The 70,313-nt window shown below is 36.7% G+C and overlaps 9 protein-coding genes and 2 long non-coding RNA genes across 15 annotated transcripts in view; 3 read left to right on the top strand and 8 right to left on the bottom strand.

The window, feature by feature from the left end:
* Positions 1-5,941: 5,941 nt before the first annotated feature.
* LOC125476954 (MDIS1-interacting receptor like kinase 2-like) lies at positions 5,942-6,609 on the bottom strand. Its single transcript, XM_048583660.1, has one exon. The coding sequence runs from the start codon at positions 6,605-6,607 to the stop codon at positions 5,945-5,947; it is 663 nt and encodes a 220-aa protein (XP_048439617.1). The 5' UTR covers positions 6,608-6,609; the 3' UTR covers positions 5,942-5,944.
* A 33-nt stretch (positions 6,610-6,642) lies between these two features.
* On the bottom strand, positions 6,643-7,578 carry LOC125476680 (MDIS1-interacting receptor like kinase 2-like). Its single transcript, XM_048583016.1, has one exon. The coding sequence runs from the start codon at positions 7,576-7,578 to the stop codon at positions 6,643-6,645; it is 936 nt and encodes a 311-aa protein (XP_048438973.1).
* Positions 7,579-7,648: 70 nt separating this feature from the next.
* On the bottom strand, positions 7,649-8,680 carry LOC103936427 (probable leucine-rich repeat receptor-like protein kinase At1g35710). The gene has a single exon (XM_048583659.1). The coding sequence runs from the start codon at positions 8,658-8,660 to the stop codon at positions 7,659-7,661; it is 1,002 nt and encodes a 333-aa protein (XP_048439616.1). The 5' UTR covers positions 8,661-8,680; the 3' UTR covers positions 7,649-7,658.
* A 4,086-nt stretch (positions 8,681-12,766) lies between these two features.
* LOC125476701 lies at positions 12,767-14,654 on the bottom strand. Of its 2 annotated transcripts, none has more exons than XR_007257997.1 (4): positions 14,488-14,654; positions 13,517-13,575; positions 13,110-13,246; positions 12,767-13,012 (listed from the first exon to the last, which is right to left on the bottom strand). It is a non-coding gene; the product is annotated as an uncharacterized LOC125476701 (long non-coding RNA). The 2 variants fall into 2 exon arrangements; XR_007257998.1 differs by lacking the exon at positions 14,488-14,654 and adding an exon at positions 14,131-14,340 and having other exon boundaries at positions 13,515-13,575.
* A 163-nt stretch (positions 14,655-14,817) lies between these two features.
* On the top strand, positions 14,818-19,637 carry LOC125476702. The gene is made up of 2 exons (XR_007257999.1): positions 14,818-15,665; positions 18,651-19,637. It is a non-coding gene; the product is annotated as an uncharacterized LOC125476702 (long non-coding RNA).
* A 492-nt stretch (positions 19,638-20,129) lies between these two features.
* On the bottom strand, positions 20,130-21,079 carry LOC103936418 (MDIS1-interacting receptor like kinase 2). The gene is made up of 2 exons (XM_009346252.3): positions 20,605-21,079; positions 20,130-20,478 (listed from the first exon to the last, which is right to left on the bottom strand). Exons 1-2 carry the CDS (start codon positions 21,071-21,073, stop codon positions 20,177-20,179), a joined length of 771 nt encoding a protein of 256 aa, XP_009344527.2. The 5' UTR covers positions 21,074-21,079; the 3' UTR covers positions 20,130-20,176.
* A 346-nt stretch (positions 21,080-21,425) lies between these two features.
* LOC125476681 (MDIS1-interacting receptor like kinase 2-like) lies at positions 21,426-23,078 on the bottom strand. The gene has a single exon (XM_048583017.1). The coding sequence runs from the start codon at positions 23,076-23,078 to the stop codon at positions 21,426-21,428; it is 1,653 nt and encodes a 550-aa protein (XP_048438974.1).
* A 3,022-nt stretch (positions 23,079-26,100) lies between these two features.
* Positions 26,101-29,575, bottom strand: LOC103936426 (MDIS1-interacting receptor like kinase 2-like). The gene is made up of 2 exons (XM_009346257.2): positions 26,816-29,575; positions 26,101-26,598 (listed from the first exon to the last, which is right to left on the bottom strand). Exons 1-2 carry the CDS (start codon positions 29,475-29,477, stop codon positions 26,270-26,272), a joined length of 2,991 nt encoding a protein of 996 aa, XP_009344532.2. The 5' UTR covers positions 29,478-29,575; the 3' UTR covers positions 26,101-26,269.
* A 3,354-nt stretch (positions 29,576-32,929) lies between these two features.
* Positions 32,930-36,527, bottom strand: LOC103936417 (serine/arginine-rich splicing factor SC35). 4 transcript variants are annotated; one of them, XR_007258005.1, is made up of 9 exons: positions 36,384-36,527; positions 36,109-36,267; positions 35,927-35,993; positions 35,744-35,815; positions 34,695-34,886; positions 34,347-34,602; positions 34,064-34,231; positions 33,627-33,710; positions 32,930-33,536 (listed from the first exon to the last, which is right to left on the bottom strand). XR_007258005.1 is itself a non-coding variant. In XM_009346250.3 (7 exons), exons 1-7 carry the CDS (start codon positions 36,457-36,459, stop codon positions 34,226-34,228), a joined length of 828 nt encoding a protein of 275 aa, XP_009344525.2. In that variant the 5' UTR covers positions 36,460-36,527; the 3' UTR covers positions 33,980-34,225. The 4 variants fall into 4 exon arrangements, 1 of the variants encoding a protein (XP_009344525.2); XR_665646.3 differs by having other exon boundaries at positions 32,930-33,297; positions 33,402-33,710; XR_665645.3 differs by having other exon boundaries at positions 32,930-33,710.
* Positions 36,528-45,941: 9,414 nt separating this feature from the next.
* On the top strand, positions 45,942-54,693 carry LOC103936415 (sugar transport protein 5). The gene is made up of 4 exons (XM_048583616.1): positions 45,942-46,274; positions 51,895-52,211; positions 52,803-53,432; positions 53,993-54,693. Exons 1-4 carry the CDS (start codon positions 46,136-46,138, stop codon positions 54,437-54,439), a joined length of 1,533 nt encoding a protein of 510 aa, XP_048439573.1. The 5' UTR covers positions 45,942-46,135; the 3' UTR covers positions 54,440-54,693.
* Positions 54,694-68,989: 14,296 nt separating this feature from the next.
* LOC103936414 overlaps positions 68,990-70,313 on the top strand; it is a 1,406-nt gene continuing 82 nt past the window's right edge. The window contains exons 1-2 of the mRNA XM_009346248.3: positions 68,990-69,619; positions 69,772-70,313. The exon at positions 69,772-70,313 is cut by the window's right edge and continues 82 nt beyond it. Coding sequence (XP_009344523.2) covers positions 69,389-69,619; positions 69,772-70,209 — 669 coding nt within the window. The 5' untranslated portion in view covers positions 68,990-69,388 and the 3' untranslated portion in view covers positions 70,210-70,313. The remainder of the gene's footprint in view (positions 69,620-69,771) is intronic.

The raw sequence follows: 70,313 nt of genomic DNA on the forward strand, positions 1-70,313 counted from the left end.
CTTTGAGGATTTGAGGATTTGTTCTCCAAAACACCAAAAGTTTGGTGTCTCTAAGTCTCCACACCAAAGATGTTGTGTGAAGATGAAATGGATGACTTAGGGAAGAAAGATTGCTAGATGTTCCTCCCCTAAGGTGGCCGGCCTCTATGTTGAAAATGAGAGCAAATGTTTCACCCAAATTCAATTAGAAACCCTAAGGATGAAATGGCTATAAAGATGTCTTTATACCACCTCACAATGGAGTGGCAAACTTGCAATTAAGCCAAGTTCACTACCCTTGAAGCTTATGGCCGGCCATTAGTTGTTATTGGGCTTAATTGCCCATTTTGTTTTAGTTGTCATACAACTTAAACATAATGGGCCTTGTGGACCAAAACGTTTTTGTGCTCCGAAGCCCAAAACTAACTTAAACGCCCAATACGAACGTTTCGTATAATTAATTAACTATTTAATTAATCTTGACCATTCTTCAATTAAACCATTTAATTGCTTATCCATTTCATATAATTTCTTCACTTATATCTTTACTCGGTGTACGATCCATTAGGTTCCAATTAGCGAGGTAGTGGGCGATGTTACTCTTAACGATCGATTGTGAATTGAAACCACATTTCAATTCTCCCTTAAAATTAGTGTTTGCTAATCTTTAGGGCTTCCACAAACCATGGGTGACGCCTAGCAGCATGTCATGGTTACCCAAGCTAAGTAGAAGTGGTTGGAGAACCTATCCAGTTACAACTACAATGCAATACGGTCCTTCTCTAATACAATACTCTTAATCACATTGTTTAAGTGATAGTTTGTTTCATGTCTACTATCCAATGTGATACTTCTCTATATGATTCAATTGAATAAGATTTGGAACATCTTCCTTAGTCATATTCATATGCTTTGGCCAAAGACTCTCGAATCATATCTTAGAGTATTCTCCTTCCATCATGGAAGGTTAGAGATCCCTTGTTGTGCATTCATATGCCTACATGACTAGATAGCTTGACCCCAACAATGCCGTGGACACTCCAATGGAATGCCGTTGACATAATCAAAGATCAAGGACCTAACCATTAGACATCAATGATGCCTCAGGTCAAAGGACTACTTTGCATATTGCAACTATTGAGTTCTCACATGACATGTATGTTCGAACTCTTGTTTGATCGTTGTTCAGTGTACTCGATTACTCTTTCGAGCACCTATGTGTTTGCCTTAGTGTCCAACACCAAATGACTTGAGACTAGTTCATACTCACGCTTGAGTCGACATAACACATACTAACCTTAGCGGATTGTCAATGCCCAATTGGCAATCCTATGGCTAGGAACGTTTTAGGAATGAACATAAGAGAAAGGTCTCGTTAATTTAACTAACTTAAATCACTTGTCTCTTAGATCAAATACATTCCTTGGATTCCCTTATTGCTTAAACACAAGATACTATAAATAGTGATTAACAATAAGCTTTGCCCTCTATTAAACATATAAAAGTTTAACACAATAAGTATTCCAAAAAGCTATTACATCAAATGAGTGGCTTTGTGGGCATACTTCCAACAGAATGACAATATCATCATCATCAAAAACAACACCAGCTGCAAAAAGATGGTCTTTAGCATCTTTGATCCTTTGCAAGTACTGAGAGACTGACTCAGACCCTTTCTTAATATTCTGTAATTCAATTTTCAACTGAAAGATACAAGCCTTTGTGATCGTAGAAAACCTATCCTTCAAGTTTTGCCACATTTCATGAGAATTAGTGCAGCCAATGATACAAGACATGGCGATGGTAGACAAAGTGGCAATGATTAATTGCATTAAAGCACGATCATGCATTTTCCAAATCTGAAATGCCTCAGTTTCAACACTTTCCTTATCACAACTTTCATCAAATTGAGATGGACAACATCGTGTGCCATCAACAAAGGCAAGTATGCCATGACTTTCAAGAAAAAGAACCATTTGATAACTCCAAACAAGATAGTTTGTATCATCAAGCTTAACAGTCATAGAATTTGACATAGTAGAAAATAAACTAGTAATAGGGGATTGCACAATCTGTAATTGAGCAGCATTCACCATGCTTTCACAATTCTTGATGAGAAATGAGGATATCGTAGAAGAAAATCTTGAGAAAACCTAGAAATTAGGGTTTCAAATGATACTGAATCTTGAAGAAATAAAGGAAGAATGGCAGATTGTAGAGATTTGCAGAAGAATTACGCAGACTTTCAATTACACAATTCGTCGAACACTTGGTGCGCACACTTCCAAGATGCACCAATTTGCACAAATGCACAGAGAAGAAGATCGCAAGCAATCAAGAACACCAAAAATTCATACCAGATTGGAGATAACTAGAACACAAAAGCAACATAGGAACAGGATAGAAGAAAGAATTCCATAATCGGCGAAGATACCATATCAAATGCGTAGAGATGATCAGAGATGAAGAACATAGATCAAAACTATAAAGAATCTAGAGAGAGAAAGAGACACAGATTGAAGAACAAGAGAGAGAGAGAGAGAGAGAGAGAAATCTTTCTGTGTATTGTTTTCATTAACCTTCAATGTAACAATACAAGACTATTTATACTATTGACTTTGCTTACAAACTAAGCTAACTGAATTACATAATCTTCTGACAAGTGTCACAATCTGAGACTTAAGCTGAGTTCTTTATATCTTTACACCCTTACCTCGTTTAAGAACTCTTTTCGATTGATCCACTCACCACATCACAAGGACTGGAGTTTCTTAACTGCTACGAAGTCATCCGAGGGCAGCATTGCTATGTAAACACTTCCAACTGAGCCTCTCCCAATGCAATATTTAGCATCAAAATCCTCAGTTGCTTTTATGATTTCTTCATGCAATATTTTTCCATCAATATTGACAATGCGAGCAATTCGAACTCTTCGGGTTGAATGTCACTTCGTTCGTTTTGTTGGAATTTCCTTTTTCTTCTCAAAGTGACATAGATTGCATAGAAAGCAATTATAAATACCACAAAAGCAGGAAGCATGATCAAGAAGTGCACAAAACCAATTTTCTAGTTAGGCTTTTATTTTCTAAGACTATTGTTGTAGGTCTGCAAACCTGTAACATTCCCACACAAACCTTTGTTCCCTTGCAATGCCTCTACTGGAGCCTTCTGAAATGCTTTGTTGCTTAGAATTGGACCCCATAACTGATTGGATGATACGTCAACAAACTCCAAGCCACGAAGTTCCTCAAAAGTATGTGGAACAACACCAGAGTGGTTATTGTGAGAGAGATTTAGTGTCACCAAGCTATCTTAATCACTAAATTCAGTTGGTATCCCTTCAGTAAGCACGTTATGACTCAAATCTAGCACGGACAGCTGCACTAACCTCCCTAACTGAGTTGGAATTTCATGGCTCAACTTGTTAGTGCTCAAATTCATGTGGTGCATTTTCACAAAGTTCCCTATGCTGCTTGGATTGACTGGCTCAAGTTGTTAGCGGATAGGATAAGATACTCTAGATCAGTCGGTGATCAAAGTTCTTGTGGTATACCACCCGAAAGTTGATTTTCATTGAGTATAAGCTTCACCAAAGAAGTAAGCCTTCCAAGTTCCATAGGGATCTTCCCAACTAAACGATTTGAAGAAAGATAAAGCAAATGTAGTTGAGTCAAGTTTCCAATCTCAGCCGGTATGAAACCAGTAATATTGCTCCCTGCAATCTCAAGATTTTTTAGCTGCAGAGACTTACCCCATTTATGTGAAAGTTCACCATAGAATCTTTTGTTGCTTAGATTTATGTAATCCAAGTTTGGATAAACACCAAATTCTCCAGATATGTTTCCAGTGAGCTGGTTTCCATCAAGGCAGGAGTCTATATAGGGTTGTGCAGTCCCTCAAGCTCTTGGGGATTTAACCTGTGAAATTTGCAAGAAGTCCACCCGGGCAAAGGCCCTCTGGCAAATGACCGGTGAAATTGTTTCTGGCAAGCCTCAGAACAACCAAGTTCATGATATTTGTTATCACTTAGGGAATGGAACCTGAGAAGCGGTTGTCATGTAGTTGTACAACTTGTATTCTACTCAAATTCGCAATTGACATGGGAAGAGGACCACTGAGTCTATTCTCCATGAGATTTAGAACAACAAGAGAAGTAAGCTGGCCTATTTCTTGAGGGACTGAGCCATTGAACTTGTTTTTATTTAGGTACAGGTCTCGAGATTTGTTAGGAAACAGATTTCGGGTGGAATTTTACCCGACAACTTATTATCCTCAAGATTATGAGTTTTGAGAAGGAGCTAATTTGAGGTGGGATGGAATCAAAGGGCTTATTTTTGCTGAAATCAAGGTATACAAGATTAGGGAAGGAAAAAAACAGAAATTCTTGTAGCGTACATTGTATACCGGAGTTGGTTAGGACAACAAGAGAAGTAAGCTAGCCTATTTCTTGCTGAAATCAAGGTATACAGGCTTGCATGAAATCCCAGTCCAAATTTTACATGGATTTTCATTAGCTTTTCGATTTCTTGAAGAATCGGTGGCATTGCTGGGAAGGTAAGTCCATGAGCTTAGATTTTGGAGCTGGGTTCGGTTTTGAATGATGGCTTTCCATTTGAGGAGAGCCTCTGCTTCACCATTAGAACTAGAAGAAGCGAACACAAAGTACTTTGGTGACAAAAGCAGCTGAACATACAAGATCAGGCAATAAGCAAGAGAGCATACGTTATCACAAGTTGGATTTCTCATCGCTTTCGTTTGAGCATACAATGTTTATTCAGGGCTTGAAGGATTTATTTGCAATGCCATTAGATGTTATTCTGCCATCCTGCTTATTTCAAGATGATGTGCTGAAGACTTTGAAAATACTTCAGTCAAACTCTCAAAAGTCTTTGGGAATGTTTGTTTCTTTCCACAGACTGTTCTTCCATTGCAACCTTGGAATTTTCTTGTTGAAATTACATGAAAATAATAGGCATTTGGTCCAAGTGAGGGTTCATTCCAAGTGACGTTGAAAACCCTCTAATAGTGAAGTTAAGGCTCCACACAAAAATCAATTAGCAATAGAGAGAGTAACCCGACTCCTGATAAACCATTGCAATGTTTCTTAATATTCCGATCACATCCTCACAATCTATTTATGACATTGTGGTACAGGATAACGGATGGTCGCCATCATTGAGTACCTCTCGCAGGACAAGGTCTATCCACACATACGAAATCTTGCAGAAGTCGGTATATAAAACATAAGAAAAAGAAAAAGAAATATGAAACAACTCTCTGCCATATATTTGTATTATTGATACAACCAGCAAAAGGGAGGTCTGTGACTATGAACAAATTATATTAAGTCTAAACCAGGATTATAGCATATACATATATAGCACAGTTAATTGGTAGCTACATATCTAGCCTGGACAAATTTATGGAGATTATCCAAGTTAAAATCCTTCTAACTTCCTCAACTACTAGAAAAATTCAGCACTCTACCTGTCCCTTCCCTTTATCGGAGATTTTGATTCGATCTGAGAAACGTCGTACATGGTGGGCCTAAACCGAGGATTTGCATGTACGCATGCAACTGCTAGCTTAAAGACAGTAGTAAGTTCAACCAGAACTATATCTGTAGGTGGTGCAATGCGATCGTCCAACAAATCCCCCAGCATTCTGCCTTCCCTGATTACGGGTGATAACAAACACCCGATTAGATTATTGGGGTGCTTTCCTTGAATCACTTCAAGTGCTAACACGCCAAAGCTGTAGACGTCACATTTCTCAGTTACCTTCAATGTGTAAGCGAACTCTGCCAAAAGGGTAAGTACAACAAAATTTGGATGTCAAATAGTTTTCTTTAAAAGATCTGCCTAAGAGCACAATTACAAAAGGAATTGATCTTATGTCAAATAATATGGCATGTTCTGCGTCAAATTATCCACCAATCAAGTGAATTTTTCTTCGAATGTGTAGTTCAGATAGACAGCTTAACAACATATGTAATGTAATGGAAGGCCAACAAGAAATTACCTGGTGCTACGTATCCAAATGTGCCTGCAACGGCTGTCCAGTTAGAAGAGTTAATCTCAAGTACTTTAGCAGTGCCAAAGTCAGAAATGCAAGCCTCATATTCATCGTCTAGCAAAATGTTCTTGCTGGATATGTCTCTGTGAACAATTGGCGGGGACACATCACAGTGCATGTAGGATAGGCCATGCGCCACGCCTTTAATGATATTCAGCCTTTTACTCCAATCCAATTTCTTAGCCTCCTCATCATTGTCCAAGATTGAATACAAGCTACCCCTTTCAAGGTACTCGTAAACCAAAAACGAGTGTTGTGAATGTGAGCAAAAACCATAAAGCTTGACAATGTTCCGATGGCGTATCTCAGTTAATATCTTTACCTCGTTTAGAAGCTCTTTCCGAGTGCTCCATTCACCATCAGCTGGAGTGTGGAGCTTCTTTACAGCTACCAAGTCATCTGAGGGCAGCTTTGCTTTGTAAACATTGCCAAACCCCCCTCTTCCAATGCAATATGCATCATCAAAATCCTCAGTTGCTTTTATGATTTCTTCATAAAACAACTTTCCATCAAAAATTGAAATCGTGTGCAGTTCAAATTCTTTAGGCTGCATGTCACCCTCTTCTGTTTGTTCGCATTTCTTTCTTCTTAATAAAGTGAGAAAATTCCACTGGAGGCAATTACAATTGCCCCCACCACAGTTGGCAAGATTATGTACACAACTATGGAACCAATTTTCGATTTATGCTTCTTTTCGCCAATACTATTGTTGCAGGGCACTAGACCTGTTGCATTGCCACACAAACCGTTGTTTCCTTGCAATGCTTCCTCAGGAGCCTCTTGGAGTGCTTTGTTATTTGGAATTGGACCCGATAACTGATTGTTTGATATGTCGACAAACTCCAAGCCGCGCAGGTCAACAAAAGAACTTGGAATAACACCAGAAAGGTCGTTGTGGGAGAGATTTAGTGTCACCACACTATCCAAACTGGAAAAGTCAGTTGGTATCTCTCCAGCAAGAATGTTATGACTCAAATCCAGCACTGACAGCTGCAGTAACATGCCCAACTGAATTGGCATTCCATGGCTAAACTTGTTTTTGCTCAAATTCAGGTGGTGAAGTTTTGCAAGGTCCCCAATACTACTTGGTATCGACTGGCTCAAATTGTTTGTGGACAGGTCAAGATACTCGAGTTCAATCAGTGATCCGAGTTCTTGAGGTACACCACCAGAAAGTTGATTGTCATTCAGTATAAGCTTCAGCATAGAAGTCAGCCTTCCGAGTTCCATAGGGATCCTCCCGACTAAATGATTTGAGGAAAGATTAAGCAAACGAAGTCGAGTCAAGTTTCCAATCTCAGGTGGTATGGAACCAGTGATGTTGTTCCCTGCAATCTCAAAATTTGTTAGCTGCAAAGACTTGCCCCATTTGTGTGAAATTTCGCCGTAAAATTTATTGTCACTTAGGTTTATGTAGTACAAGTTCGGATAAACACCAAAGTCTTCAGAAATATTCCCAGTAAATTGATTTCCATCAAGGCGAACTCTGTACAATGTTGTGCAGTTTCTCAAGCTTTCTGGCATTCGACCTGTCAGACGATTGCCATTTGCAGTGAAATTTGTAAGCCTTCCACCTTTGCAGATGTTCTGCGGCAAATGGCCAGTTAAATTGTTTCTTGCAACTCGGAACACAACCAAACTCTGAGATCTCCTATCACTTCCGGAATGGAACCTGAGAGCGGGTTGTCACGAATGTACAAAACTTGTAATCTGCTTAAATTACCAATTGACCTGGGAATAGGACCACTGAGCTTATTCTCCATGATATTTAGAACAACAGGAGACTTCATGTTTCCAATGTTTTCCGGGATAGGTCCTGAAAGATTGTTCCGATATAGTTCAAGCAAGGTAAGGTTCCTAAGGTCACATAAGGACTCCGGGATAGGACCTGAAAGGTTATTCCTGTAAAGGCTTAGATGGCGGAGAGATATCAGATTCCCTATTTCTAGAGGAATAGAGCCAGCAAGCATGTTTTCATACATGCATAAAAATCTTAATCTATTTAAGTTGGCAAGAGTTGGTGAGAAGGAACCTGTGAGATTGTTGGTGTTCAAGTAAAGCTCTACCAAATTCGAAAGGTTACCAATTTCTAAAGGAATGGAACTATTAAGAAAGTTCCTACACAAGTTCAAGTAAGTGAGATTGGTTAAATTTCCGAAAGAAGAAGGAATTGAACCAATCAAATTATTAGCGGACAAATCAAGATGGACTAGTTTGGAGAGTTGACTAATTTGAGATGGAATGGCACCAAAGATCAAGTTCACGCTGAGATCAAAGTATTCAAGATTTGGGAACAATGAGAATGAAAATCCATCGAGCGTACCTTGTAAGCCAGATTTCGTGAGGTTTATTTTGATGACACTCATGGCACCATTGCAAGAAATGGCAAACCAAGTGCATGGACCAGTTGCGTTGGAAGGGTGCTGCCACGAAGTTAAGCGTGCGTGAGGATCTTGAAGACCGGTTTTCCATTGAAGAAGAGCAGCAGCTTCTTCATCAGACATAGCAAAGTCAAATGCTGATGAACTGAAAACAATCAAGAACACGAAAAGGAAACTCAGAGAGCTTGAACAGTTCTTAAAGGTTGGTGATGGAGATGTTCCCATGGTGCTTGTAATGGCTTTAACATCCCACAGATGTTCTCGTTAACAAACTTATGAACAGAGTTTCAAAAACTTGGAAAATTCTTGGAGAAAATTGTTATTATCCATATTTTTAGTCAACTTGGTTTTTTCAAATTTTATATTGGAATCTGACCATTGAATTCAAAGAGCATTACAAATATCTGATCAAAGAAAAGAAATATTTTGTACTTCTAGAGTAGAAAATTAGATGGTGAATTACAAAGTTTAATTAATAACCAACTATGATGGTGGAATTTTCTTTCATATTTGATAGCATAATATATGTCAGAAAATACTGAGCCATAAAATTAACCAGAAATAAAAACAATACAAGTTTTTAGTTTATTCAAAAACACTTAGTACTTTGTTTTGCATCTTTTTTTGTTTTTGGGGCTCTGATGAGTAACGACTATTGTTTTATTAATTTAGGTTGAGACGTTTTGATATAGACGCCTCGTTTTTTAATTTTTTAGACTAAACATACACTCCTTTGAAAATTTAATCAAGCATTTTCCTAAAATTTCGATTAGTAATTTCAGTTTTTCACATAAGTTTATTTTGTTTAGAATTTTAGTTTTTCACGACTTTTCCTAGACATTTCATTTTTTTTTCTTTTCCTTTTATCCCTATATTTATGCATTTATTATCCATCTCTATGCATTTTTTTATAGTTTGTTATAATTTTACTTTTTTTTTGTGAATATAGTAGAATATTTATAAAAAAAAATTGTCAGATTTTATTATTTAGAAGACCCAACACATAATCAAGATTTGTTTGATTATATAGCTACATCTAGTTCCCTATAATATAGACACATTTAGTTTTATAGTGGATTTGATTTTTTGTATTTCTCGGTATATTTAGAATGCAAATGTACCAAAAGGTTTATCAGATAAAGACATTTAGTTTTGTGATACATTTGTGATTTTTTGTTCATTTGGTCTTTTGGTACATTTGGAATCTAAACGTACCAAAAAGGTTACCTGACAATGGGCACATTTAGTTTTATAATACATTTGGTTTATCTGTACATTTGAAATCTAAACGTACCAAAGGGTTGCATAACAATGGGTACATTGGGTTTTATGGTACATTTGAATTTTGTGTACATTTGGTTTCTCGGTACATTTGAAATCTAAATGTACCAAAAGTCGATACTTTTGTTCTCAAATGTACCATAAGTTTTAAGTATATTTATTATATATCTATAAGTGAAAAAATATGTATTGAAGATTTTTTATTGAGACATTTTTCATAGGAAGAGAATTTTTTTTTTTTTTTAAATACTGATAATAAGGTAATGAGGAATTAGTTAATTAATTTTTTATTTTATTTTATTAAAAAAATGTCATTTAATGTGTAGAAGGGGATTGACGAAATTAAATTCCTATATTGTAGGCAATTAGTTGCTAAGTTACCTTATGCCTCTATATAAATACATTTAAATTAATGACATGGAAATTAAATAAATACAAAATTATTGAGGTGGCAATTGATCAAAGCACCTTAATCAAATCTTTAAAAGGGATGAATGTTTAATCTAATAAGTATAAAAAAGATGTAGGGCATTCTAATTTTCCCATTTAGGTTTGATTGATGGAACATTGTTCATGTACATACACTGGCCGTTCCATCTTCCTTGTGTTCTTGATTTTGTTCCTGTTTTTTTCCTCTAGGTCATTTTCACCATTACCATGGTATCGCGACCGTTGATATATAAAAATGATTTACAGAACCAGATGAACTATTTTATGCAAATCGTTGAAAGATTACGAAACAAATTTTAGAGTAAATTACATTTTATTGCTTAGGTTTACGTCCGATTACAACTTTATACAGCATCTTTAAAATATTTAAATATCATACATTTATTAATATTTTATTTCAATATTACATAACCGTTAGTCAATCCGTTAACTTGACTGTTAAGTGATGATGTGACAAATCTGAAACTTACTTTTGTGCTGACATGGATGCTAGCCAACAAAATCAAAAAAACGAAGAACTCAAAAAAAAAAAATATCGTTTAAACGTAAAATAATTTAAACTTTTTATTAAAAACCGTGGGCCCCACCCCCTACCACCTTCCATCACCACTCTTCTTCCCACTCCGTCAGTCTCTTCCCCACCCATTTTTTACTTCCCTCACCGCCAGAACCACAACCAATTCCCCCGCCAAAACTACAATCATTTCATACTTATTTTGTTGACGGATATTGCATTGTGGTTCTGGCAGTGAGGGAAGTAAAAATTGGGTGGGGAAGAGACTGACGGAGTGGGAAGAAGACTGGGGATGGGAGTTGGTAGGGGGTGGGGCCCACGGTTTTTAATAAAAAGTTTAAATTATTTTACGTTTAAACGATTTTTTTTCTTTTTGATTTTTTTTATTGGCATCCATGTCAGTACAAAAGTAAGTTTTAAATTTGTCACATCATCACTTAACAGTCAAGTTAACGGATTAAAATATTTTAAAGATGTTGTATAAGGTTGCAATTACAACCAAACTTAAGGAGGTAACTGACCCTAAATTTTAATATACAATTTAAAAATTGAACAAAGTAAGATATTACAGGCACTTTAGCTGAGGTTTTTCTTTTTTTTTTTTTTTTTTTTTGTTATTGTACTTGTAGTTTAACAAGTTAAGTGAGCAATAGAATAACACATCATGAGACACGCAGCACACTTTCGCAGTGGCGCTTGTGAAGACTCGGCAACAGTTTTTAGAGGCTAAATCCTCAAATTAGTGGCGTAAGATCGAAAATTGGACCAAGTCATACCTCTGCACCCGTAGTACCACAAACAAAACGTCTCACGTTTGCTACATCATGTGAGTTGGTCTCGCATTTTCTCCTCTTAGCGGCTATACCAGGTCATGTGGTCATTCAGAGAAGTGGTGTGACATAGCAAAAATCAAAATCACGAGACGCGAGGCTTGCCTACACCCCTGATTACGCCGGTAACATCAACAAGGGCATGACTCCGAGAACATTCATAGCATTGCGGCGGCTGCCAGCAAATAGCTAATGATCAACTGTAACGCGCCACCACCCCTCTATTTTCTCTAATCCCAGATATGAAGATGCAAAACAAAAGTCCATGTGTTTTCCTATTAACTACATCAGCTCCCATAAAGAAAATGCTGCATCAGCTTCTATTAAAAATAACACTGCACCGGCAAGTGAATTCCGACCAACTTTAGGCAACTATAGTACAAAGGTTTCTTCTTAATTCAAGTCAGGAAAGAAGAGCGACAAGCGTACTGCCGGAAAATGATTCAGATATGGGCTAGAACCCTTCGGCAAGCCTGGCGGTTGCTGCCTTGAGCCGATATCTTCCCAGTCCAAGCATTAGAGAAAGTGTGGGGATAAGGCCGACCTCGTTCCGCTACATTCATGAGATTCTACGGTAAGGTTTATCCGCTGACACTTCATGGTGTCTTCCATGAAATACCAGTCCAAACGCATTGGCTTTGCATTTGTTTTCGGATTAATTGGGGTGTAAGTCCATGAGGTTGATAGGATCCTTTATTTAGTGAATTACTTGATCACTAAGAAAAATAGTTTTTTAATGTAACTAGAATTTGAGCCCGCGCGATGCCGCGGGTTGCAAAACTATGCTATACGTATGACATAAAAGCTATCTCTCAATCCATGCCAAAATGTTCCCAATCAAGATCAATCACAATTGTCACAGAGCAATGCTCTGTTCAAAGCTTCTAAAAAGGAACATAGCTACTAAGATGTAATAACTATCAAACTCATATAAATATAAACACATATTCCATTACATTTCGAGTAAACTAAAACTCAAAAACTCTTTTTGACATTGCATTGTAAATCCCCTTCTAGACCAGAAAAGATAACCATACTTCCAAAGAAATATTTTATACACAAAAATAGATAATCAGGTAAACATATTATCCATTGGTTTACCATATGTTTTCCAAACCGCCGAGACTACTAATTATGGCTATTGTCAATTTCATGCAAAATCAAAGAAATATTATCCATTGGTTTACCATATGTTTGCCCGAAGGCTTTTCTAGTGTTTACAGCCACTTCTAGTATAATTTAGTTTGACATTGATATTCAAAATTTTCATGCAATAAATTGGCAAGCGATGCTGAATACTAAATTACGAAAACAATTATATGTACTGGGCAAATGTGCCTTGAAGCTCAGAAATACAAAACACATAGCCAAAAACTCAGTAAAAAGCAAGGAATCGTTAACTCATTAAGGAAAAACAACAAAGAAAGCCATTGGGTTACCATCGTCGAATGGTCTCATTTTCCTTGAAATGGGGGTACTGCCCGAGCTTGAATTTTCATGCCCTGAAAAATTCAGAAAAAGAACATGTTTCAATCCCCAGATAGACGCATTCTATATAAGAAAAATACATGAAAATATAATGAAGTTCAGAAATCCAACCATGTTGGTTAAATTCCTCGTGCCAGGTCACTCAAGGATGACCTCCTAGTACATAAACTTCTAAGTGAGAGTTGACTTGGTTTCACAATTCCGACTCATGCGCATTTTTGTACACCATTTTGCACAGCCCTAAGATCCTGTATTACAATTTGAATTTCGGTTACACATGCATACACTACAAATGTAGTACAGTGATTTAAAACAAAGACTCTGACTTATCACTTGCAGTCATGTTTCCAATTGCTGCATCTCTTTGTTTTATTAATTTTTCTTTAGAATCAAACATAAATCACATAGATAGTTCAAAAACCTAAAAAAAGAAAAGAGAAATTACAAAATCATAGTGAAAAGCCCTACCAAAGCACATTAATTATCTAACTAATGAACGCGATTTGAGAAACAAACACCTGTTTGAGTGCTACCGATCAGATCTTGCCCTTGCATTGCTATTTCCACAGAGCACTCTCTACACAAAATCCCAAAAAAAAAAAAAAAATTAATACATAGTCCATGCACACACAAATCAACCAACAAATAAAAACAAAACAAAAAAAAAAAAATCTTCTTTTTCAATCATTTTCTCATATCGGGAACCACCTGCTAATACCCTTCATGGCCAAAGCACTAAGAATAATTCATATATGTTTTTCAATTTTCAAATCACATACAAAGTGGAATATAAATCTTAGAACTTTTAAGCTAAAAATAGATGCACTATTTTTCCAGACTCCCAAAGAAAAAGAAAAAAGAAAAGAAGGCAAGTGGAAGCACAAATCTTGTGAAATAATTATGAATATTCTATAAATAATCACATGCAGATCATTACCCGATTAATCACCAAAAGATCACAACATAAATCCACTGCTAGAAATTGAAAGACATAGCATATTATCAGTTCAAGATTAAAAAGAAAACAAAAAAAAAACAGAAAATTCACAACAAAGCAAGCCAATGAACAAAATCCACGAAGAAAATCTCAAAATTCCAAAACCTCTAAAGGATTATGAAAACAAAGACGCACCTAGAACTAAGAGCTCCGTGGAAGCTCCGTTTACACAAAAGCTATAACTAAATGTAAAATTTGGATTTTTACATTGTTTCTTCGTTTTTAACAATATTGGGGTTGCAAGCATATGGACGGTGGTATCTTGGCTTCAAATTTTGAATGTGTAAAGGTTGCTGTCATTTGATACACAACTGCAAAATTTGGATGCTCCAGTGGAAGATCAGGCAGCAAATTCAAAATTCAAAACACAAAAATCCAAATTAAACACAATTCAAAAGCGATTTAATAGTTACCAACGATAAATCCACCATGCATCTAATATAAAAAAATACAAAATTAAACAAAAAAAATACAGAAAGAAGAAAAGGGTACCACATATTTGCATGTCGCTGTGGCTCTTCAGAACCCACAAAATTCGAGCCAAAAGATGGTGGTGGCGGTGGTTCCGTGAGAGGCGGTGCCGCAGGGTGAGATTTCTTTAGCTGCAGGTATTTGCTGTCGTACAAGAAAACCCGATAGCCATGCGCAAACACATACAGGGAGAGAGAGAGGAGAAAAGAAGAATACATCCAGATGAAGTAGAAGAGTCGAGAAGAGGCAAAATCGAAATTATACAAATCAAGCAGGGGCAAAAAGAGAAGCACACTGCTTTAGAACAGTGCCACCCGAGTTTGGGTTTTAGGATATATAGAATTTGTTGTTTTGCCGTTTATGGAGTTTGTTAGTAAGTGGAATGCCTTGTTGGCACTTCTGGGTCCAGTCCCTTTAAACGGAGCAATAGCTCCCTCACTTTACCAACGGTTATATGAAAAACATATTTTTTAAAATGCACAGCACGTTTTCTATGCTCTTCTTCTTCTCATTCTCCATATTCCTCCATTACTGCAACAGGTTGAGGTCGAAACTCAGCTCCGGTTAACTGGTATCTGTCATTAGTATCACCCACCGATCCCGGCCTTTTCCCTCCTTGTATGCCCCGCCACAACCCCAACACCCGCCTCGACGTGATGGATGCTCGAGTTGCTGCGTTGGAAGCATCTGTGGATGCTCTCTCTGATTCCATGGATGCTCGCCTTGCCGCTTATTTGAGCAATTCCGGCGTGAATTAGCTTGCACGGGCGGGGGCGTCGGCTCCTCTTCCTCTCAGATCCTCACGGATCCAGCTAATGCTCATGATTTGGAACCCAATCGCACTCCTCGTCGTGATTTCTTGGATGCTGGTGGTGGTACGCCACGAGCTCAATGGCAACACCGCGTTGATTTTCCTCGTTTTCTTCTCGATGATGATCCCCTTGCTTGGATCTACAAGGCGGATCAGTTCTTCAATTATTATCCCACTCCTCTTCAATTATTGTCCCACTCCTGAACACCAGAAAGTGGTCACTGTCTCCTTCCATCTGGACGGTGAAGCTTTACAGTGGTTCCGATATGGATAAATTGCTTGCACTCTACTCCTCGCTGGGAGGATTCTACCAGGGCTTTCTGCCGCGAATTTGGTCCCAATGAGTTTGAGGATTGTGCTAAGACGCTATTCAAGCTTCACCTGAGAGGTACACCCAAAGATTATATACTCGAATTTCGGCGTTTGGCTAATCGTACCACTGATTTGGGCCATATACTATTGAAAAGTTGTTTCCTAGGGGGTCTTAAGCGTGAATTTAAATATGATGTGAAATTGTCGTCCTACTGATGTTCATGAGGCCATTTCTTTGACTACGCAACTTGATGCTAAGTTCACTGATCTTAGGGTTGGCTATACTAAGATTACTCCCAATTTTAGATCTCCTGCTACATGTTCCCATACAACCAACCCTTACCTTACAGACCAGCTAACTTGCCTATCAAGCACCTTACCCCTGAAGAAATTCAAAAAAAAAGGGAGAGAGGGTAGTGTTGGTTCTGTGATGCAGTGTGTTAACAAGCAGTTGCTTATGCTTGATCTGTTAGACACTGAGGAGGATAGTGAAGAACCTGTAGGTGAATTGCAGCCTGCCCTCCAACAAATGGAATTTAGCAAGTTGCATTCTATGGCACTACTGCAAAGCAAACCATTAAGACAATGAAAGTTGAGGGTGTAGTTAAGGGTCAGCTTGTGAAAATTCTCTTAGATTCTGGTAGCTCCCACAATTTTGTGGATTCTAGATTACTGAAAAGGCTTGGTTGGCAATCTTAGACAACCTTTAGTGGGTATAACTGTGAGATAGATCTATTTGCTTTACCTCTATGAGGTAGTGATCTAGTACTCGAGGTCTAGTGGCTTTCTTCAATAAGCCGTGTCGTCTGGGATTTCCAGCTTATGACTCTTGAATTCTAAGGGTAGTGTCCAATATAAACTCACTCATCTGGAGAGTGGTTCTCCCCTCATCCAAGAGGTTTTTTTGCACCAACTTGATAAAGAACTCAATAACTCCAATCTAGGGCTCTTTTTATACTCCATGGAGACCAAGAAGTTAGAGGCCTGTGATTTCAATCCCACTCAGTTATGTGACTTACATAATCTATTGGAACAGTTTGGAGACATTTTTGGCTTGCCTACCAAGTTACCTCCCTCAAGGGATCATGATCACCAGATTCCCTTAATCCCTTATGCTCAGCCTCCTAACATCAGGCCTTATCACTATGGACCACTCCAAAAAACTAAGATTGAGAAGGTTGTCAAAGAACTTTTAAATGTAGGTTTCATCAGGCCCAGTCACTGTCCATTTTCTTGTCTAGTACTCTTGGTCAAGAAAAAAGAGGGCACCTGAAGGCTTTGTATGGATTATAGAGAATTGAATTCTATAACCATCAAAGACAACTATCCCATCCCACTCATTGATGATCTTCTGGATGAGCTTTTTGGAGCTCAGTATTTTTCCAAACTTGATTTGGGGTCTGGTTACCATCAAATCCTCATGCATCTTGCAGATATTGAAAAAACAAGTTTTAGAACACATGAGGGCCACTATGAATTCTTAGTGATGCCCTTTGGGTTATCCAATGCCCCCACCACTTTTTAGAATCTTATGAATGATATTTTCAAACCTCATATGAGGAAATTCATTCTTGTATTTTTTATGACATTCAGGTTTATAGCAGGAGACATTACTTTTAGCATCTTACAGAAACATCAGCATTTTGTCAAGAAGAAAAAATGTGCTTTTGGTCAAAGTAGGATTGAATACTTAGGGCACATTGTTTCCAGAAATGGGGTTGAGGCTGACCCTTCTAAAATCAGGTGTATTGTGGATTGGCCTATTCCTGCTAATGTTATAGCTTTAAAGAGATTTCTAGGGTTGGTAGGGTATTACAGAAAGTTTGTCCCAGGTTATGGTAAGATCTGCCAGCCTGTTTACCAACTTACCAAAAGGGATAACCTTCATTAGACCCCTAAAGCTACAAATGCCTTTCAAACCCTTAAGGACATTATGGCATCTCCACAGGTCCTTACACTGCTCAATTTTAGTCTTCCCTTTATCCTAGAGTGTGATGCTTCTGAAAATGGCACTGGTGATATGCTCCAGCAGCAAGGCAAACCCATAGCTTTCAACAGTCAAGCTCTAGGTCCAAAAAATCAAGCTCTATCTACTTATGAAAGAGAGCTTATTGCCATAGTACGTGCAGTGAAAAAAATGGCAAAATTACTTATAGGAAAGGCATTTCATTATCAAAAAAAGACTATAGCAGTTTGAAGTATTTTCTGGATCAAAGGGCCAATACTCTATTCCAACAAAAATAGGTGTCTAAATTGCTGGGTTTTGACTATGAGATCCAATATAGGAAGGGATCTGAAAATCTAGTAGTTGATGCCCTATCTAGATTGCAGGAGCCTATTTCACAGGATGCAGGTCATTCCACTACCATATATGACAGTATGTGCTTGATGGCTGTGACTTAACCATATTATGGGTGGTTAGATGAGTTGAGAAGACATAATGAACATGATGAGTGGATTCGGGGAAAATTGCAAGAATTATCAAGTATGGATCCTAGCTTGGCTGCCAAGACTACTGCATCTAAGTTTAAGTTTGACAATGACTTTCTTAGATACAAATCTAGGATTATGATAAGTCCCACATCTCCCTGGAAGGCTAAAATCATAGAAGAGCATCATGACACTCCTATTGCAGGTCATCAAGGAGAACTCAAAACATATCAAAGGATAAAGAAGGGTTTTTACTGGCCTAGTTTGAAGAAGGATATCAAGTCCTATGTAGCATAATGCAATATCTGTCAACAAAATAAGTATGAAACCATATCTCCTCCAGGATTGATTCAGCCTCTACCTATTCCCCAACATGTTTAGCAGAATATTAGCATGGATTTCATCACAGGGCTGCCCCCTTTGTAGAGGAAAAACTGTGATTTTTGTTGTGGTTGAAAGGCTTACAAAATATGCCCACTTCATGGCTTTGGCACATCCATTTACTGCATCCTAGGTAGCTCAAGTGTTTGTTGACAATGTTTTCAAACTTCATGGCATGCCTGCCACCATTGTCATTGACAGAGATTCAACTTCCCTAAGTGCCTTATAAAAGGAGTTCTTCAAATTGCAGGGTTCTAAGCTCTGCATGAGTTCAGGCTACCACCCTCAAACGGATGGGCAAACTGAGGTGGTTAACAAGTGGGTGGAGACCTATTTGAGATGCTTTGTTGGAATTCAACCTAAAAAATGGGTGGAATGGTTGTCGTTGGCAAAATGGAGCTATAATACATCTTACCATTCATCTTCAAAATTCACGCCATCTGAATTGGTTTATGGTTATCTTCCTCCCATTATAACTGATCATGAAGTTGGTACTGCCAAATTGGACTCAGTGGAGCATTGCTTGCAAGAAAGGGATAAGAATGCAGGCTAACAAGCACAGAACTGAAAGAGAATTCTCTGTGGAGGACTTTGTGTATCTCAGGTTAGTTCCTTATCAATTACTAGGCTTTGAATTCTCACTCCTTCCACAAACTGCATCCTAAGTTTTATGGCCCTTATAAAGTATTGGAAAGAATTGGTCGTGTGGCTTATAAATTGCAGTGACCTGAGGGCTCTAAAATTCACCTAGACTTTCATGTTAGTTGTCTCAAGAAGCACTTGGGCAATTTGGTTCAACCAGTTGCAGTGTTACCAAATGTCACATGAGAGGATTCAGTTCAGGTGCAGCCTCACTCAGTGCTAGCTCGGAGGATTTATAAGAAAGGACAAGCTGCAGGAGTGCAACTGCTCGTGCATTAGGTTGGTCAAGTTGCTGAGGAAGCAACTTGGGAAGATTTCGACGAATTCAAGACCAAGTTTCCAGAGTTTCAGTTGTGAATCTTGAGGACAAGGTTGTCATAAGGGAGGAGTAATGATAGGATCCTTTATTTAGTGACTAAATCACTAATAAAAATAGTTTTTTTAATGTAATTTGTTATTTTGTCATTTATGGAGTCTGTTGGACTGGAATGCCTTGTTGGCACTTCCGGGTCCGGTTCCTTTAAATGGAGCAATAGCTCTCTCACTTTACCAACGGTTATATGAAAAATTTATTAAAAAAAAAAAAAAAAAAAAATACACAGCACGTTTTCTGTGCTCTTCTTCTCCGTTCTCCATATTCCTCCATTACTGCAACAGGTTGAGGTCGAAACCGAGCTCCGGTTAACTGGTATCTATCAGAGGTTTGTTTTTGAAATCAGGCTTTCCATTTGAAGAAAGCCTCTGCTTCAGTAAAATTAGCAGAATCGAAAGCAACATTTTGCACAGAAATAAGCTTGGCATACAAGATAATGCAGGCTAGAGAGCAAATTTGATCAAAGTTGAAGATACCATTCGTTTTGTTTTGGTAAGAAAATGTAGTTCAGGTGGCTAAATTTGTAATCCAATCTTCTGTTACTGTTCTGTTTCAGAGCTAAGACTTCTGACTATAGAGATGTCTCCTTTTCTTTCAAATCATTAAAACTCCGTCCATTTGATGAACGGTGCATTTTGTCGTTGAAACGAAACAAAAATAATTTGATAGGCAAGCCGTAACCACCTTGCTAATATCTGATGGCACACAAAGAAGTAAAGAACTTAACAAAATTACAAGACCAATGGAATTCCCAAGTACCATTACTTACGATGATTTGAAATGTCATGGGAAATTTCGTGCATGGTAGGCCTAAACTCCGGATTAGTATTTAAGCATACAACCGCTAGCTTTAGGATAGTAAGAACTTCATCCAGAATTCTACCAGTCGGATGCGCAAGGCGATAATCCAGCAAATCCGGCAACATTTTGTCTGTCGTGATTGCAGATGACAACAAAGACTCCACTAGAATGCTAGGGTACTTTCCTTTGATCACTTCCAGTGATAACACCCCAAAGCTGTAGACGTCGCATTTCTCTGTCACCTTCATTGTGTAAGCAAGCTCTGCGACAAAGGGTAAACATAGTTTTTTTTAGGAGAGAGATGTTGCATGAAATCGATACTTTAACAACACATGTTTAAATTGTATAGTAAGAAAAAATTTGTGGACTATTATATACTATGTATTACCTGGTGCTATGTATCCAATTGTGCCTGCAACTGCAGTCCAGTTAGATGAGTTATAATCTAGAACCTTAGCAGTGCCGAAGTCAGAAATCCGAACTTCATCTGCATCATCTAGCAACATGTTCTTGCTGGATATGTCTCGATGAACAATTGGCGGAGACACGTCAGAGTGCATGTATGATAAACCATGAGCCACACCTTTAATGATATTCACCCTCTTACTCCAGTCCAACTTCTTAGCTTCCTCATCATTGGCCAAGATTGAAAACAAGCTACCCCTTTCAAGGTACTCGTAAATCAAAAATGAGTGCCGTGAATGTTGACAGAAACCATAAAGCTTAACAATGTTCCGATGGCGTATCTCAGTTAATGCCCTTACCTCGTTTAAGAACTCTTTTCGATTGCTCCACTCACCACCATCACAAGGGCTGTGGAGTTTCTTAACTGCTACCAAGTCATCCGACGGCAGCATTGCTATGTAAACACTTCCAGCTGAGCCTCTCCCAATGCAATATTTAGCATCAAAATCCTCAGTTGCTTTTATGATTTCTTCATACAATATTTTCCCATCAAATATCGATATTGCAAGCAATTCGAACTCTTGGGTTGAATGTCACTGTGTTCGTTTTGTTGGAATTTCCTCTTTCTTCTCAAAGTGATATAGATTGCATAGAAAGCAATTATAAATACCACAAAAGCAGGAAGCATGATCAAGAAGTGCACAAAACCAATTTTAGAGTTAGGCTTCTTTTTTCTAGGATTATTATTGCAGGGCTGCAGACCTGTAACATTCCCACACAAACCTTTGTTCCCTTGCAATGCCTCTACTGGAGCCTCCTGAAATGCTTTGTTGCTTGGAATCGGACCCCATAATGATTGTATGATACGTCGACAAACTCCAAGCCACGAAGTTCCTCAATAGTATGTGGAACAACACCAGAGAGGTTATTGTGAGAGAGATTTAGTGTCACCAAGCTTTCTAAATCACTAAATTCAGTTGGTATCCCTTCAGCAAGCGAGTTATGACTCAAATCTAGTACGGACAGCTGCTCTAACCTCCCTAACTGAGTTGGAATTTCATAGCTCAACTTGTTGGCGCTCAAATTCATGTGGTGCATTTTCACAAAGTTCCCTATGCTGCTTGGAATTGACTGGCTCAAGTTGTTAGCGGACAGGTCAAGATACTCGAGATCAGTCAGTGATCCAAGTTCTTGTGGTATACCGCCCGAAAGATGATTTTCATTGAGTATAAGCTTCACCAAAGAAGTAAGCCTTCCAAGTTCCATAGGGATCTTCCCAACTAAATGATTTGAAGAAAGATTAAGCAAATGTAGTTGAGTCAAGTTTCCAATCTCAGCCGGTATGAAACCAGTAATATTATTCCCTGCAATCTCAAGATTTTTTAGCTGCTGAGACCTACCCCATTTATGTGAAAGTTCACCATAAAATCTGTTGTTGCTTAGATTGATGTAATCCAAGTTCGGATAAACACCAAAATCTTCAGATATGTTTCCAGTGAGCTGGTTTCCATCAAGGCGCAATCTGTACAAGGTTGTGCAGTTCCTCAAGCTCTTGGGGATTCGACCTGTGAGACGGTTGCTATTTGCAGTGAAATTCACAAGCAGTCCACCCCGGCAAAGGCCCTCTGGCAAATGACCGGTGAAATTGTTTCTGGCAAGCCTCAGAACAGCCAAGTTCATCAGATTTGATATCACTTGGGGAATGGAGCCTGAGAGGCGGTTGTCACGTAGTTGTACAACTTGTAATCTGCTCAAATTCGCGATCGACATGGGAAGAGGACCACTGAGTCTATTCTCCATGAGATTTAGAACAACAAGAGACTTAAGCTGGTCTATTTCTTGAGGGACTGGGCCATTTAACTTGTTTTTATTTAGGTACAGGTTCTCGAGATTTTCTAGGAAACAGATTTCTGGTGGAATTTTACCCGACAACTTATTATCCGAGAGATCAAGATATATGAGTTTTGAGAGGGAGCTGATTTGAGGTGGGATGGAATCAAAGAGCTCATTCTTGCTGAAATCAAGGTATACAAGATTAGGGAAGGACACAAACGGAAATTCTTGTAGCCTACCTTGTAAACCGGAGTTGGTAAGGTTTATCTTGCTGACACTTCCTGCAGGATTACACGAAATCCCAGTCCACATATTACATGGGTTTTCATTAGCTTTTTGATTTCTTGAAGAATTGGTGGCGTTGCTGGGAAGGTAAGTCCACGAGCTTAGATTTTGGAGCTGGATTCGGTTTTGAATGCTGGCTTTCCATTTGAGAAGAGCCTCTGCTTCGTCGTTAGAACTAGCAGAAGCGAACGCAATGTACTTTGGTGACAAAAGCAGCTGAACATACAAGATAAGGCAATAAGCAAGATAGCATACCTTATCACCAGTTGGATTTCTCATGGCTTTTGTTTGAGCATACAGTGTATAATCTGGGTTTGAAGGATGTATTTGCAATGCCATTAGATGTTATTCCGCCATCCTGCTTACTTCAAGATGGTGTGCTGAAGACTTTGAAAATACTTCAGTCAAACACTCAAAGTCAAAGTCTTTGGAATGTTTGTTTCTTTCCACAAATTGTTCTTCCATTGCGACCTTTGAATTTTCTTGCTGAATTACTTGAAAATAATAGGCATTTGGTCTAAGTGAGGGTTCACTCCAAGTGACGGTGAAAACCCTCTATTCGTAAAGGAAGTTAAGGCTCCACAAAAAAATCAATTAGCAATGGAGAGAATAACCCAACTCCTTATAAACCCTTACAATGTTTCTTAATATTCCGATCACATCCTCACAATCTGTTTGACATTGTGGCACAGAATACCGGATGGTCGCCATCATTGAGCACCTCTCGCAGGACAAGGCGCATTCACACCTAGAAATCTTGCACAAGTCGGTATATAAAACAAAAAAGAAAAGGGAAAAAGTCTTAACCTTCTCACCGTGGCCTACAAACTCACAAGCCGCAAGCATATAAACTCAGATTTTTCTCTCTAGTTGCTACATACGTACTTGCAATCCGCTTTTAATTTTTCTTTTTTTGGTGCTAACTAACCCTTTTTTTTATTCAAGTGATAATCTACACTAAATTAATATAAACTAAAGGAAACGAACATTGGTGCAAAACAAAAGAGAAAATTACTCAAGTCAACTTGACTACTTGAAATAGTAAGGTTATATATCTAAATTTACATGACACTAAAAAAAAAAAAAAAAAAACGAAACAACTCTATGCCAGATATGACACGCCCCGACCCCAATATTCCTTGAATATCAGGATAGGCACGTACTAGCCGACACCCGAGGGTGACGAAAACCATTTATTGAGTGTAAATACTGAAAACAAAGGATAAATAAGGTTTATAAATATAAAAGAATAATTAATATGCAAATAAGGACCGTGTTCAGAGCACACCACTAATCTAGAACACTAAAAGAAAAATAATATAAAATTGAATGAAACGAAGGAGTGGGTCCTACACCGAGAAGACTTGAAGATGCCGATGCGAAAGTGCCTGGACGTCGGGATTGTATGCCTCAATTCTTAGTCCTGAAGGGGGCGCAAAACAAACATAAGTGGACCAGGTTGACATATATATAATAAAACAGTTATCAACATACAAACCCCCAGGTTTTATGAAAACACATATATATAATGATAAACATAGGTTTTCCGAAACCTAGCATGTCGTGCAATGTCTCAAATCATACTTCGCATAAATAATAAACACTAGTAAATATCCGATAACTCTTCAGGCCCCATGCCGGCTTCCCGTCTCTGAGCCGACAGTCAGAGGAAAATACACTTCAGGCCTCATGCCGGCTCCCCGTCTCTGAGCAGACAGTCAGAGGAAAACACACTTCAGGCCCTATGCCAACACCAAACCGTCGCCCGGGACGGACCGGATCTATCCCTACGTCCCGTAGCGGAAAGGATCACTAGGTAAGTACAAAACCAGTAAACATACATATATTGAAAATCAACTTTAGTATAAAGTCATGCATCATCTATGCTATAAAGAGGTGTTCTAAACATGTTCTAAATATCATATCGTCATCCATCAGATATTCTATAAGAACATGGGTTATAGGAAAAATAGTAGTAATTCAAACTAGCCTCAGTAAGCATGTTATCTCGTAAAACATTTCATAAAACATAATCATCAAATCATGCTTTTCATGTATGCATTTATACTATCAAAACATGCATTTTTAGAAGGGGTCCACTCACAGTACTTCACCGTCGAAAAGCCACGCCATCTAGCGAAGAAGGAAACGCCACAGATAACGCCCCTAAGCACATAAATGGCACATTTAGTCAAACTCTACTCAAACGACTGAGTTTAGGAAAACGAATATCGGAAACGGGTTCAGGACGTCGAAATTAGCCTAGGAGAGGTCCCGCACGAAAACCCAAAAAGTCAACGGACAAAGTCAACGTTGACCGTTGACCGGTCAAAGTCATAGTCAACGCTGACCGTTGACCGGGTCCGGGTCAACAGGTCAAACGGGTCTGGGCTTGGATCCGGATTGGGTTAAAGGGTTTGGACTTGGGTTGGATCCGGATTTGGGCCTAAAAGGGTTTAGGTCTAATGGGTTTAGGGTTAACGGGCCAAAGGCCCTAAAGGGAACGGCCCAAAGGCCTTTAAATTAACAAAACAAAATAAAAATAAAAAAAAGGGTTGGGTTGGGCTGCCCAGGGTTTTGGGCTTGGCAGGAAAGGCCCAAAGGCCTTGGGTTTTGGTGGTTCGCCGGATTCCGAGGAAGGAGAAGGCCGGTTTTCAGCCGGAGAATTCTCAAGCTCTGTTGGAGCTCAAAACTCAACCAAAACATGTCATTCAATATACCAAATTGAAGCCCCGAAGGTAACGAATCCAAAAATATACCCTTGGTTCCCGTCATCATGGCCGGAGTTGGCCGGAAAACAGCCTGGAAGCCACGGGTATCCGCCGGAAACTGGGTAAGATTCAAATGAGTATAACTTCTTCAATACTTAATGAAATTGGGTGAAACAAAAAGGAAAGTTGTAGTACTCAGCGAGACGACGAGATTGATACCTAGCACGCCGGCCAACTCGCCGTGGTTTGGCCGGAAATTGCCTCTAAATGGGCGGTGCTCGCCGGAAAACTGGGAAATGTCTCCGGGGTGGTTTCTTCGTGATTTGACGTCCAAAACACAACCACGGGGTTAGAAAAGAGCTATAGGTGTGGGCATGGGTGTGTGTGTGTTCTGCTCGGAGGGAGGGAGAGGAAGACAAAGGGAAAGAAAGAGAGAAGAGAGACTTTTCAGAAAAAAAAAAAAAAGAAAAGGGAAAGGGAAAGGAACCGGGAACAAAACAGGGGGTGCGCCCCTTGGGCTCACCAATTAAGGCTAAAAAACAATTTAAAAAAAAAGAAAGTATCCCTCAAAATTAATGAAAATACAAAAATACCTATTTTTTTTCATAAATTTCAGGACGGATTGTTACAAGATATTTGTATTATTGATACAGCCTAGGTAGGTGTGTGACTATGAACAAATTATATTAAGTCTACACCAGGATTATAGTATATACATATATACCACAGTTAATTGGTAGCTACATATCTAGCCTATACAAATTTATGGAGATTAGCCAAGTTAAAATCCTCTCTAAATTCCTCACCTACTACACAAATTCAGCGCTCTACCTGTCCCTTCTCTATATCGGAGATTTCGAGTGATATAATCTGAGAAATGTCGTACATTGTCGGCCTAAACCGAGGATTTTCATGTAAGCATGCAACTGCTAGCTTAAAGACAGTAGTAAGTTCAACCAGAACTATATCTGTGGGTGGTGCAATGCGATCATCTAACAAATCCCCGAGCATTTTGCCTTCCCTGATTACTGGTGATAACAATGACCCGATTAGATTACTCGGGTGCTTTCCTTGAATCACTTCAAGTGCTAACACGCCAAAGCTGTAGACGTCACATTTCTCAGTTACCTTCAATGTGTATGCAAACTCTGCCAAAAAGGTATAAGTAGAACAAAATTTAGATGTCAGACAGTTTTCCTTGAGAGATCTGCCCAAGAGCATATAAAAGGAAATGATCTTATGTCAAATAATAAGGCATGTTCTGCGTCAGATTATCTATTGATCAGGTGGATTTTTCTCCGAATATGCAGTTCAGATACAGCTTAACAACATGCGTAATGTAACGGAAAACCAACAAGAAATTACCTGGTGCTACATATCCAAACGTGCCCGCAACTGCAGTCCAGTTAGAAGAGTTAATATCGAGTAGTTTAGCAGTGCCAAAGTCGGAAATGCAAGCCTCATATTCATCGTCCAGCAAAATGTTCTTGCTGGATATGTCTCTATGAACAATAGGCGGGGACACATCAGAGTGCATGTAGGATAATCCATGTGCCACACCTTTAATGATATTCAGCCGTTTACTCCAATCCAATTTCATAGCCTCCTCATCATTGTCCAAGATTGAAAACAAGCTACCCCTTTCAAGGTACTCGTAAACCAAAAACGAGTGTTTTGAATGTGAGCAGAAACCATAAAGCTTGACAATGTTCCGATGGCGTATCTCAGTCAATGTCTTTACCTCATTTAGAAGCTCTTTCTGAGTGCTCCATTCACCTTCAGATGGAGTGTGGAGCTTCTTTACAGCCACCAAGTCATCTGACGGCAGTTTTGCTTTGTAAACACTGCCAAACCCCCCTCTTCCAATGCAATATGCATCATCAAAATCCTCAGTTGCTTTTATGATTTCTTCATAAAACAACTTTCCATCAAAAATTGAAATCGTGCGCAGTTCAAATTCTTTAGGCTGCATGTCACCCTTGTCAGTTTGTTCGCATTCATTTCTTCTTAGTAAAGTGATGTAAATTACACAGGAAGCAATTACAATTGCCCCCACCGCAGGTGGCAAGATTATGTGCACAATTTTGGAACCAGTTTTCGATTTATGAATCTTTTCAAAAAGACTATTGTTGCAGGGCGGTAGACCTGTAGCATTGCCACACAAACCATTGTTTCCTTGCAATGCTTGCACGGGAGCCTCTTGGAGTGCTTTGTTACTCGGAATTGGACCACATAACTGATTGTTCGATATGTCGACAAACTCCAAGCCATGCAGGTCATCAAAAGTACTTGGAATAACACCGGAAAGGTTGTTGTGGGAGAGATTTAGTGTCACCAAACTAACCAAACTGGAAAATTCAGTTGGTATCTCTCCAGCAAGAATGTTATGACTCAAATCCAGCACAGACAGCTGCAGTAACATGCCCAACTGAATTGGTATTCCATGGCTCAACTTGTTTTTGCTCAAATTCAGGTGGTGAAGTTTTGCAAAGTCCCCGATACTACTTGCTATCGACTGGCTCAAATTGTTTGCGGACAGGTCAAGATACTCGAGCTCAGTCAGTGATCCGAGCTCTTGAGGTATACCACCAGAAAGTTGATTGTCATTCAATATAAGCTTCACCATAGACGTCAGCCTTCCAAGTTCCACAGGGATCTTCCCGACCAAATGATTTGAGGAAAGATTAAGCAAACCGAGTTGAGTCAAGTTTCCAATCTCAGGTGGTATGGAACCAGTGATGTTGTTCCCTGCAATCTCAAAATCTGTTAGCTGCAAAGACTTGCCCCATTTGTGTGAAATTTCGCCGTAAAACTTATTGTCACTTAGGTTTATGTAGTCCAAGTTCGGATAAACACCAAAGTCTTCAGAAATATTTCCAGTGAATTGGTTTCCATCAAGGCGAACTCTGTACAATGTTGTGCAGTTTCTCAAGCTTTCTGGCATTCGACCTGACAGACGATTCCCATTTGCAGTGAAATTGTTAAGCCTTCCACTTTTGCAGATGTTCTGCGGCAAATGGCCAGTTAAATTGTTTCTGGCAACTCGGAACACAACCAAATTCATGAGATCTCCTATCACTTCCGGAATGGAACCTGAGAGCAGGTTGTCACGAATGTACAAAACTTCTAATCTGCTCAAATCACCAATTGAAATGGGAATAGGACCGCTGAGCTTATTCTCCATGATATTTAGAACAACAAGAGACTTCATGTTCCCAATGTTTTCCGGTATAGGGCCTGAAAGATTGTTCCGGTATAGTTCAAGCACAGTAAGGTTCATAAGGTCACATAAGGACTCCGGGATAGGACCTGAAAGGTTGTTGCTGTAAAGGCTGAGATGGCTGAGAGATATCAGATTCCCTATTTCTAGAGGAATAGAGCCAACAAGCATGTTTTCATACATGTATAAAAATCTTAATCTTTTTAAGTTGACAAAAGTTGGTGGGAAGGAACCTGTGAGATTGTTGGTGTTCAAGTAAAGCTCTACCAAATTCGAAAGGTTACCAATTTCTAAAGGAATGGAACTATTAAGAAAGTTCCTACACAAGTTCAAGTAAGTGAGATTGGTTAAATTTCCGAAAGAAGAAGGAATCAAACCATTCAAATTATTAGCGGACAAATCAAGATGGACTAGTTTGGAGAGTTGACTGATTTGAGATGGAATGGCACCAAAGATCGAGTTCACGCTGAGATCAAAGTACTCAAGATTCGGGAACAAGGAGAATGAAAATCGATCGAGCGTACCTTGTAAGCCAGATTTTGTGAGGTTTATTTTGGTGACACTCATGGCACCATTGCAAGAAATGGCAAACCAAGTGCATGGACCAGTTGCGTTGGAAGGGTGCTGCCATGAAGCTAGGCGTGCGTGAGGATCTTGAAGACCGGTTTTCCATAGCAGAAGAGCAGCAGCTTCTTCAGCAGACGTAGCAAAATCAAATGCTGATGAACCGAAAACAATCAAGAACATGAAAAGGAAGCTCAGAGAGCTTGAACAGTTCTTAAAGGTTGGTGATGGAGATGCTCCCATGGTGCTTGTAATGGCTTTAACATCCCACAGATGTTCTTGTTAACAAATTTATGAACAGAGTTTCAAAAACTTGGAAAGCTTACTTCGTTGTTTTGCAAAATTTCTTGTGATGAGACCAATTAATTAAGACTTCAAAACTTAAAAATGTTCTCGGAGAAAATTATTATTATCCATATTTTTAGTCAACTTGTTTTTTCAAATTTTATATTGGAATCTGACCATTGAATTCAAATTTTTCTTCCATATTTGACAGCATAGAATATTTCAGAAAATACTGAGCCCATAAAACAGAGATAAAAATAATACAAGTTTTTAGTTTATTCAAAAATACTTGGTACGTTTTTTTTTTTTTTTAAATTATAAAGAGAAAATCTACTATTGAATGAGTCCAACATGTTTTTTTTAATACTATAAAATCAGAAGAGAAAATTCTAGTAACGGTCCTTCAACTTTAATCCGCTTAGAGAAATGGTCCCTCAACTAAAAATTCATGATCATTGATCCCTTAACTTATTAAAATGTACAGTTATGGTCATTTTCATCAACTCTGTTAGAACTTCCGCCAAAATGAATCACGTGCATGGCACGTGACATTGAATTAAGGTGCAAATATAGAAAACAAATGAGAAAAATTGTAGCAATGGTCTCTCAACTTTAACTTAGTTGGAGTAATGATCCCTCAACTTTAATTCAATTGTAGCAATGGTCATTCCAACATGACCCATTTGACGGAATTCTGATGGATTTGAGAAAAGGGACCATAACTGTACATTTTGATGAATTAAGGAACCAATAGTCATGGATTTTTAGTTGAATGACCATTAGTCCAATTGGATTAAAGTAGAGGAATTATTACTACAATTTTCTCAAAGACAAAATCCAATATTGAATCAAGCTCAATGGTACCTGTTGTTTGTTTTTTGTCGTTATGCTTAAAAAAATTTCATTAAATTTGTTTTATTAAATTTTTATTTAGTGAGAATATCTTCATTAAAACTCCTTAATTTCGTTAAATACAAAAGTAGAAGAACGTAACTTAATTTATTTGTTACACTTCATTTAGAATCACTAGAAAATGGCAAGCAACCTACGTGTTAGAAAAGACTCGAAGTAGGATTGTAAGGAAAAAATAAAAACAGAAATTTGACTTGAAAAAGATATCCAATTTGTTTACATCTTTTCGTTTTGGAATCAGATCTTAAAGTAACAACTATTGTTTTATGACAGAGACGTGACGTAAGTTCTTCAAAAAGATAACCACTCGAAAAATATTTCATTTTATTGTTTGCATGTTTTGATTTATGGGGGTCGGATTAGGGATGGGCAATAGTTATGATAGGCGGCTAATCGTGGTTATTTACCTATAATCATTTATGTTTATAGCTGTATAACCGTTTACCCGTTGGGTAATTGCTATAAACGGTTATACACATACCCATAACCGTTTATAAACGGTTAGCCATACTCATAACCGTGTACTCATTTAACCATAACCGTTTACCCATTCAACCATTTACCCGTTTACCCATTTTTGAACTCGTTTATCCTTTTTTTATCCATTTACCTCTTTTTTTTTATCCGTCTACATGTTTTTTTTTTTTAACAACTTGAAAATTACAAAAGAAATATTTGTCATAATTTTTGTTTTTTGACAATTAAACACCGTTATAGGTACATTTTAGCATGCATTTCTCTATTTTAATCATTTAAATCCTCATACAATTCAAATAATTGAAATAATACTTTATGAATGATATTTTTCTGCTACATCCAAACAAATCTTTAATTATAATTCATATGATTACAAAGTAAAGCTTCTGAAAATAAAAAGTAGTTATTATCTTAAATACTAGATAATTCAAAGCTTCAAAATATTCCGAAACTAAACACTTTCGAACACTAATGTTTTAGCAAGTTGAATCATAAAGTCTCATCAAAGTCTTTACCATCCAACTTTCATTAGGTGACCTGAGCTTACAAATTTTGAAATTGATTTTTTTTAATTTTGAATTTTTTTTCAGCCACAAATTTTGAAATTGCATCGACTAAAAGTTTTGGGTTTCTATTTGAACATTACATCCTATCTGACTTACAGACTTTTCTATTTACACTCCATTTGTAACTTTGAATTCTCATTAGGCGAACTCGAATCATGGAACCAAGTCCTGGGAACAATTTTTTTTTTTTAAATTTTACACATATTAAATTAAATAGGTAAATGGATATCTATTATAACCGTGGATAATACTCATAACCAATTGGATACTTGTTATAACTGCAGGTAATACCCATAACTGCCTATTTAAATTTCACAGATAAACAATTATACCCATAATTATTTGTTTGTCTAAACGGTTATCCATAACCGTAACCGTGAACTTTAAATGGACGGGTAACAATAGTTACCCAAACCCATGGGCATTGTTCTAAAAATCCCCGCCTAGCGCCGCCTGAGCCCCGCCTAGGCGCTAGGCGGCTGGCCACCGCCTCAATTAATGCCTAAACATTTGAAAATTAAGAAAAAACGCTTAGACCTGCTAAGGCTCCCGCCCAGACCCGCCTGGGTTGCAACTCACTTAGACAAAAAATAGATAACTTTCATTTTGCATTTTGTTTTTTTCAAAAAATTATAAGAGACTTGTTGAATACTTAAATGAGCACACATTATATGCGTGTTCCTATGTTTTCCTTATGTTCAAATACTTCATAATATATATGTTAATTTATTTTGTAGTTCACAATAAAATTATATATATTTTAAGTATAAACAGACACTTATTTACCCGTGAGTATCTTTGCCCATCCCTAGGTCGGATCTTAGAACAACGACTGTTGTTTTATGAAATTACGTTTGTTTGATGGAGCAATGATCTGTACAAGAGACATATCGCGTGCCGTTGATATACGAAAATGATTTACAAGACCAGATCAACTATTTTATGCAAATCCAAGAAAGATAACGATTTTAAATTTACTATAAAATTCCAACATTGAACAAACTATGACATTACAGGCAATTTAGTTGACCTTTTGTTATTATATTTCAAGTTGAACAAGTTAAGTGAGCAATAGAACAGCACGTCATGAAGCACGCAGCACACTTTGACACTGCCGTAGGATCGACAGATTGCGTCTTGTGAAGACATGGCAACAGTTTTTAGAGGCAAAATCCTCAAATAGTGGCGTAAGATTGAAATCGGACCAAGTCAATACCTCTTCGAGGACATTTGCTTCATCATGCAGAGCACATCTTGCATTTTTTCCTCTTGGCGGCTATACAAGGTCACGCGGTCATTCCGAGAAATGTAACATAGCAAAATTCAAAATTGCAATACGTATTACATTGTGATTATAGCATCTAGGAGTTTTGACAATGGTATCGAGATAATCTTACAAAGGCCCAAAAGAAATTCACCTAATTTAAAGAAAAATTGCGCACTCCTACACTCACATAGCTTAATCACAATTATTACTTAACTTGGTTCAACATGAATAATGTTTCACATAGCTGCACAAGTACCCTGTCAGTAATTACCTAAACATACCAACTATTGCATCAACAAGAGCATGACTCGAGAATTTTCATCGTGCTGCGGCGGCTGCCAGCAACTAGCTAATGATCGATCATAACCCGCTCACCACCCCTACTAGTCCCAGAAAAGAAAAGCAAGACAAAAGTCGATGTGTTTTCCTATAAACTGCATCTGCTCCTATATGGTAAAATACTGCATCAGCTCCTACTTATAAAAAATACTGCATCAGCTACATGCAATGGCAAGTGAATTCCGACCAACTTAGGCAACCACAGCATCCACGATTCCTTTAAAGGACCAAACTTTTACGATCAGTGAGCAAAATCAGTGTGATCAGGGGAAAAATCAAAAACCAATGGATAAAGACTGGAAACATGAGTTTTACTCTTACCAACCAGAGTTTCATGAAAGCAAAACAGGTTAAGAGCAGACCGCAATCAGCAAGAACATGACATTGACATCTACCATTTGTGTAGTTAAAATAGCACCAACAGCTAGTACAGCATCTCGTCAACCAGCAAGTTCACTATTCCCGGAAACCACTAAATAAGGCCGATATAGCAAGTAGGAAAAGACCAGACTGCAATCAGCGTGGACATGACACATTGACATCTACCTTTTCTGTAGTAAAAATAGCACCAACAGCTAGTACAGCTACAGCATCTCGCCAATCAGCAATGTTCACTCTTCCCGAACATCACTAAATAAGGGCAGTATATGGACACCATAAGTATACGAACAAAGCACATTTCAGTTTAAGGAAAGAAAAAACGAACACAGGTAAAAATAATAGAGCAGAAAAAACACCAGCAATCAAACAGCTTAAAACAAATACGAATAGAAAGAAACCAAAAAGATTAAATATTCTGAAGAAAAAAAAAATACAACTATAGAACCTAAAAAAGTTGCAATGTAAAACTATAGCAAGAAGACTCCCATCGCATGGGCGGCGAAGGCCATCATAAAAACTACAGCAAACACTTTATATTGTACCAGCCCATTAATAAGAATACAAAAAGCTACAATCAAACTTAGATGAGTTAAAAAACTCACTCTGTCCAACAAAGAAATGTTTAACCTTCAACAAAACTGCAGGAAGTCAAAAGTAACATTCAATACGTTGATCCATAATATAAAACTCATCCTCCAACAATGAATGCAGACACAAGCCCTCAAGCCAAAAGTTATCATCTCGGGCCACAAGTTGAGAGTCCATCATTCCTGCAGAACAAATATAACAACTTAAACGACTATACAGAGACTTATTCATCCAATAGTATGTTGCAATCCAACAAAAGGAACAATTAAATGTCTGTCTTGAGGTTTATGGGCTTACATCTGCGTCAGATTTACGAGGGGAAGGACTTGGAGAATCATCACGACGTCCATGTGGTGAATCATCTTTGGGGGTAGGAGAGCGTTCCTTGCGGTTGCGTCCAAAAACATTCTCACCCCTAGGTGGTGTCGTACGAGGAGATGCACTTCTCTGAGGAGATGCGCTCATTCGAGGAGATAAGCTCCTCCGAGGAGAGGGGCTCCTCCGAGGAGATGGGCTTCTGCGAGACTTGGAGCTATTCCGAACAGGAGAGGCACTTTGAAGTACACAAGGTTTGCATCAAATGACACATTAGAAAGGTAAAATAGTTCATGATAAAAGACATAAAATAGAAGCAATATTTTATACCTTCCATATGACCGGCTCCGACTACGCCGCTCATCATCATATCTGCCCCTCTTACGATTACCAGGACTTGCACTGCGGCTCCTACTTCTGTAGCGATGCTCTCTTTCACTCCTATGGTGCCTGTCACGACTATACCTCTCCCTACTTCGACTGCGACTTCCATAATCCTTTTCCTTATATTCATCTCGATACCTAACAAGTTTTAGGGTCAGTTGCTGCAACATAATTTCCACAAATTTTGTAGACTCATGTCAATGGTACAGCTTTCCATAAACACACAATTACTAACATATATGGTTGCATTAGATACCAAAAACAAACACCGTAAATCCATGTAAAACGTGTTCTGTGAGAATAGAAGCCTAAGTCGTAAGAACTGTACTGATCAACTCAATAGGAGGAAAAAATGCCACCTCCAAGGAACATGTGTACCAAGAATCAAATAACTGAAACAGAGACATCGCTCTCCACCCAAAAGCATCATGCATCATGCAGCGTTAATAAATAGTTAAGAGCTCTCCGTCAACAGCAAACAAGAAAGACGATGCAGAGGCTCAAAACAATTCAAATTCAAAACAACTGAGCCCACTTGAGCCCAAGAGTCGTCTTCCATTATGCTAGGACCACCACTCATGAAAACAAAAACAGTAACTTATGCACAAGCCCCCAGTTAAAAAGACTAAACAAAAGAAAACAGTGAGCAGCTAAAAAAGACACAAATATCCCCCTTGATAAGTCCAAACCGATACACCTCTCACCCTATGCTACAACAGCATATGACCTTGCACATATGCAGTCCACTTCAATGGCAACTGATAACTATCAACTGCTAAAGTTAATGCCTAGATGTATTAAAGCAAACAGCAAGCTACAAATACCAACTAAATACACACACATATTATTCAGAAGGAACTGAGAAATCAATATGCAGTAACGCAGGACTAAAAACACAACATTAGAACACAAAATATCACTTTTACCCAATTCTAGTTCAAACCGGAATATAACGATTTCTGCTCCACGCAATTCCAGCAAAGAAGAAATCTTACCTAGGACGAGGGCTACGGCTTCGGGACCTTGATTTGAGCTTGGAAGTTGATTCACTTACCCTACCCTTGTGGCTACAAAATCAAAAGTTTCAAATTGTTAAAACAGCAAAACTCCAACAAGAAAAATCAAAACTTGCAACAAACCAAATACACAATACCCATAATATCAAACAAAAAACTTACATTCGCTCCGCATTGGGGCCGTACTTAGCAAACTGAACCATAATCTCTCTTCCATCAACAACTCTCCCTGAAATCAGATTCAATTAATTAATTAATTACAAAACCCTAGCTTCTAAGTAAGCTCATAAGAGGCCTATGAGAGAGAAAGAGAGAAAGAGAGAGAGAGAGAGAGAGAGAGGAACCATCGAGCTTCTCCACCGCCTTATGCGCCTCGTCCTGATACTTATATCGGACAAAAGCAAATCCACGAGAATCGCCAGTCCTCCGGTCTCGGGGAATGAAGACATCGACGACCTTGCCGTACTTGTCGAAGAGCGGGAAGAGGTCGTCCGCGGTGGTTCCTGGTAAACACAAACCAAACAAAGAGAGAGAAAGAGTGTCAGAGAGAGAGAAAGAGAGTTAGGGTTTTCAGCAAGGGGATGGAGGAGGAGGAGGAGAAGGGTAAAAGGGGAATTACGGAAAGTGATGTTGAGGACGAGGAGTGAGTAGGTGTCTCTGATGTCCGGAGGTCCGGATCGACCGAAGTGCGACATCTCCGAGAGGGATTGGAGCGGCGTGCGTGTTAGTCTGCGGCGGACTAGGGATCGGGAGCGCTAGGGTTTGTGATTTGTGGTGGGGGATTTTGGGAGCACAGTGAAAGGGATTTAAGATACTGGGGGGCATGTTGACGAATATGCCCCTATTTTTGGTTCTATATTCAACGTATTTTTGTGGATTACTCTGTTTACATGACTTCATCCGGTTTTGTCCGCTTTCCCGCCAATATGTAGATTCCATAAGATGCAACGTTTCTTTTTTTTTTTTTCTAAACTAAAAATAATATTTATGTTTCTCTCGTGGAAACCTACTTGTCTCATCATTTACGATTAACAAATATTTACAGTCCAAACATTATAATTATAACTTTTTATTATCTTTGTCATCATCTAAAGGTTATAATGCAAAAAATTATTCAATTTGAAATTCTTGTAGGCATTCATATGCATAAAACCATACACTTTATCAAGAGGATGATACTTGTTAACAAAACCATAGATTGGTTCGACACATATAGAGTCTAAACAATCTCCAAATTAGATGATATTTTGCAAATATAATCTTTAGACGATGCTAAAGAGAATAAACAATTCGAATTATGATATTCGAATAGTAAAAATTTATTAACTGTAAGTAGGACAAGTAGGTCATCTCGTGGAGGAAACACAAGCATTATCCCAAGAGATATAGCATCTACCATCATTAATGGAATCGATAAGAATTTTGGAGTCTTCAACGGTTGTATGAGAATAGCCAGCTCGAACACTATATCTTCATAAGCGATGACATCAGCAGTACCAAGATCTAGAGGAATGGACCACCATGAATGACGAAACTGGAAGCTGCATATGGCAGATGAGAATAACAGAACCATTAAAATTGAGCTTGACAGAAGAGTAATGCTATCATATTTTTCATGCTATATGTGTACCATATTTTTTATGCTACGTTTGTATTACATTTTTAACAAAGTTAAAGTCTATCAACGCATGTATCTCATTAAAAATGGTACAAATATAATATAAAAAAATATAATAAGAATAACATTTTTATTAACAGGATGATACAAAGTGAAAGCAAATAATACTGGTGGTATGATCTCTTCTTTTTACATGTGTTGGTACGTTGGTTTGTGCCTCACATAGCCCACCAAGGAACCTCAAGGCGAGAGGCCCAATATGTTTTTATATAATGTCCTCACTGTATCATCGGGTATGTGCAAGCTGTCCTTTACATAATTACGGGATGAGCTTTTGTAACTTGAGTCCTATTTTATTCCAATGCCGATGGTTAGCCTATACCTATACAATTATTTCAAACTCACAAAATCTTAACACATAATATTTATAGTCAAACAATTGATCTCCAAGCAAATGAAGTATCTAATAAACCTTTCTTTATATGGACTATGATATATATACAACACGGATTGAAGATAATAAATTGGTATCGAACTCATTATTTATGAGATTCGAATCCAAAATTTCTTATTTATGGCTCACTACACTTCACATCCTTCAAGTTTAGGATGATCCTCAAAATAGACCATGAAGTTTTAATTTTCTCATTTTGCACCTTAAGGGATTGAACTTGTATCAATATATCCTTTCGGTAGGGTTGATCATTTGATCCTTCATTATTAAATTGATGAGATAGCATAAGAAACTTATATGTGCTAACGTGTAAGCTATATTTGCACGACAGTGACAAAAAAAACTCATCAATTTGATGAAGAATTAGATATTTAAAGAAACAAAAGATACAGATTTAGTTTAAAAGATCAGAGTCTAATGTGAGAAAATTATAACCTCATAACATATTTGAAAACCACATCAAATTTAAAGGGTTTAAAATGTAGATATATAGCCTTAAACCTTATATATGGACAACTTGAATAACATTAGCTTTCCAGTTTCTACCATGTTTCTTTGGGGTTTGAGTATTTCTTCTCAATCTTTGTTTATCTGCTAGAGTAAGTTAAGGCCCCGTTTGGTGGGTATGATGGAATGGGATGGGTTATTTCTAATTAAATTAGATTTGTAGCCTAGCCAATATTGACGAGAAAAATTGTAATACGGACTGGATTGACTACAAATCCGAAATAAGGAAAAATATGATGGGTTATGTAACCCAACCACACACATGGTTTATGTAACTCATTCATGCCAATCAAATCCTATCACTAAGACCAATCTCATTTAGGCCACCAAATGATAAGCTCATATTTATATATATTTTACATCAAATTCACTTGTCTTTTCTTAGTTAGTTCCTTATATTTTTGAGCTATTTACTTTGTTTTTGTGTTTTGTAGGATTTGTCAAGCAAAGAAAAGAAAAATAGCACAAGTGGGATTTTAATTAACAAATTCGTCAAAACTGCCTGTGCAGGTCAGTTGATTTTGGAAGCAAGCTGCGGACAGTTCATAATGAATTAGAGAATGAGCCTTATATTCTTGGAAAGTTACATATGTCTATTTTCTGGAGCATTTCACGGATTGATAATATCATTTTTCTAGAAGAAGTTATGGTCGTTTTAACACTGAAAGGTTCCCAAGAGGCTGAGCAGTTTGTAACTGACAAGAAAGCAACAAAAGCAATAAACCCAATAAATCTAGCAACCAAAACTGATGCAGTCAAGAACAAACCAGTTGACACTTATTCAAATATAAAAGGGAATGGAATTAAAGATGAGGATTAAGAATGAGTATTTGGCATAAAGGCTACCCAAGGAGTTACAATTGTTTTACCATTTCCCCTCACTTATTGTCATCACTAAATGGCTATTAGTGGGTGAGTTAAGGAGAAGAAAATGATGCAGCAAGAATTGGTTTAAAAGTAGTGTTGGGGAAGGAAGGAAAAAAAAAAGCCTTAGTCGATTTCTTTCGGTTCTTTTTTCTCAAACTCATGTCTATCTTTTGTTTTAACTTAAGGATTGTGTTACTAAATTTTTAGTAGTTTGGGGCTGTTTTGAAGCCCCGAATATGATTGCAAGTTTGAGATGATATTTCGTTTGAATTACTTTTATGAATGGATGAAAACAGATTCACTACTTGTCTCATTGATGAATTCTTTATGTGTTTTCTATGGATGCATACTTAGTAAGCATATCTAGGATTCTGATGCTATGAATATGTGTGTGCATGCCCTTGTCGAATGAGGACCTACATATGTTCTAGAGTAGTACTTGTTAATTGCGATTAACATGTGAATCAATTTCTAGGATAAGTAAGACAACGCTAGTACTTACGATGCCTTGTGATGACTCAAACTCTTTTCGTTCTTAATGATTTCTAATTGTTAAATCTATGAACACTTCATTCTAGATTCCATGCTAGGGACTAAGTTAAGTTGAAAATGTCATTCTCTTAACATACCACATAAGAAAGAGTAATAGGTTGAGTTCTAACATTGAGCCAACTTGAGCATCTTCATCCAGAAATAAAAGGAATTTGAATGAAACATAACATGTTTGCATAATTATTTGGTGGTGGATAACACATCCCATAACTCGTTTTTCTTAATTTGTGAACTACTTAAAATCTGTTTTTGTCCTTTTTTTTTGTTCAATTTAATTTAAATAGCAAACCAACTCCAAAAATCCCAAAAATTTGTGTGTGTGTAGCTCTGTGTGTCTAGTGTTTTCATATAAAATTTCGTAGACTTTAGATAAGTATAAGTTAGTCTAATAATTATTTTTCAGTGGCTGGTTAGTAGGGACAGTAACCCAGTTTTTGTGACATTTTAAGTAGTTGGATAAAACAATCTTCTGCGGAAAAGACCCTTATTTTCATATGCTACAATTGACAAATCTTAGTGTTAATAAGGAAAAACAATAGGACACTTGTGTGCTACTTTGTGGTGTGCTTTTAATCCTATCACCAAACGAGCTATAAGTTCTCACCACTTCTTGAAGTTCAAACTCAACCCCCTGCATGAATCTCTTGTACAATTTTTGTCTTAGGGGTGTAATCAAATGACTCAAAATTTTCATGTCAAAGAAGCTTTTGTGTGGAAAACTCTGTCATATACTCTATATGGTGAGTTGACGTTACAAAAACTTTTTAAGTCTGCTTTTTAGTGTTTTATTTTTTTTTTATTAATTTAAGCTATTTTATAGGGACCACTTAGTAGGTAGTACTACGATCTAGTGATATTTCTCTTCACTTATAAGTGAAAGGTCTTATGTTCGATTCTCGCCAAAAGTGAATTTGAACCACATTATTGCTAGCTCATTGTGAGGCTAAGCACATCCATCTCCCCTTAGTATAGATAATATCGTTTGTTTAAAAAAAAAAAAAAAAACCATTTTAAAGGGAAAAAAAATGTAAAAGATGAATATCTTATTTACAAGGTTCTAAAAGAAGTTAGGTGCTAGTTGGGCGGTGAACTGGGGTCTAATGCCTAGGTGAACTAGGTGGATTTAAGTAAATCTGTTATATTTCATATAAATAAGTATTTGTTTATACTTAAAAGACGCTAGGTGCTAGTCGGACGGTGAGCTGGGGTCTAGCGCTTAGGTGAACTAGGTGGATTTAAGTAAATCTGTTATATTTCATATAAATAAGTATCTGTTTATACTTAATATATTATGAAGTATTGAAACATAATGAAAACATGGGGACACAACACATATAATGTGTGTTCATTTAAGTACTCAACAAGTCTCTTACAATTTATTAAAAAAATAATGCAAAATGATAGTTATCTATTTTCTGTCTAATTGAGTCGCAACCTAGGCAGGTGTTTAGACGGGTGCCTAGGCGGTCCATGCTGGTGCCTCAGCAGGTCTAAGCGCCATTTCTAAATTTTCAAATGCATAAGCATTAATCAAGATGGTGTCCAACCACCTAACAGTGCTTATTTATCATATCAATTTACCGCTTATCGCTTTTACTTTTATGGCTTTTCTAGTAGTACTAAGTATTGATTGCCACTTAAGTACATATCAAATAAAAGACTGATTAATTACCACTTAAACACATGCATATTGATAAAAATAAAATAAAATAAAAAAATAAAAACAAGTTATAATTGTCGATGTGCCTCCTAAACTTGTATAGAGATGTCGATTTCCCCCTTGAACTTTAATTTTAGCCAATTAACCCTTGAACTTTTATAATTAGCCAATTTCCTCGTTGAACTTCAATTTTTGCCAATTACCCCCCTTAACTTTTATAATTAACCAATTTCCCCCTTGAACTTTAATTTTAGCCGATTACTTTCCTGAACTTTTATAAATAGGCAACCCCCCTTGATGATATATTTTAAAAATTTTCATCCAATTTATTTGTTTATTTTGATCACCCAGGCAACACATGATAACTGTATGAGGGCAAAAAGAATGAAAAATTGGATGGATGAAAATTGGATGAAAATTTTTAAATCTAACGCTAGGGGAGGAATTGGCTATTTATAAAATTTTGGAGGTTAATCGGCTAAAGTTACAGTTTAGGGAAGAAATTGGCTAATTATAAAAATTTTGGGAGGTAATCGGCTAAAATTAAAGTTCAAAAGAAAAATTGACACCTCTATACTAGTTCGGAGGACAAACTAACAAATACCTCAAAAAACAAAGTTACTAACACATTTCCATCTGTAAATCCCTTTATTTGCAGTAGTAGTGGAAGCCATCTCATATCCCACGTATAAAGCATTAAAACTTTGCCTACAACGGAAAGAAATAGTGGAAGTTAAGGTGTTTCATCACCAAGTACTCCTCCCTAGCTTTTCAATTTTCTAAGCCCTTTGTTTTTGGTCAAATCCGTTTTTCTAATTCAATGTTGAAACTTCATACCATATTCTTATACATGCTATCTCCTTTCAAAGTCAAAAGAAAAAGAAGATTAAATCATATATTTGTTAGGAATAATTATGGCTGACAACCATGGAAAAAAATCTCCTAAAAAGTACATACCTTTATGATAAATTTTATTTATTTATTGATTGTTCCATTTATACTCATTGCACGATGTACATAGCGTGCAACTTTTTTTTTGCCAGTGGTAATTACTAGTGTTCTAAAAATTAGTCTAGGTGGCCACCTAGGCGCTCTAGGCAGCGCTAGGTAGTTGCAAATCCCAAACTTGTTGCAACTCTCGCAACAAATCTGAAACTTTCAATGTCGTACGTAGCAGCAAAACCTCGGCGATCTTATGCAGCTTGCTGTCTATGAACAAATGAGAGAGAGAGAGAGAGAGAGAGAGAGAGAGAGAGAGAGAGAGAGAGGGTATTTGACCGAAGTGGCGCGAGCTATAGATTCACTGATTCAATTTGAGGCTCTGGAAGGGCTTTGAAAGGGCTAAGGAAGAAGAAGAAATGAAAAGGTATAATAGAAAGGGGTTTTTCAATTTTCAAGGGGTCAATGATATGAGAACTCCACATTTGAGAATATGAAAGAGGTGGAGTGGCACATGGTTTTGAATTATGAAACCACCCACTATGTGGGCTTTTTGTCTTTTCAAAAGTTTGAGATTTATACATACATACATACATACATACATACATATATATATATATATAGTATAAATCTCAATCCCTATATATAATTCTAAACCCTATATATATATATATATATATATGTTATATGAATTATTTGGATAATGTTTTTTTTTCTTTCCTTAGACCATCAAATTATGTAGATAAAATAAATAATATATAAAATAAATTATCTATATCCACCTAGCCTTCCTAGGCGTCTGCCTAGGCCCCAGCTTGCCACCCGACTAGTGCTTAGCGTCTTTTAGAACCATGGTAATTACGACATAAAGTTTTGCCACATTTTTATTCGGATATCTAAGTGAACACCAAAATACTTTCATAAATCTCAACGTCATCAAATAATACATACTAGCTTTCATGCACACGCTTATGCTAATGCAAAAGACATTTTTTGAATCACGGCGTGCTACGCGCGACTACACATTTTTTTGATCACATTATTGCTAGCTCATTGTGAGGCTAAGCCCACCCCTCCCCCTTAATGTAGATAATATCGTTTGTTAAAAAAAAAATCATTTGATAACTAATTGAATCATATTATTATCAGCGTGCGAAAAAGACTTTTTTTTTATAATCGGCACTATGCCTCTTAAGATATTTTGAACGTATTTAAAAATAGAGAAAATAATATTTGATACACACCATTGTAAGGTCTAATTATAAATAAAGGTAAACTGCGGTTTGACCCCATAAACTATTACCCCAGTTGAGATTGACCCCCTGAACTATTGTTTTGGTAAATTAACCCCCTAAACTATTTAAAATCAACTAATTAACCCCTTGCCGTTAGATTTTGTCCACTATTCCGCCAAATTCAAGGGAAAATTAGTCTTTTCATCATCAACTCTTACTTGTCAATTATACCCACCAATAAAATAATGACACATGGACATGGAATAATTCAAAAACTTATAGCATTATACGAAATATAAAGAAACGAAACGTTCAAGTAACAAAGCATTTCACATTGTCATTACACATTATTATGTGTCCACATGTCATAATTTTATTGGTGGTTATAAGTGACATGTAAGAATTGATGATAAAAAGACAAATTTGCCCTTCAATTTGACAGAATAATGGACAAAATCTAATGACGAGGGGTTAATTGGCTTATTTCAAATAGTTCAGGAGGTTAGTTTACCAAAAAAATAGTTCAGGTAGTCAATTTCAACTGGAGTAAGAGTTCAGGGGGTCAAACAACAATTTACCCTATAAATAAATAAAAACTGCACACAAAAAATTAATTATAAAAAAAACATTGTTTATATGACGAAAATACTCCTGCATTATTTGATTAATGCATTATTTTGGGCTGCTTTTGAACTTTTTTGTCTCATTATTTTTGGTGAAGCCTATGACCCCAAATAGGCTGCTTGCTTTATATAGTAGTATAGATAATCATAAGTAAAAGCATGACATGATGTAAAAATACTTTATAGAATCAATTATGCTAACTATATATAAGAGTAAAGCTAGGTAGACTAAATTTGTTAACTAAATGATTTGTCACAAATGAGAAATAAACATGCTAATCAAAATTTAAGTAATAATTCAATTGTTAACTTTCATGTCATTTAGTTTACAAAATTTGGCCTACAAATTTAGTTTCTCTATCATTACCCTATATATAATATACCCTTGAAAATAAAGCCCACTCACACTTTTTGTTTTGCATCCCTCCAAGACTTAGTAGCTAGATTTCAGTGGCAAGCGAGAGAGATCACTAGTGGTTCTAATGTGACAGCCCGTCTCTAAAAAGTATGATTTTTATAATTTTATTACGTAAAATTACGGGAATATCCTAGGGGCAAAGCGTGATTTTTCGAGGACACATGTGATTCTCGTATATTTTGTTATTTTTCTTGACCTATTTAGATAGATCTTGAAACCACGAACGCATCGGCGAAAGCTGTTTGCGAGTCTGGATTAGAACGGTATATTTACGGACATCTGAAGTTGTGTTTCTAAACTATAGATTTTAATTTTCTTTAAAACTCCCCGTGGAAATGGTGACCAATGAAAGGTGTCGGCCAACACAACTTGATTCGGAGTCCTAGTGGACATTTCGGGTCGAGGTGTGTCATCTAACATCTCTTTTTGTTAACGTAGAAAATTTATTTCATGTTAGTAGTGTCATATCCATCCTACCTAGGATGAGAATATTCTTTCTTGTATTACATTGTTATTTATGCTTTGACATTACATGCATTTGTAATAAGAGTTCATCCCGCATTGCGCCCTCTCACTCTTAGAATAAGCTAGTCCTAGACTTTGATTTTAATTTATTTTTTCTATTTACACATTATTTGCATGTTATAGCTTCGTCGCCTTCAGGTATCGGGCAACATGTCTTGATTTCAATGTCCAATTAGATATATGGGGTTAGTGAGTGTCAGGTTTTAAGGTAAATTTGGAAAGCATCCGTACCGGATAATTTGTATATTTGGCGTTCGTAATTAGGAATATCAGCAAGTACATTCTCTTTGTAAACCTAATCTGAATCTCTAGATCCGAATCAATCTAATACGTGTAATCTTACATGTGATTGCCTCTTTTCGAAATTTACCTAAAGTCTTACATCCGATAAAGGAATGGGCCATGATATTTTCTTTATCATCAAGATTTTTCTGAACTAATTTTTACACAGTTTTAACTTGTCACACATTTTTTTTTTTTTTTTGATGATCGGGATAAAGAAATCAAACAAAACAACTGATGTGATTAAATATCAACGTGTACGACGAGAAAATGGTATATCATCATTTCCATTTTTTTCCTCATTAGGATTTTGTTTTTGTTGGAAAATGGATATTATGCATGCATAATAAGCATACAAAATAACCTATAATTTACTATAGACCTGCTTACTGGTAGGTAGCTTTTCCTTTTTTGGGCGACGGGTAAAGTGGGCTTTTAGTCATTTTGTAATATAAAGAAATTGCAAATTGCAACGCCAGTCTTTGCTTTATAAATTAGTCAACTTTCTTATGACCCCTAACTCTTGGGCGAGCGCATACGCTCTGCAAACTGCAACTGTCCGAGAGTGGGCTATTTAGACGGCTCCTTCCGTTTTGAATTCCGAGTGATATTTTGAGCGTTTATCTGCTGTTTGTTTTCTGAGAAAATAAGAGGTGCGAAAGAAAAGTAGGAGACTTAGAGAACAGAAAATATGGCCGTGGGTGGTTTCGCCGCTGATGGGCCTCCGGCTGTCGCTGGCATCGACGGCAAGATAACGGTTTCGGTGGTGATAACGTGCATCGTCGCGGCTTCTTGCGGTCTTATATTTGGTTATGACATCGGAATTTCAGGTGCGTTTCGTTTGATTATATAATTTAGTGGTTTCTTTAATTTTAAGGTTCGAATTTATATGAACTTATCTCAAATGCTCTCTCTCTCTCTCTCTCTCTCTCTGTGTAAATATTCAGAAGAGAATAATGGATAGTCACAGTTTACCTAAAACGTTAAAAACCAATATTGGTCGGAATTTTATCACTTGTTCTAGTTTTAAGGCACTACTGCTAAAGAATAATGATGGGGGCAATCGTTTTTTCATAAAAAAATTGAATTGAGAACTCAAATAGGGCACAAGATAGTCTTGAATTAATACAATCAATTTGGGTTTAATGTTTTTATATATATAGCCTCTCGACATTTTGGCAGCCAAATTAAACGTTTGCTTTTTTTGTGACCTTATTCTATCAATTTCCAACGCTAAAAAGGACAAAAGAGATTTGTCCATAATTCCCATAAAGCAACAACAAAATATGCGACTTTATGCAATTGACTGTTAGGCAAGGTTTTGTAATGATTTTTTTATTATTAAGAATAACAAGATAATCCATAGATCGGATCAATTTTTATTCAGAAAATCTTTGACTCTCTAGTCTAGCACTTTAAGTTAAATTGTAAATTACGTTATTATTATCGTGAATTTGATATAAACATAGTACTTGAAAATATTTTAAAGAGATATTTTGAGTTAGTGTGATCTTTTATTCTTACCTTCTACTTTGGAACTCCGAGAAAAGACTCATTTCTTCGCGAAGGATTCGATTTCTACTTTGCAAGTCGGTTCCGTGACTTCCGATCGAAGTAATACAGAGTTGTTGAGAAGAAGAATGCTTTGGCAAGTATTTTAAAAGCAACGCAGATTAACGCTTGTGATAACGTTTTTTTTTTTTTTTTTTGGTATACGTGACATGGCCACGTTGTGACATCCCACATCGCCCAGGGGTGATCCTTATATGTATATTCCCATCCCTACCTAGCACGAGGCCTTTTGGGAGCTCACTGGCTTCGGGTTCCATGGGAACTCCAAAATTAAGCGAGTAGCGCGCGAGAGCATTCCCAGGATGGGTGACCCATCGGGAAGTTCTCGTGTGAGTTCCCAAAAACAAAACCGTGAGGGCGTGGTCGGGGCCCAAAGCAGACAATATCGTGCTACGGTGGTGGATCGGGCCCGGGAAGTGGTGCCCCCCGGGCCGGGATGTGACAATTTGGTATCAGAGCCTAACCCTGGTCGCGTGTGTGCCGACGAGGACGTTGGGCCCCTAAGGGGGGTGGATTGTGACATCCCACATCGCCCAGGGGTGATCCTTATATGTATATTCCCATCCCTACCTAGCACGAGGCTTTTGGGAGCTCACTGGCTTCGGGTTCCATGGGAACTCCAAAGTTAAGCGAGTAGCGCACGAGAGCACTCCCAGGATGGGTGACCCTCTGGGAAGTTGCTCGTGAGTTCCCAAAAACAAAACTGTGAGGGCGTGGTCGAGGCCCAAAGCGGACAATATCGTGCTACGGTGGTGGATTGGGCCCGGGAAGTGGTGCCCCCGGGCCGGGATGTGACAATTTGGTATCAGAGCCTAACCCTGGTCGCGTGTGTGCTGACGAGGACGTCGGGCCCCTAAGGGGGGTGGATTGTGACATCCCACATCGCCCAGGGGTGATCCTTATATGTATATTCCCATCCCTACCTAGCACGAGGCCTTTTGGGAGCTCACTAGCTTCGGGTTCCATGGGAACTCCAAAGTTAAGCGAGTAGCGCGCGAGAGCATTCCCAGGATGGGTGACCCATCGGGAAGTTCTCGTGTGAGTTCCCAAAAACAAAACTGTGAGGGCGTGGTCGGGGCCCAAAACGGACAATATCGTGCTACGGTGGTGGATCGGGCCCGGGAAGTGGTGCCCCCCGGGCTGGGATGTGACACACGTGGTGTACATGTTTACTAAGTTTTCTAATATTTTATATGCTTTATCACATATTACTTACGTCATTCGTATGGAGCAAATAGACTTAGGAATAGGTAATCCAATCTACTCCCCCTTCTAAAAACCCTTCACATCAGTCTAGGCAATTAGGCTCTAGGCGAGTCCAATGGCTCAATCAGGCAAAAAGTTACGGTCCTAGTGCCTGAGTAAATATGATGTAAGGCTGATGTCAGCCACGTTATAAAAAAAAATTTGCACCAGGCGCATGGAAAACACGTGCGACTGGGGGCGCGTCTCCAACAAGTTTGCAGACGTTGGGGCCCACATGCAGTTTCCGTTGGGTTTGGGCAACATGGGTGCTTTCTAGCTGTTGGATTTCCAATGGCTATTTTTCTGGGCCGTTGGATTTCCAATGGTAAAATGAAATTTCTCCCAACAAGTAGATGATGTGGCACAATCTGGATTATTTGATTTTCCGATCAACTATCCATGTTTCTTGGTATATTTGTGAACTTATCTCAAATGCTCTCTCTCTCTCTCTCTCTGTGTGTAAATATTCAGAAGAGAATAATGGATAGTCACAGTTTACCTAAGAGGTTAAAAATCAATATTGGTTCGAATTTTAACAATTGTTCTAGTTTTAAGGCACTACTGCTAAAGAATAATGATGGGGGCAATCGTTTTTTCAAATTGAGAACTCAAATAGGGTACAAGATAGTCTTGAATTAATACAGTCAATTTGGGTTTTAATGTTTTTACATATAGAGCCTCTCGACATTTTGGCAGCCAAATTAAACGTTTGGTATTTTTGTGACCTTATTCGATCATTTTCCAACGCTAAAAAGGACAAAAGAGATTTGTCCATAATCTCCATGAATCGACAACAAAATATGCGACTTTATGCAATTGACTGTTAGGCAAGGTTTTGTAATGATTTTTTATTATTATTAAGAATAACAAGATAAGCATAGATCGGATCAATTTTTATTGAAGGATACGCCACGTGCTCCATAAAAGTTTTTAAAACGTTTATAAGACCTAAAGCCGATTTGGGTTTGCCACTCGATGAATTTTAAGGTTGTATCTTGTTTCGGCACAACTTTTTTTTTTTTTTTTTCTGGTTAACTTGTTTCGGCACAATTTTAAAACTCATTCATAACTACATTTTTTATGACCAAGAAGTTCTTGGCACATTTTAAAAACTACTTCATGGCAGATGGTTTATCAACCAAATTTCTGCAAGCACCTAAATTTTTATTTTATCAAACTTCACCTAGATTCTTATAAATAAATAAAATGCTTCACCTTTCTTATGAAAAAAGCACGTGATAGATTGTTTGATAGTTAAAATCTTTCTAATTAACCCATTATATTCGGGTCCAAACCGTTTTCTCCTCACGCTTGGTACAACTTATTCAATTTGTCATATGAACTAAATTTTAAGTGATTTGTTATATCATGTTTTAGAAATCATTACTTTGTCATTTTATCCTAACACCGTTAAATTTTAAATTCAAAATAAGCCATATGCCTTGCACATGTTTTATTTTCAAAGTTAATTTGGACCTTCCAACTTTTTAAATAGATATGATTGATCACAATGAGTTCTCAAATCTTTGTAATTAGTTAAACTCCATATTAGTAAGCCTAGTTTACTTTTTTAGTATTTAGCATAAGTTTTTGAAACAAATACATGACATTTTTTTATATTAGCCAAAATTTCATGGTTCATACCAAAAGAATTAAAGAACTTGTGAAAAGGAGGTCAAAAGTTCGAAATAACCTTGAAAACAAACTTATTTTGGATGGAAAACTTAATAAAAGTAGGGTGACATGACAAACTAATGAAATCAGAAAATTAATATGATAATAGCTTAAAATTTGGAAACTTCTATTTGCTTAAAAGCTAATTAAAAGAAAAATAATGAAAATAGCTTCAAAATTTTGAATTTTAACCAAAATCCATCTAATAAATTTATTTAATGATATGAACAAAAAAAAATGTGTAAAAAAAAAAAAACCTGACCAAAAGCACGAGCAAGGCGCAGGCCATTTCGCTCTTAGTTTCAGAAATAGTATGTATTCAGTTTTAGAACTAGTCAATTTAAAAAATAGTTAGTACGCCTATTTAGTTTAAGAAATAATATAGTACTCATGTTCTCATTTTTTGTTAAAGTTATAAGAGTGCCAATACCAATTTTTTAAAATTTTAATTTGTATGACAAATTTAAAAATTTGTATAAATTCATATAACATTTTAAAAAAATTAAACGTATTTAATAAAGAATATGTTTACAACTAATATGTTACTATTAAATATAGAAGAATATTTTGGTTTTAATTTTAATTATTATTCTCTATGAATTAATTGATGATAGACTATTGTTACTATTCTACTGGTAAGGGTTAGGTTGTAAAAAGCATTCAAACTTTCAAATGCCCAAGAAAATAAAATATGAATTCAACCAAGTGCTTCAGATGCTTGGATGGATCTGAAATCTTTTCAACTAAAGATAATAGTGATGGGGGGTGACACGTCCATGACTCTATGGCGCCACGTAGCATAGGCTTTCACTTTTATATTAGCAAAGAAACATCTTTGCTCACTACTTCTCTCTCACTTTGTTTTTGACTAGTTCATCTGAAATGTAATCATCTTTGCAAATAGTGCAGATTGACTATTTTAAAGTGTTAATTATAATTTAATAACTTTTTACATGCAAACTTTATTCGACGATATTAGAATAAGAATTCATTTTGTTAGATCATCTTTAATTTTTATGTTAAAATCTACATTAACTCAAAATTTGGAATTTAACTCAGAAATAGTTTTTCTGTTCCAAGTCTTGTAGGTCAAATTTTTTGCCCAAAATTAATAAAAAATGAATTTAGGATATTTGTTTTCATAAAGTAACTTCTAAAGAAAATAAAATTATTTAGACTATCATAATTTAATTTTATGAACATTTTAACTTACAAATATTTAGATTCCAATAGATATTGAAAAATCATTAAATGACACCATGAAACTCGTGCAACACTATGAAAGCTTATGAAAAAAATTCTTTTTAATTATTTTAGCCGTTGGATTTAACTTTGGACGGTTAGATTTTTTTTTTTTTTTTATCGTTAGATATGTCCATATTAGATCTTAGCCGTTGGATTCAATGAATTCATAAATATAAAACTTTAAAAAAATTTACACATATATGGTAGGCCAGCCCACTAACCCAAAGGGTGAATTCTGACATAAATTTGCCTTAAAAATGAGTTTCGGGTTAAAACTTACAATTTGTCCCAAGGTTGGAGCAAGCTGAGGTAATTAAATTTAGAACCTAAAATTTGATATTTACTCCAAAGATTGGAGTGGGTCTTATAAGATGTCAAATTATTTGGCAATATAATTAAAACATGCCCCGGCTAGCTATCTCGAATTGATCTCCGTCATCTTTCAATTGGCGGATTTTCGATTTAATTTTATGAATCTAGTTAGACTTGTTACAGTAAAATAACCAAACATGAGGTGTTTTACTCTACAATCGGAGATATATTTTCGTGTATGTCATACAACCGAATCACGTAATAAATGTTGTTAAAACTAAAGATATACCTCCAATGACACAGTTATACACATGAAACTAATGATGAACATCTACAATTACGATGTAGTTTGGTGTACATCAAATGCATGACACTAATCATGAACGTATACAATTTTCTCAGGAGGAGTAACTACAATGGCACCGTTTCTGAACAAATTTTTCCCAGAAGTACTGAGAAAGGGAGGGCCCCCGAAAAACATATATTGTGTTTATGATAGCCAAGTTTTGACAGCATTCACGTCCTCCCTATACATAGCTGGATTGGCTGCATCGCTCGTGGCCAGCCGTCTGGCCAAGACTATCGGCCGCCGGAATGTTATGCTTCTGGGTGGCTGCACCTTCTTTGCTGGGTCTGCCATCAATGGGGGCGCTGTCAATGTTGCCATGCTTATTTTGGGCCGTATCTTGCTCGGATTTGGGGTTGGTTTCACTAACCAAGTAAGTGGACTTTCTTTATGTATGTTCTTGGGCCTGCAAAGAATAAACCCATCAAAAAGGAAGGATTTTAAATATATTTAAAATGTTTTTTTTTTTTCCTTTCTTTTTTTGGTTTTTGCAGGAAACGTTCTCTTACCATAATTATGGATCATTTATATATCAAGTTGATTCTTGTCTAAATGTGTGATACGGATGACAATTTAGCAAGAGAACGTTTTAGATTTTTTGAGAATTTTTTAGAATACGTGTTTATTTATCTCCTCAGGTAATGAGTCATTCGAAAAGAAAGATATCGGAAAAAATATGTTTATTACCCCCTACCATTATTCCATATTTTACAATTCCTATTACACCAATATCCAAAACTTAAATTTAGTTCAATATTATTTTGTATCATTCAACTAATCACTAAGCCTATATAATATTTTCAATAAATTAAGGCGAGTCTCAAAAAAGTGAATCCCACAAATATTTATTCAACTTGTCTAAGAGAAAGTGAACTAAATGATCCGTGACTCCACCGTTTTTTTGTGCATACTTCCATTGGTTTTATCCATTACTAACATTCCTTGTAATATTGTCACAATATAGTCTGCTCCAATCTACCTCTCAGAAATTGCACCACCCAAGTGGCGAGGTGCATTTAGCACCGGCTTTCAGTTCTTCATAGGAATTGGGGTGGTGGCATCCAACTGCATAAACTATGCCACGGCCAAGCACAGCTGGGGCTGGCGCCTCTCTCTCGGTCTCGCCATAGTCCCGGCCACCATCATGACCATTGGAACCCTCTTCATCTCGGACTCACCCACAAGCTTAGTAGGACGCAATAGGGTCGACCAAGCCAGAAAGTCCCTAGTCAAAATCCGAGGCAAGGACGACATTGAGGCTGAGCTCGCTCTTCTTATCAAGGCCAGTGAAGTTGCTAGAGCTCTTAATGAGGAACCTTTTGTGACCATATTTCAGAGGCAGTATAGGCCTCAGCTTTTGATAGGTGCACTTGCTGTGCCGTTTTTTCAGCAGCTTACTGGGATTAATATCATTGCTTTCTATGCGCCTGTGTTGTTTCAATCTGTTGGTTTCGGCAATGATTCTGCTCTCATTGCTGCGATAATACTTGGGTTGGTGAATCTTGGTTCCATCCTTGTGTCTACATATATGGTTGATCGGCATGGTCGGAGGTTTTTGTTCATTCAGGGTGGCATCCAGATGGTCATCTGTCAGGTAACTTTCATCTAGCTAATCTGGTATATTGAGTTTTATTGTGAGAACATTGCAAAATAGACTCATTTTGTTTTTTAATGGGAGGGAAATGTTATATATTGTCATACTATTTGACAATAGAAGATGTTTGTTTAGTTACTTTATAATATGCTGAATCTAGACTACTGATCAAGTTGATTTTAGTCTAATTGGGTTGTCTATATTCACAGCCTAGTGATATAAGTATCTATCTTGCAGTACAAGTTTGGTAAGAGACTGTTTATATCATTCGGCAATATAAGTTGTTATAGTCACTATTCGGCAATATAAGTTGTTTATTTACTTACATCATAAAACGCGAATTTAGATTACGACTATTGATCAAGTTAATTTTTGTTGGATTGAGTAGTCCATATTCAGAGCCTGGTAACATAAACAAGTTTTATGTGGATATAGAGCTATTATACCCTTTTTGCGTAGTCGAGAAATGAGTTCAGACAATCAAGATATATAAGAGTATGATCGTTATTAGCGACCATGTAAAAGAAGCTAAGTTTTCTTATCTGTTATATTTTTTGCAGGTTGGTGTAGCTATAGTTCTGGGAGTTACAACAGGTACGGATGGCAATGGCCATATCTCAAAAAGCTATGCCATACTAGTTCTAGTACTGATGTGTTTATATGCTGCTGGTTTTGGTTGGTCATGGGGACCTTTGAGTTGGCTTATCCCCAGTGAGATATTCCCCATGAAAATTCGACCCACCGGCCAAAGCATGGGGCTAGCAGTCAACTTTGCCACCACATTTGTACTCTCCCAAACCTTCTTGACCATGCTGTGCCATTTCAAATTCGCCACATTCTTGTTCTACGGCGGTTGGATTCTGGTGATGACCATTTTCGTCACGCTCTTCTTGCCAGAGACTAAAGGAATCCCGTTGGATCAAGTTTACACCGTGTGGGCAAAGCATTGGTATTGGCGCAGGTTCGTTGAAGGTAGCCCTAAGGTTGATGCCGATGAAAATGAATAATGTTAGGGTGCCAAAATAGAACTCATTATTTTCACTTCAAATGATGCGGTTATATTTCACTTGTAAATATTTTATCCCACTTTGAACCTTGTTAATTTGTTTGTAATAGGTAAGATATCGTCATGTCGTTATATTGCATATTGTTTGGTGACTCGAACTTGGGAACTTTTTTTCTCTTCTTTTTTTCTGCTGAATCTAGTACCATGCTCGAATGTAAATCATACCACTATGTTAATACAGTTTTAAAGAGTGAATGTGGTGTATTTCCCAGCTAGGTACAATTAAATTACATTTTTGTGACACCCGAATGCCTTTCAGATTTTGAAGCAAATATTCAGTATTTGGATCAGAAATTGCTATATGCTAGTTTTTCTCCTGGATATGACATGGACTGAAATATTATTAACGCAGCATGTTGTGCGAAACCCATAAGTTGACAACATAATTAAGGCTGAGCTTTATTAGGACAATAACTTGAAAATCCAGGGGTGGTGTGCCCCCAATGGGGCAGATAGATGTGTGACCAGTCAAAGATGAAGTAGTTGACACATTACATGGACCGATTACTTGGGTGATTTACTAGACCCTCCCTTTTTAATGGGTTTTGGTTTCTTTTTGTTGTGCCCTAGGTGTAACCTTAGGGTTTGCACTAGTATAATTTTAATTAAAATAACGGTCACGTATATGTAAAATGAAAGACAAACTGAAGTTTTAGAAAACTTGTTCCTTAATTACACATTACACCGGAGATTCTAAAGTCAAATGCCATATTCTCTTACAATATTTTTGGGTGAGTTTGAGAATGAGACATACATATATATGTATACAACCGGTTGTACTTAAAAAAAAAAAAAAAAAAAAAATTACTTCAACTTTAATCGGGTATGGAGTTGGTTCAATATATGTCTAAATTTTGGGGATCACATTTGACTGGGTGTCTGGATCCCAAGCCTACACTACTATATATTTAAGAATTGAAAACAAAACTTCGAATGAAAGAGTGAATGCTTGTAATCAACAACTATCCTACCAGCTCCCCTTTGTAAAATTTTAACTTTATGATAGAGCTTTGAACTTAAATGATTGAAGTATTTTTGTCCACATATGATTGAACTATAGTAAAAGTAAAGTACTGCCATCTCCTTTCTCTGAATAAAAAAATAGTAATACAAGAAGTCTGTGATAACCACCAAAGAAATTTGTAAAAATGGCGACACAGAAATCTTATTTTCAATCAAATTTTGTGGTCAATAAGTGAAGTCTTTTCATAATTAAGAAAATGAAGTTTCTCCTGAAATAGTAAGTCGCAGTTGAAGGTGCCTCACTCAATAAAGAAAGAAGATAAGAATTTAGTCAATTTGCCGAAAAGAAAAGAAAGAAAACATAAGAAATTAAGGAAAATTAATGAAAATAACTTGAAAACTTTGAGTTTTAACGATAAGGACAAAATAAAGAGTAAAGTGAATAGTACCAGGTTTGACTTTTTAGTGTAAAAATATGGTTTTTCATTAAAGTGAACAGTATCACGAGTTTTTCGTTAAAACTCCCAAGAAATTAAGCAGAGAAAGATGTCTATAGCTGTAGAACTGTAACAACTGTAAGGTATGAAAAAGACTATCAAGTGTGCAGTGACCGTCCTCTCTGTGCATATATAAAACCTTTACCTAAGAGTCTAAGACAATGGCACAAGCAATCCAACAGGCAACATTGATCATCCACTGAACTTCTCAAGTTACTAATAGTCTGCTCAGAACCGTGGGGACCCAAAATATATTGATGAAATTACATTCACAAAGATATATAAACGATGGATTTGGCCTTACTAATAGTTTGGTCATCTAATATTGTAAATGCATGAAACTTTGCTTTGTTAGAGTAGGAGTGTGATTCTCACATTTTAGTAATAATCATTGTTATTTCAGACTGGTATAAAGTGGTCTTAATGTGTTTATAAGAGTTAATTCAACTTTGGTTTGGATTGAAACTCTACTGTTGGCTCGAGAATAGAACTAATATTTGTACAAGGATTTGGTCTTGTATTCCTTGTAGGATTATTATAGGGTAATTCAGATTTTGTAGTATAAAAAACAAAAGCCCCTACTCTCACAAAGTACACTCTTATTGTTCCAATTACCTATAACTTGGAGAGCATTGAGTTTTGCAGAGAGGAGAAGGTTGTGTGTAGATTCGTCCATGGCTTCTTCATCCATGAACATGCTGACAGAGTTGAAAAGCTTGCTAAAATTATACAAAGATTGGAGCACGGTGATCTGAGGCTTAGAGTTTAGGCTTTGGAATCTGAGAGGGCATTCCAGCGGGTTGCAACTATCCAGGAGACTATTGGGAATGTGAGTTGAACTTACTCATGACCTAATAGCATAGACACATGGGAAAGACTTCGTCAAATTGTTTGTAGGTATGTGTTGCAGATATTATTTCAGTATTTGCATATACAGAATATATTTGGAATGATGATTGTGATTTAGTTGGTTAAATCTTATGTTCTTGGCTAGTTTGTTATAGAGCTTGTATGGTTGCTCTTACATATATATTAGGAAGTATTGGAACATAATGAAAACATGGGGAACAAGCTTATAATGTGTGTTCATTTAAGTATTCAATAAGTCTCTTACAATTTATTAAAAAAAAATAAAATTCAAAATTAAAGTTATTTATTTTTTGTCTAAATGAGTTGCAACCTAGGTGGGTGCCTAGGCGGGTCTGGGCGGGTTAGGCAGTCTAGGCGGGTGTCTCAGCATCTGTAGGCGTCCTTTCTTAATTTTCTAAGGCCTATGCATTAATTGGGGCGGTGACCAGCCATTTAGCGTCTAGGTGGCGCTAGGCGGGGATTTTTAGAACAGTGAGAGCTACACATGCACATCTTAGTGTCAATTCCTAATTTTCAATTGGTTTGATTTATATCAACTTTGGGTTGGAATGGATTTGACTGCATATCATATGCAAGTCGGGAGGTATTATAAAGCAACAAAAACAAATGCATATATAAAATGGATGCCAATTGCTTTGTGATTTATACATAATAGCATATATGAATGAAATTTGTATATAGATGGAGATAGCATTCGTGCATAGATGTTGTAATTATGGGCATGCGGTTTTATCTATATCAAATAGAACTTGCATAAGTTTCTCTGCATATTGATGCATGCATGCATACAAGAAAATATATGAACAGATTAATATATAAGGTAGATGTTTTATTGACTGCCTACAATGAGTCTTGCGACAATAAACTTTTAACCATTTACAAAATGTATATTCTACTATGAATCGGAAAACAAATAATTATTTTGTCATCTTGTTGGAAATTCATAAGATTAATGATATGGGGCTATCATTATTTTCTCCAATGACTTGCTTACGAATATGTATATAATTGATGATGGTGTTGACAATGAATTAAGGGCATGAAGATTTTTAATTTGGATTATTGTCGACTAATCTTATCATGTATATATCGATGCATGCTTATTGTATATGTATATTTGTGATTTCATGATGCATGCTTTCCGCTTTTATATTTTGGTTGAAATCACAAATAGGGAGGAAGATGAACTTTGAGTTCTCCAGAAGAAATAGTGCTCTTGATTATCTCGTTTTAATCAAGACATATTGTTGTGATATATATCCAGACATTATTAAGATTTGGTTGATCTTGCTCGATGGATATTGAACTAGTTAGGATCAAATTGAATGCAAATATATTTTGCTTGCTATTCTGATTTTGATCATTGTTGAAATTGGTGATTTTGGGTTTATGTGAGATAAGTTTTTTTCGAATGGATTTTTGATACATAGACTGTTTGCATAAAGGTTTAGGTATATATGACTAAACTGAGATTATGCAATTGGTGAGGAATCGGGAATCAATTGGTTCATATCTCCGGTTTCTTTATTGGTTGTGCAGTACATTCGGCTTATGCTTAAGTGGAAGAATCGTATGTTCGAATGTAAGCATAAGGCTAAGAGTACTTAGGCCAGCCATTATAATTCATATGGATGCTTAAAAACCAGTTTATGGTTTTATTGAAGCAATTGGTTGAATTATTTGTGTTACTTAATTTGTTTAAGTAATGAGAAGGATCCTATTATGTTAGCATTCAAAAGGAAACAAATTTGGTTTCCATATGGATTCTGATTAGTCATTCATTGTATTGGAATGATTTTTAGTTAATATAGTTGCTATTAACTTGTACTTAACTTGATTGTGTTAAGTATGGCCTAGTTAAGTGGGAGCAAAATGGTTTGGTTTTGCTATATTGGTTCACATAATTACAAAATGCAAATTAAGTATGTTGTGACTTTTGAGTTAATTCTGCAATGTAACAGAAAAGATTCTTAAGTTCAATACTTTAAAATGCATAGGTAAGTTGTATGTGAGGTTAAGCTTTTGTTATCCAAAAGATTTGGTGATCACTTCTATGAATATGATAAAGTTGCAGATTGGATCATAATTGTGTTATTTATATGAGTGGGAGTAGATGTCTTGGTTTATATTTGAGCTTAGATACATTGCTATGAACATGAACTGGATATTGTGATTTGTAAATTAAATCTGTATTTTGTGTTGCAGAGGCAATTATAATCACATTGTTTTGATATATGTAAACTGGTTGTGTCTATGTACTAGTGTGTTGATGAATGACTTATGTGATCACCTTTATATTGAATTTGAGATGATTATTTACTATTGTGAATCATACTCAAGTGAGAGAATGTTAGAGTATGAGTGTGATTCTCACAGTTTAGGCCATCTCTAACTGAGGGCTGGCTAGAAGGCTAGTTTTAGCCCTCTGGGCGTCCATGATATTAATATTTTAATGAACAGTACATGACCATATTTGCCTCCATCTCCAACCGAGGGCCATATGGCTCGTTTTAGCCATGTCACAAAAAACTGTCTCCAACTAAGGGCCAAAGGGTCATAGGGCCAAACATAATTTATTATTTAAAAACTACAACTTAAATTTAAATCCAATAGCTAAGTGACGTCAGCTAGCCGTTGGATTTGAATTTTTTTTTCTATAAATAGGTTGGATATTGGGTTATAATTCACACAACTTTGAATTAAATCTCTTTCAATTCAAGTTTGCAATGAATTCCAACTTCGGATCCTCTTCGGATTCCAACCAGGCGTCCTCATCCAATTCCAAATTGGAAGAAAAATGGGCGCAAATGAGATGAGAAGATGAGGAGTCTGATAAAGAAGTTCAAGTAAGGCGTAACAAACAAAACAAAACAGTAGCCATGGCTGCGGCCATGGTGTGTCAGCCAACTAAGGAACAACCTTAATGGGGTGGCTCTGTTACTGGTCGCTCTTACAAACCACGAAATAGAGCGATGACGCATGCCAATCTGATGAACTACTTCAACTCCAACTCGGTGTACACAGAAGAGGATTTCAGACATCGCTTTTGGATGAGGCGTCATGTTTTCGAGCGTTTACATCGTGATGTTTAGCAGGTCAATCCATACTTTTGACAGAAGCAAGACAGAGCAGGTTACTCTGGTTTCTCACCTCATCAGAATGTTACTGTTGCACTCTGAATGATGGCTTATGGCTCCCCATCTGATTTGATGGATGAAACCCATGGTATGTCTGAACCTACATGCCTTGATACTCTTGAATAAGTCTGTGACATAATTGTTCAGGTTTACAAAGACGAGTACCTCCGTGAGCCAAATCAAGAATATCTGAATTGGCTCATTCGCAAAGCTGAAGACCGTGGGTTTCCGGGCATGATAGGGTCATTAGATTGCATGCATTGGGATTGGAAGAATTGTCCCACCGGATCCGGATGGCAAAGATACTTTAGCGGAGGTTGAGAAAGCAAACTATTGTGTTAGAAGCAGTTGCCTCATATGACACATGGATCTGCATGCTTTCTTTGGAGTCCATGGATCCCAAAATGACATTATAGTTCTTGGGCGTTCACCCCTCTTCAATGGCCTAACGGAAGGTAAAGCACCTCAACTTAACTACTACATTAACGACCGTCAATACAATATGGGGTATTACTTGGCAGATGACATCTACCCAAAGTGGGCAACACTTATCCAATCAATTCCAAATCCTAGGAATGATGCGAAAAAGTTGTTTACCTTACACTAAGAGGCATACCGGAAAGATGTTGAGAGAGCTTTCGGTATTCTACAAGCACGATGGAAGATCATCAGTGAACCGGCAAAAGGGTGGAGTCGAAAAAATTTGAACTCCATTATGATGTTTTGCATCATATTAGACAATATGATAATGGAGGATGAGAGAGATGGGTATATTGATGGAGAGTCTGATGACGACCAAGAAGATCCAAATAGGTTAAGAAGGGCTCGTGCAAAAATATATGATGGGCCTAATTTGCCTTTCAATCCAAGAACTGGTAGTATCTCTATAAATGAGTACATGAGGCGCTATACAATGATACGTTCTCGTACCACAAACAACTATCTACAACAGGATCTTGTTGCATATCTTTAGGCCAAAAGAAGCATGGAGTAGGCGTTTAAGTTTTATATTGTTAAATGTTTTAAAAAATGTTGTTTAAGTTTCATGTTGTTAAATGTTTTTTTTTATGTTGTATAATTTTTATGTTGGTTAATGTTATTTAATGCTGTTTCATTTTGTTTAATGTTGTTTCATGTTACTTAATTTAATTTAATGTTGTAAATGGCTTAGGAAGTTATAGGAAAAAACTAGAATTTAAAAAAAACAATGAAACAAATTTTGTAAAATAGAAGTTATAGGAAAAAAATGGAATTTAAAAAGAATATATGAAACAAATTTTGTAAAATAGAAGCTATAGGAAAAAAATAGAATTTAAAAAAAATATATGAAACAAATTTTGTAAAATATAAGTTATAGGAAAAAAAAATAGAATTTAAAAAAAAAAATGAAACAAATTATGTGAAATAGAAGTTATAGGAAAAAATGGAATTTAAAAAAAATAGGAAACAAATTTTGTAAAATAAAAGTTATAGAAAAAATTTTGTAAATAAAAAAAAAATAAAACTGTAAAAAAAAAAAAATCTAAAATAACGGCTAGCTAACTTCAACTAGCGATATTCAAAATTTTCCATGCTATTTGTATCGGTTATAACCTACACTATTTCTTTTATTTTTGTCAGTTATAGCCGACAGCAAAACCGACAGTTTTAAGGGCTGGCTGGCTACATGTGGCCAGCCCTTTGACCCTTTCAGATTTCGTGGGGCCCATGAGCCCTCTGGCCTAGCTCTCGGTTGGAGATGGTTTTCGGCTATTTTCGGCCCTCTGGCCCTCTAGACTCTTCGGTTGGAGATGAACTTAGTAATAATCATTGTTATTTCAGACTAGTATAAAGAGGTCTTAATGTGTTTATAAGAGTTCATTCAACTTTGGTTTGGATTGAAACTCTACTGTTGGCTCGAGAGTAGAACTCATACTTGTACAAGGATTTGGTCTTATTTTCCTTGTAGACTTATTATAGGGTAATCCAGATTTTGTGGTATAAAAAACAAAAGCCCATGCTCTCACAAAGTACACTCTTATTGTTCCAATTACCTATAACTTGGAGAGCATTGAGTTTTGCAGAGAGGAGAAGGTTGTGTGTAGATTCGTTCATGGCTTCTTCATCCATGAACATGTTAACATAGTTGAAAAGCTTGCTAAAATTATACAAAGATTGGAGCAAGGTGATCTGAAGCTTAGAGTTCGGGCTTTGGAATTTGAGAGGGCATTCCAGCGGGTTGCAACTGTCCAGGAAACTATGCGAGTTGAACTTACTCATGACCTAATGGCGTACACACATGGGAAAGATTTCGTCAAACAGTCTGCAGGTATGTGTTGCAGATATTATTTCCGTATTTGCATATACAGAATATATTTGGAGTGATGATTGTGATTTAGTTGATTAAATCTTATATTCTTGGCTAGTTTGTTATAGAGCTTGTATGGTTGCTCTTACATGCTTATGGCGCAAGAATTAGAGTATCCAACCGATATACGATGTACATCAATTTAGTACAACTTATATTGATTGATGTGAAACATAATGTACCGTTGAACTTATCGGAAAAGTTATATCATTCAACTTAAAATTAAAGGAAAACTAATGAAAAAGTTTGAAAATTTTAAGTTTTAACGATAAGGACAAAATAAAGGGTAAAGTGAATAGTACTAGGATTGACTTTTAGTGTAAAAATGTGATTTTTCATTAAAGTGAACAGTACTGTGAGCTTTTCATTAAAGCTCCCTAAAATTAATTGATGTACGTGATGTGGTGATGCTTGCGATATTATTATTCTAATTAAATGTATGCGTTGAGCTGAAGCCTATACGAGCAATCTCGTAGTTTCCTATATCATGTATTTATTTGGTAACTAAAAAGTAATGATATATGTTGGTGCATACCTTTAATGTTGTTGCTGTTAGTCTAATTTGATGTCGAATTCGCAATTCACGAGATTTGAATATAAGATCTCTCACTTTTAAATGAAGAGGAATACCATTATACTGTAGTACTGAGTGACTGTAACATTGTTGTTTTTGTAAAATTGGTTCTAGCAAATAATTAGATGCTGACATGTATATGGACCTTGAAACTAAAGAAAGTTGAGGTTCCACCGTTAAGCCAATTAGCAATACGAGGAATAGTCCAACTTATTTTATTTATAAACCTATGTAAGATCTCTCATCTCATCCATATGAGACTCATGCTCAACAGAAACCACCTAATGAAGAAATTTAGTGAATAAATTTTGATGAATCACAAGTATAGTACTGTTTGGTTTTCTTGCTTCTTAAATTTGCATGCATTGTGCATATGCTTGCTTTTAAAAATCTAGATGCATGCATTATGCATATAAAGCATTCGGTTCAAAGCTTATGATTCCCACGGGCTGACCGGCACTCAGTGCTTAACAGATTCTTAATTTAATTCCGAGGAATGCTACTCATACCATATTTTTGTACCACATTTTCATACCATCTTAAGTGGCATTTGACGTGGAGAGCCACATCATTTGAATTAATCAGATTTTTTAAATTTAGTTCATTATTTAATAAACTAATAATTAAGAAAAACTAGTTAATTAAATGATGATTGTGGTATACGAGGAGTATTTCTCCTTCATTTTCTTGGGTTTTGCAAATTTTTCAAATAATGTGGCTGTGTACATCAGATACCACTTAATATGGTATAAAAACATGATATGAATAACATTATTCTTTAATTCCGTCTAAAATCGACTGAAAGTGATCAATCTTGGCAGGCTGCTTTCTAGGTAATAAAATTTTGTCAACCGCACCTCCTTCATCTCAAAGCAAAGCCATCAATACCAGTTAATTACACTTAAGTACAGCACACTCATTACGAATATATTTTTGATACACATGCATATAAATCCTTACTTCATAGATAATTACTCGTCGACCTAATGTATAACTTCACTTTAACAACCATTCAAGTTATAAGAGAGATAGATACGCTAGTTGCATAGATATTTGTCCTTTTATATATCACTGTAACAATAATTCACCTGATAAGAGAGATAAGACATGTCAGAACCCCACAAATATTCACGTGATAAGAGAGATAGACACGTCAAAAGCCGTAGTTGTATAGAAGTTTGTCTCGTAGTTGCCATATGAAATAGGACTCTCAAAAGTTAAATTAGGGTTCTCGTGCATTAAAATTTGTAATTTAGATGGTTAGTCGCCCCAATATAATTTAGAGGCACTTACGTAAGAACCCGTAACACAGTTACATTTACGGAAGCTTTATCTCATAGTTGCTATTGGACTCTTTCAAATGTTGAAGTAGGGTTTTCATGCATTACACTTTGTACTATAACACGGTGAGCATGGTTGTTAATTAAATATGTTTGTCCAACTTATGAAGAAAATTGGTGAATTGAAGTTGAACCGAGAAAATTGGTTGAATATAAGCAATATTGTCGGTTCCTTCCCTTCTTAAGTTCTTGCAGTACCTAAGCTGGATTTTCCTGCTAGGATACTAGAAATAAGTGCAATAATACATATATTTTTTTTTATTTTAAAAGAAATTAATTTGGGAATTTATGAACACACAAGAAAGTAGATATTCTGACACTTCATTCCTATATAGGGGAAATTGATTGAACCTTCATGAATAAATTTTCAGAGAGAGAGAGAGAGAGAGAGAGAGAGCATAAATGAATGGAAGAAGAGGTGGGTTGGGAGCATTTAACAGAAGGAAATAAAACCAGTGCTGGGTGCTGGTGAGAGTGACGATCGAAGTGAGGGTGGTTTCAATGGTCATCCTTGAATTCTGCATTTAAGTGAATTCAAGATGATTTAATGAAGGCAGGTGAACAATACTTGAAACGCTCTTCCCCTCAAACTCTTTGGGACCCTTTAGTATTTTTTTAATTAGATTTTTTTGGTAATTATGTATTGAGAAATCTAGAGTATGACTTCTACCTAATTCTGAGTATTCGTCCTTAAATTTGTGATAGTGTGAAGTAATGATACTTTTTTGGGCAACACCAAAAGAACTTCCATCAAAATATGGATAAAAGTTCTAACATAGTTACTCAAAAGACTATTATTTCATATTGTGACAAGTTTAGAAATCAATGCTCACAACTTTTTAGTTCACGGACCAAAAATACAACTTGACTAAAATTCAAGGACTAATCCCATCTCTTATGTTGTTGTTATTAGCATTACATAAATCTCATTCGCACTCATTCATTATAAATTTGGAGTGCTAGATGACCTTTCTAGAGTGCCAATAGCAACCCTCTTTTCTTTTAAACAACGATATTCTACTCTAGAGAGAAAGTATTGGATTAAGTCAAACAATGTACCAGCCATAATTCAAATTCAACACAAACATTATGTTGAAAATGAATTCCACGTTGATGGGAGGATGGACCTTGCATGGGCTTATAAGTAAGTTGAACTACTTCTTATATTGTCAATTAGTTTTATGATGGAACCTCAACTTTCTTCACATTATACATTCTCGTCATCCATATGAATAGAACTCAGCATAATTTCTCTTCCAATTTTTCTTTTTCTCCACTTACATTCTTGTTTTCAATTTGGTGTCTACCTTACAAAAATACCCCTTTGTTAGGAAAACTAGTTTTTGTGTCCCAACTCTTTTGACTAGTAGCAAGAAACAGGCATGGTATTTATGTTATTAGCTGTCTAGTCTATTAAGGGTCCCTCTCCAATTTATATTTAGATGGTGAATTTTGGCTGAGTACGCCCTCCCCTCTAATGTCCTTATGGCTTCATCCTTCACGAGTATGCTTAGATCTTTCCCGAACAGAGGAACTTACAATCTTGTTTTTTCTTTTGCTCTTTGCACTCAATCCCAAAATTGCACTCTGCTATCTATACCACATTCACGAGAAATAATCAAGAAGTAGAAGAGAAAAGGCAAAACAAATAATAAAGAACCAGCAGTTAGATAGGGCCAATGAAAACTCAATTAACGTATGCTTTTTTTATGTTTTGTTAATATGAAGGACAAGAACAACTTATATGACATGGGTACATCGTTACATGACGTCTTGTATTAATGAAATAAAAACATGTGTATACAAAATTATACATATTTTTATTTCATTTGCATATAACGTCACCGTAGTGATGAACTCGTGTTATATAAAGTAATAGGTACTTGATCTTTTAAAGTGGGATTCAACTACCTAATCTATTAGAAGGAGTACAGATCCTGTTCGGATCTTAAAAAATGGAGCCTAAGGATCAAATGATCCGAGCCGTTGAAATTTGATCTAACAGCTACAAACAGAGGGTCATTCTAAAAATTATAATAATTGTAACCGTTATCAAATTTCAACGGCCCGAATCATTTGATCCTTGGACTCCTTTTTTTTAGATTTGAAGAGGATTGTACTCCTATGAGAAGTACACCGATTTTAAAGTATTAGATAGTTGTTCTTTTAAAGTACGCTGATTTTTATGTCTTTTAAAGTGGTATTCCACCCGGGATACATAAGCTACGTACTTAAATGTTTAATGCAACATGAGGCTTATAATAAAAATATTTAATATATGTCTGGTTAACAATAATTAAAGTAAAGGCATTTGATTACTTGTTGGTCCAAGAATAAATAGGGATTCTGATCTTAGGAGCAAATAGATACTTTTGGCTCATGAATGCAGGGTATGCTTTATAAAAACTAGCAAAGAGAGCATATATTTTGTGTGTGTGAATAATTTCTCTTAATAAGTGCATATTTATCAAAAACGAGGGTAAAATTGGAAACATAAGTATATGATTGTCATTTTCTAAAAAAAAAAAAAAAAAAAAAAAAAAGGGTAAAATAGAGAAAATAGGGATATGATTGTCATTTTCTCAAAAGATACAAAATTACTATTTTGCCCTCCCCATGTCAATATTGTGTATCAAAAATAAGGGCAAAATAGAAAAAAAAGAGGCAAAAAGTTGACAAGGAACAAGTAGGGAAGGGCAACGGTTATCACGAGCTGCAATTCAAATCTTAATATGTAGTCTATCTTACCTAATTCTTCATACATAAATCAAGTTTTCTCCTTTTCAATTAGTAATCTCTTTACCATCAATATATTACATTTTTTTTAACAAGAAATATTATCTACACTAAAGGGAATGAGGGTGAGCTTAACCTCATAATGAGCTACAATAATATGGTTCAAATTCGCCTTTAGCGAGAATCGTATCTAATATCTCTCACTTCCAAATGAAACTGAATACAATTAAACCATAGAACTAAGTGGCTGATCAATATATTATTAACTTCCCTAAAAAAAAAAAGGCGGATGGTGTTAGACAGCTTTAAAGGCAAAGTTAATTAGTTGCAGTGATTAGCTAGTTTAATGGCTTACGGCAAGGAAAGGTGGTGATCGAGAGAGAGAGAGAAAGAAGAGTTTGGGTGTTGAGAGCTTTAAAAGATTTTGTTGTTTGAGTACCCAATCGTGGGAAGTTGGAGTTATTGTGTATATTAAACATCCATAGACATTCAAGACCTTCCTTCAACTGTATACAGACTCTCTTCATTTAATGACCACTCCAAACACACACCTCTTCCCTCCTCTTTCCCATCACACCGCCTCTCATAAGTATCATAACTTGGTATTTGGTGTGCATTTGTTTCATCTATTGGCTTCTAGCTTGGCTAGCTTACCTCACTTTTAATTAGGATTAAATTGCTGTTAGCACTTTAAAATAGGCATCATGAATTACCTTCTTGTAGAAACTAAAGGAGAAAATGGAATTGGACTTGAATGAGTGCATGATGACTGTTTTAGAATGCTTATTGAGAGCATTACTCATTTCCAAGACATCGAAAACTCAATGAAATTGTTTATGTTGCGTGTTAGTGTTTAGTGACACATTTGGATAACTCTCTTCGTTTTAGGGAATGAGTTATGTTAGGTTGTTCCTGCCATGTGAAAATGTTGAATGAGGTGCATCGGCAAACAACAAAATGAGGATCCTTCAGGTGCATCGGCAAAGGTTAGTAATGGGGATCCTTCAAGTTGGGTGAGACCTCCATTCGGGACTATGAAAGTGAATTGTAATGGTGTGTTGTTAAAGGTATCTGAACAAGGAGGGTATGGATGGGTGGCACGAAATTTCGCAGGTATTTTTCGGAGGGTGGGGTTAGTGGGGAATTTTTCATGCGAATCTAGTCTAATGGCAGTGGCAGAATCGGTGCGGGTGGCTTTGTTGGCTTGTATTGATATGGGGTTTGATGTGTTTAGATTGAAGCAAATTCTAAAAGACTTGTGGATATGATTAATTGTAAGGCTCAATCAAATGTTGCAATTGAAGCACTCCTTCTTGATATTCAATATGTGAAGCAGCGGCTGAGGTTAGTGGATGTCATTTTTGCTCCTTGTATTTGTAATACAGCAACACATCTAATGACTGCCTTCGCTTTCTGGGAGGGAGACTCTTATAGATGGGACTATTTTGAACCAGGATGGTTGTTTAACACATTGGTTTCTGATTTACACATTTCAACTCGAATCTTATAAAATTCTTTCCTTTGATATAAAAAAAAAAAAAAATCAAGTTAAAACTTGGAATTTGGTGTACGTTTGGCTTTCAACTATTACCTTCTAGCTTGACTAGCTCAACTCACTTAATTAATTCCCGAGACATTAAAAACTTATGTGATGTTGTTCCTGCCACAAGATACTGCTGAGTGTTAGTTGCATCAGACTTGAAATTAATGTGTTTTATAAATTAAAAAATCACTCACACATGTCATGTTTTAACTAAATCGTTGAGTTAGATAAGACTTAAAATTAACGTGTTTTATAAATAAAAAAATCACTCACACATGTCATATTTTAACTATATCGTTGTGCCACATTGTATTGCCACGTGGCCAAGTTATATATATGTATATGTATATGTATATCTTTTTTTTCTCTCGTACAGTACGGTCCATGGGGAGCAAATTCATTGCTAAGATTTATATAGTTGGGTGTGTTGGATGGCATCAGGATCGGGGGGGTTGGGGGGTATTAGACCAAGGAGTCGAGTTGGTTAGAACTTCACATCTTAGGCTTTAATAGAGAGCTGGCTTGGAGCTCTCTGTGCTATAATAATCAGAGTTAAAAGGGATCGCCAACTTGGAAAGCACGTCATGCATGGATTAGGCCAGGTTTCTTTTAATTGTACCTTCAAATTGTGCCCCTATTAGATTCTCCCGTGCAGTTGTGGCCAAACACCACCAGCCCATATAACTACCAAAACTTTTTCCCAACCATTTGACGTATAAATCCATTCCAACTCTCTCAACCTCTCAACTCTCCCAGCTCTCAGCTCCGTGTGTTTGTTTGTATAACAGAGAGAGAGAGAGAGAGAGAGAGAGAGAGAGAGAGAGAGAGAGTAATACTACTACTTATCTCTGAGTGATTGAAGCAGCTAGCTAAGCTAATAGCTATGCTTTCTTTTCAAGCTCATCCTCTTTCTCCAAACCAAAAGAGGACAATCCCAGATTCTGAGAATTCATCCAAGAAAAGGAAATGGGACGACGAGCCATACGTTAATATTGAGCAACTTTCCGAAAAACGTTCAAAAGTACCACAAAGCAAACCAAATTCCTTGTTTGATATTGAGCTTCACCTAGAGACTCCATTGCCTTTGGAGTGGCAAAGATGCCTCGATATTCAGGTATATCACACATATGCGTGTTTCAATTATACAAACATAATTAACAAAGATATCACACCGTTTGATAACCATTTCAGTTCTCAGTTTTTAATGTTTTTCCGAAATCAAAACAATTTTTTTTCTATTGATTGTGTGCCGTCATTCTTGTACAGTCGGGACAGATACATTTTTACAACACAAGGACTCAGATGAAGACTTCAAGGGACCCAAGGAGGAGCCCTGAGCCACCAACAAGTCCAGCTGCTGATCATCATCATCATCACATGAGCCTAGACCTGGAGCTCAACCTAAGATCATGTGATCAGTCTAGAGCTAATTCAGATATTTCAACACACAGCTTGAGTGATTTGTTCATGGAGTCCCATAGACCAATACAAAAGAACCCTAATAATTTAGGGTTTCCAGTTGATTGCCACCAGCAGCAGCAGCAGGAGATGGTGGCAACTGTGTGCATCAAGTGCCACATGCTGGTGATGCTGTGCAGGTCTTCTCCTGCATGCCCTAATTGCAAGTACATGCACGCACCTGATCAGAGCCCCCCAACCCTATTCAATTTCAAGCCAAAGTGTACTAGTAGCTTCATGTGTTAATTAATTAGCTAGTAATTAAGCTTCAGTTAATTATATATGATTTCTGTGCTACAGAGCTAGTCATCCTTGGAGGCTCTAAAGTGCTCAGTGTATTAAATCTTCAT

Source organism: the organism of the source record quoted next, unplaced genomic scaffold, assembly GCF_019419815.1.
Source record: "Pyrus x bretschneideri cultivar Hongxiangsu unplaced genomic scaffold, Pyrus_bretschneideri_v1 Contig2, whole genome shotgun sequence".
Taxonomy (NCBI): Eukaryota; Viridiplantae; Streptophyta; class Magnoliopsida; order Rosales; family Rosaceae; genus Pyrus; species Pyrus x bretschneideri.

Coding starts and splice junctions, on each gene's coding strand:
- LOC103936426 (XM_009346257.2), bottom strand. CDS start 29,477: ATGGGAGCATCTCCATCACCAACCTTTAAGAACTGTTCAAGCTCTCTG. Junction 26,599..26,815: donor GTTTGGATATGTAGCACCAG/GTAATTTCTTGT, acceptor CCTTTTTGGCAG/AGTTTGCATACACATTGAAG.
- LOC103936427 (XM_048583659.1), bottom strand. CDS start 8,660: ATGGGAACATCTCCATCACCAACCTTTAAGAACTGTTCAAGCTCTCTG.
- LOC125476681 (XM_048583017.1), bottom strand. CDS start 23,078: ATGGCATTGCAAATACATCCTTCAAACCCAGATTATACACTGTATGCT.
- LOC125476680 (XM_048583016.1), bottom strand. CDS start 7,578: ATGCCAGAAAGCTTGAGAAACTGCACAACATTGTACAGAGTTCGCCTT.
- LOC103936415 (XM_048583616.1), top strand. CDS start 46,136: ATGGCCGTGGGTGGTTTCGCCGCTGATGGGCCTCCGGCTGTCGCTGGC. Junction 46,275..51,894: donor TTATGACATCGGAATTTCAG/GTGCGTTTCGTT, acceptor CAATTTTCTCAG/GAGGAGTAACTACAATGGCA. Junction 53,433..53,992: donor TCCAGATGGTCATCTGTCAG/GTAACTTTCATC, acceptor TATTTTTTGCAG/GTTGGTGTAGCTATAGTTCT.
- LOC103936418 (XM_009346252.3), bottom strand. CDS start 21,073: ATGCTGCCGTCGGATGACTTGGTAGCAGTTAAGAAACTCCACAGCCCT. Junction 20,479..20,604: donor AATTGGATACATAGCACCAG/GTAATACATAGT, acceptor CCTTTGTCGCAG/AGCTTGCTTACACAATGAAG.
- LOC103936417 (XM_009346250.3), bottom strand. CDS start 36,459: ATGTCGCACTTCGGTCGATCCGGACCTCCGGACATCAGAGACACCTAC. Junction 36,268..36,383: donor CGTCCTCAACATCACTTTCC/GTAATTCCCCTT, acceptor TGTGTTTACCAG/GAACCACCGCGGACGACCTC. Junction 34,603..34,694: donor CGGAGCCGGTCATATGGAAG/GTATAAAATATT, acceptor TGTACTTCAAAG/TGCCTCTCCTGTTCGGAATA.
- LOC125476954 (XM_048583660.1), bottom strand. CDS start 6,607: ATGCAGCCTAAAGAATTTGAACTGCACACGATTTCAATTTTTGATGGA.